Source organism: Protopterus annectens, chromosome 6.part0, assembly GCF_019279795.1.
Source record: "Protopterus annectens isolate FY-2018-M chromosome 6.part0, PAN1.0, whole genome shotgun sequence".
Taxonomy (NCBI): domain Eukaryota; kingdom Metazoa; phylum Chordata; order Ceratodontiformes; family Protopteridae; genus Protopterus; species Protopterus annectens.
Window position 1 is genome coordinate 897,418,082 of NC_056737.1, and position 72,089 is coordinate 897,490,170.

Consider the following 72,089-nt stretch of genomic DNA (forward strand, 5'->3'; position numbering starts at 1 on the left):
AACAGTGGTATATGGCCCAGTATTAGTGAGTATAGGGGGTGCACCATGATTAACCTAGGCTGTTACAACATGTTTGGGTATCTGAGATAAGCTGCCTTAAGGTATCTGGATGTACTTTACCATACAATCTACCTTGGGTAAATGCAGGCCTACTGCCTCCTGCCATAAGGGATGTTCTGTTTGTCAGTGTGATTGTGATGGTGTCAGGTATGCCTTGTTATGTAACAGATACATCCGATTGTGTCAACTGGGGTCTGTACCCCCTAGAGATTGTGTACAGAGTGTAGATAGAGGCTGCTGGCCTATACATCTGCATTACGTACTGTTGATTGTCTGGTATGCTGTGGCCCAGTCTGACATTACTAATGTACTACTTGAAGGCCTTGGCCTGGTCAGCAACATATGTCGACCTTTTCAGACTACTGTCTTAGTATAACTGTTTCACAGTTGCATTACACTGTTCATATGGATGTCAGTGTCTAAACTGCTATATGACATGGCATATACAACTGTCATAGTACACAAATAAAGCTTTCACATTCATTTATGTACACCTGTGTGTGGTGTTATACCTTTTGATATCTCTGTGCGTATATGTTGCAGGCTATGAATGTCATTTGTATGGGTGGCTCATACAGTTTCCTGTTGGTAAGGTGGTGACTGTAGGAATACTGGCTGCTCCATATTGTGTGCATGTACTACATATGTATATTACTGTACAAATCTCTCTGTGTGTATGTGTAGTTACATATATATATATATATATATATATATATATATATATATATATATATATATATATATATATATATATATATATATATATGTATCTGCATATATGTGTCTGTGTATATGTATCCTAGGGATGGCCATGTCGTGTCTGGTCCTGTTTATGGGATCTGCAACACTTGGTACTGTATTGCAGTGGGGTCGTGCTTGGTTGGAGGGTATACCTATTCGTACCAGACGTATATTGTGTGGGGCCTCGCAACCCCATTAACGTTGCATGAGGACATATATGTTTTGTCCCCATTATCTACAGATGTATGTCCGTATATACCTATATATTTATATATGTATATATATATATATATATATATATATATATATATATATATATATATATATCTATATATATATGTATGTATATAGACATGTAGATGTGGACATATCTATCTATAGATGTATGCATTTGCATGTTTATATGTTCATAAGTATATATATATATATATATATATATATATATATATATATATATATATGTATATATACATATATTAATATGTTGTAAACGTTTAGACAGTAATATACATCTACATGTTGGAATACATTTTCTGTACTGTTGAATGACTGGGCTGGATGATATGTTTGTGAATACATCAAGGATATGTATATCTAAGATGGCCTAACCACTTTGGCTATGGTGTGCAGGGTCCTGGGTTTGATCCTAGCAGAGGCTGCTTATTTTGTTGCTAGGCAGAACAAGGGCCATTGGATACAGTGTGATTAAGGCAGTTTTTAGCAGTTGTAAGTGGATTTGCACGACGGTAAGCACTGCTAAGTTACAGTTACTGTTTCTTATACTCAGCTCCTGAATTGCTTAACCTATGTAGGCATTGCTTACACCAGCGCAAACAGGCTTAATCCCACCTACTGCTGCTTAATAGTGCTTACTCCCACATACCACCGTGCTAATTCCTTTAAAAGAAAAGAAAAAGGGGATGATAGGAAAGTGGTGAAGAAAGTGGCACAAATAGGGAAAGACATTAGGGAAAATAGCTAGGGATGTGCAGGAAGGATGTAGGGAAGGTCCATAGCTGCCCATTTCTTCTACAGCAACAGCTGTGAATATACACTGTATTTGCAGGTGGATTTGGACATTCAAACCCCTGGGGGAGGGGTGAGTACAGCAATAATTCATTGTGATGCCAATTAGACCGGATTACATGTGTCCAGTGGACACGTGTGCGAAATGGACAGCTATGTATGGGGCGTGATTTTTTTTTGGGAACAAATTGCCCTTTTTTATTTTTTCAGGTGGGAGTGGGATGTTAGGGAGGGGTAGTAGGTATATTTGTGGAGGTAGGTTGGGTAGGATAACAGACAAGACACACAAGATGCATACAGGGCCAGTATATGACACGTGGGGTGTAAACACCTTGGATGGGGAGGGGTGTTTGGAAGTTACAAGCTCATGAGCCCCCAACTGGAAACAGTGGGACTGAGGTCCCCACCCATGGGCAGTCATCACTGCACTTTCACGGCCCCAAAGGTGGCTGTGCTGGGAGCTGTGTAGGAGGGACAGGCTCACCCACTAATAGCGCCACTCGGCCCTCAAGCTGGCATAGCCAGTCTCGGTACTCCAGCTCAAGATCCCTATGCACCACGGCCTCGACCCGTTGACGGGTGACAGGTTCCCCTCTGCGCCCACTCCAAGGGGGGGTGAGCCCCATCCCCTGCAGCAGTTCCACCCGAAAGTGGCTCAGGGCCCATGGAGGAGGAGGGCCCAGGCTGGGCCCCAGATGTGCTGGTGCCTGATGCCATGGCCAGCTGAGGTAGGACAGGTGGGTCCGCTGGGACTGGCCTTCCCATACGAGCTGTGTTGCCACAGGTGTATGTCAGATATGGGTTAGTAACAGTAAACAGCATTCAGGATTTATTATAACAGCATGCATAGGTATTCCCTTTAACATAAAACACCAGTTTTAACACAGTTGCAGTGCAATCAGAACACATGCATATATGGAACTACAGGGGCCATTACAGGAGCATGCAGGTTTCATTGATGGCAACAGGCCACCAATATGGGTGTATTTTAACATGGCACATGCATAGAAACAAATGTGAATATTTATAAACCATTAGGGCATATGTCCCAACAAAAGTTTGGAGTATACACATACCAGTTGAGGATTGTCATTGGGTTATTTTGCACACATGGTAGGGGTTAGAGAGCAAGTTTGATTAACAACTAATATATCCTTGTAGTTTTCACAACATTCTTAGTCACTGCAGTGATCTTTCCCTTACATGTATTATTACACTACCCAATGGCCTTATATTGTACACTGGCATGTTTGTAGATTATTACATACGTTGAGAATTGCTGTCATACACTTTGGGTGAGGTGCTAGAATGACAGGTTTGTTTTCATATACATTCTCTGACTATGTACACATTTGACTATCAATTTTTATGTCACTTTACAGCTGCTTACGTTTCTTGGATCATCACACTGAATTTTCAGGGGAACAGGGTACCAGGCTGGTGACATGGGCCATTTATCTGGACATGCTGGACAGATTGGAACAGTTGTGGGGTATGAATATACATACAATTTTCAATTCGAACATTACAGAAAATTCTGTACAGTCAGGTGTAATTATGCATGCAGCTTTCTATCTGAATATTGCAACAAAATCTGTACAGTTGTGGGGTATGATTATGCGTACAACGTAATCGCACTCCCAGGATTCAAACCCCTGCTGTGTGTGACAATATATTTTAGCTAACATCACAGTACACTGTGCTACCAGGCAATTGATGTAAAGTTTTTTACTGTTTTCTATCTAAGTCTCCCTAAGTTGTACAAAATGACTGACCTCTTGGCACTTCCAACATTGTTATGCAGGACTTCATACACATTTTATCTGCATACCACAGTGTGGGTGACACTGCTTAAGATACAACAATGCTATTTATAGTATGGAACAGATCGCCAACATATGAGAGAAGAGTAAACAGAAGCACTCCAGGGATTATACCTTTATTCACAGACTATTACACATTTATTTCTACTGGTAAAACACTTTCTATGGCTCTTATATTTATTTGTTATGACAGTACATGCAGATCGATTACTAACCTGCTTCGCAATGCAGCCTTTGCAGCCTAGCATCATAGGCTTGCTGGTTCACAGCTCACTCATCTGCAGCTGTCAGAGAAATGCAGTGATATTTAGCCATACCTATCCATAGTATACACAAGCTAAGCAATTATTTACTACTTAGTAGAATGTGTACTTACTCAGCACTGGGCCACTGGTCATCTGCCAAGACTCCTAGATCCACTGTTCCAGTACATCCAGTCCAGGGGATACTTGTGGCACTGGTAAGGTTACAGGCGAGACTGTCCCAGGCCTCTGTTTTATACTATGAGCCCTGGTACTGGCCATGCAGTTGTCTATGCTCATCATGTTTTACCAAGAGCCTTACCATGATTTTTGACTCCTGGATGCCTCAGTGCTGCACTCTAAATCGATTGCCTTCACCCACACCAGCCATTCTGCCTGCAGTAGGAAGCACAAACCAGTTATGAGAAGTATTCCCGCCTGTGGGGTTTAAATATGGCCAATTTTCTGCACTTTCCCGTAATTGGCCAGTTTTGAAAAGGCTAAGCTATGAGCACACCTGCTTACATAAGGTTGGCACTGCTTAAAGAGGTATACCACTAGGCAGATTGAATTGGCTCCCCTACACATTGCTTACACTTACTAACTTGAGCTGTGCTGCGGTTAGCATTGCTTAATAGTTAATTAGCACTATATTTGACTTTGTCAATGATTTATTCTTCATTACAGGTTATATATGTGTCTAATATCCATGATTCATGTGTACATACACTGTATGGGAACCTGGGGACTTCTACACTTTATTGCAATAACACCTCAAATCTATGCTTACTACAGTACTCTAGTTCACATATTTATGTTATGTAGCAGGTTATACCACTTCACACTGTACTTAGATTCAGTTCACATGTTTGGTTTGCTTTTCCTGTGGTGAGTATTAGTTTGCTGATACCTCATTCACATCTATTGCTATGATGGCTTAGTGGTTAATTACTGTAACTATAGTGTACAGGGTCCTGAGTTTGAGCCTTGTTGAGGCAGTTTATTTTGTTGCTGGGCAGAACATGGGCCATTGGATACAGAGTGATTAAAGCACTTTAAAGCAGTTGTAAGCGGGTTTGCGCAGGTTTGGGCGATGGTAAGCACTGATAACCTCTGGTTACAGTTTCTTACACTCAGTTAGCTTCTACTTTGCTTAATCTGTGTAGGCAATGCTTACCCCCATGCAAACACACTTAAACACGCTTACTACTGCTTATTTGTGCTTAAACCTGCTTACTAGTGCCTTATTCATTATGACACTAACACTTCACATGTGCATTTAATGCAGTACTCCAGTTCACATTTAAATGTTATTATGTCAGTTATACAGCAAAAAGATGTAAAAATATGTTCATATACAGATTTCACATGGAAATATGTGCTGCAGTGGTACTTGAACTGGGAATACCTGTTTGTTAGGTGGGTGCTCTAACCACTACACTACTTCTGTGCTGCTTCATTTCCATATATATTTCTTGTTATCCTCTTCAGCCTTTTCAGCTTCTTTAACCGTAGCTAAGCGATGGGCACACCCACCCATCTATGATTAGCTGTACTCGGGGGTTTTAAAAAAATAAATAAAATGGTCTCTTCATTTTATTTGAATGTACTGTTGCTGTTGAACACATAGGGACTGTTGGTGGGGATATGCGGACACCTATGAGCGGTCTCCCTCATTTATTTACACATTCTTCTGTTCTACTTTGCAGGGGCTTGTTTATTCTGAGAGCTCTGCTTTCAGACACGCCCACTGCACTAGTCCATGCTCCGTGTAGCATTAGGAGTTCAGGCAGCGTGCCTTCATTAATATGCATGGTGTGCTGCTGTCCTCCTCTTGAACTGCTGCTTCCGTACAGGACTAGATTAGTCCTGATTAGTAAATCTGGGGGATTACATTTGTGGTTGCACATGGATGATATCTGTGAAAAGTGTTCTTGCAATTTTATGATGTTAAATGTCATTGTACACATACAACTATCATAGTTATAGATTTTTTCAATATTTTTTTGCGTTCTTACAAAACAGACATACAGCCTATCCCACTTTCCAATTGGTCTGTTTTTCCACCATCCTAGTTGTTCAGAACTATTGACTATGTGGGTAAAAGAGGAGAAGAGATAAGCAATCATACTGGTAGCTTGGCTTTTGCTTTTGTTATCTGTTCAATTCCATGATGCGCATGTGTGTGAGGCATGCTATAGAGCCATACTGGGTACGGGTACTTTGGCCTCCTCCCACTCTACCTTGATAGAGTTCCAGCCCCTATATTTTGAGAAATGACCTTCAAGTCACCATTGGATATCAGTCTCAGAGCAGGATTGACCCAAAACCTCTCCCTTAAGAAGGCAAGAATTATTTTATTATAGCAATAACCCACGCCTGGGTGTGGGTAATGCTGGATTTACCCACGGTTGGCAAACAAAGCCAACCATGGGTAAATACAGCATTAGCCACACCCAGGCGTGGGTTATTGCTATTATACCATGACATTATTTAAGAAAAGAAACTATTACTTTTCTTAAATAATGGCATAGTATAATGCCTGTTTACTGCCCTTCCGCAGATGTCTGGCATCCGCGGCAGTTCTGATATACTGTGCGCCTGCGCAGTACATCAGAGCTGTGGGCAACGCAAAGCAAGATCTCCGTTGCTTTTTTTATTTTAGCTATGTTAAATGGGTTTAACATAGCGAGACAGTTAAAATAAGCAACGGAGATGTCCGTTGCTTATTTTAAACTGTCTCGCTATGTTAAACCCATTTAACATAGCGAACAGTAAAAAGCAACGGAGATCTTGCTTTCTCCGTTGCTTTTTAAACCTGTCTCGCTATGTTAAATGGGTTTAGCATAGCGAGACAGCTTTAAAATAAGCAACAGAGATCTCCGTTGCTTATTTTAAAGCTGTCTCGCTATGTTAAACTCATTTAACATAGCGAGACAGTGTTTTAAAAGTAGAGTTATACTAATGGAAAAAAGTCCGGGCGACCGGACCTTTTTCCATTAGTATAACTCGATTTACAATGTGCACACTGGCCAATCAGCGTGCACGTTTTGGGGGGGTCATGGTATAATACATATTCTTGCCTCCACTACCTGACTCTTCCAGCTTTCAGAGTACTAGTTGGACATGTCAGACAAAAGACAGGGCTTCTTCCCTAATGCCATAATGGTAACACAGTAAAATTACACATATTGGCTTCACTGTTTGCTGCCATCCTTGTTCAGAAACTATCTATCAGTCATCCATGGAGTACATCTCTATAATAATCTTACCAGCACCTAACTATGACAGTTTCTTATTAGGCTTGCTCTTACAGTGTAACAAAATATAACAAGGAAATTCACTAAAGATTCTAAGGCCTAATAAACTTCTCATATCATAACAGGCCAAGGAGTCTAACTCTGAAATAACACGAGCAGTATGTGTGTTAGAAAGTCTGTGAAAACATTATGCAAGGCATTTACTTTGAGTTTTACTTCCATTTACAGAGAAATAGTACTGCAAAGGCAACTACAAGTTCAGAGAAGGGAAGTTCAAACTAAGAGAATGACATAAAAAGTAACATCTAGTTGGTCACTAAGACTCTGGGCAATGAGTCTTTGGAATAGCTTTGATAAAAACACTTTCTGTAGAAGTTCATGCTGGTCTTAGGCAACTAGAAAAAAATGAGTTCTGAAGAACTGCAAAATGATTGGCCATATGAATTATTAATCATGGCATGTTGGTTTTAGAAAATATATGCTTATATACACATATCCTTTGCCTGCAATGGCTTAGCAACCTTTTGTCTATTGCTTGATCATTGATAATGAACTCATAATCACGTATGTTAATAATATCTTATGCTTTAAGTAGGAACTTTTATTCCTTTTATGTTTTTGCATGCATGTCTGTTTGTGTATATTTGGTGGGGGGGGGGTATGGGTGTGTGTATTTGTGTTTGTTCATGTGTTTATGTTTCACCGTGCTTTTTCACACATTTTTTTGCCTTGTACAAGCAGATAAATCAGTTATGACCAGCAGTCACAATTCTTATTACTTATTTGCTTTTTAGGACATGTATTATGTCTACATATGTGCCATACACTGGTAGTACTTACTTTTTATGCATACAGATTATGTACCTGTTAGCCCTTTGCATTTTTGTTCATGTACTGGTAGACCTTATATAGATTTCATTGTCACTATCCATACCTCACTTAATTTGCTATCTTTATTAATTTGATTAAATAAAGTTGCTTTGCCACAAATGCTTCATTTCAGTGGTTGTTCAGGCATACTGATATGGTTAAATCATTGGTTCAGCAGCTCAAAATGCAGAAGTAGAAATTATGATATCCAGACATATAAACACAGACTGACGCATATTAGAAATTTGTTGATTTATACCTTTGTACTAAGTATAAGAACTGTATTGCATTATTTTGAGTATGGTTCTGCAAGCTTAATGCAGTTAGATGCTGTTCATGGATATGGAAGTGACATATTTTCCTTGTATTTTAATATAGGTACTTGTGTTACTCTCCATCTCACAGTAAGTGGATAAAGTTTTTTTTTCTTTTTGCTACATTTTTAAATGGACATGCTGCAGTAGTCATACATTGGTATCATAGCCTCAAGCTAAATGCCAAAAAGTGCATAGGCCCCTTTGGAAAAAAAACAAAATACCCACATATTACCACATAGGTGGTAGCCCCCTAAATGTGGAAAATGAAATAAGGGATCTGGGGACCCAAGTACATAGTAATCTCTCTTTTGATAGTCACATTGCCAAAGTGGTTAGAAAATCCTTTTATGTGGCCCACCTAATCACAAAAGGGTTTGCATCCAGATCAAAAGAGGTCATTGTGCCCCTCTACGCATCACTCATCAGACCCATCATACAGTACAATGCCCCATTTGGGATATACCTTACAAGACACTTGCAACAGCTTTAAAGACCACAGATGTACCTCACCAAGAGGATCACTGGCCTCAAACAGATGTCTTATGCAGCTCGACTGAAGAAACTCCAGTTGTACTCGGTTGCATACCGCCTACTCAGAGGTGATCTCTGCCTGACATACAAGGCCATGTCCAACCCAGAACAGTTGGACATGTTCCACCTAAAGAAAACCATATCTCCTCGAGCCATACGCTCTAGGGATCTAAACCTCACAACAACAATAACTAGGACATGCTGGAAGGATAGATTCCTGTCCCAGACACTTCCAATGCTCTGGAACAAGATTCCAATCTACATTAGGCAGAGCTCCTCACTAACACTCTTCAAGAGAAACCTTGATGAGTGGATGGGAAACAGGAAGTTTACCCTGGGGATCACTTCAGTGGCTCTGCTGCCCAGAGGCACAGGGGACTAATCTAAGGGGGGTGGTGAAAGCCAACACATTCTGGCTAGGCTTATAAATGCCTTCGGGCAGATAGCCTAGTACCTACCTATGAACCTATGAACCTATGTACAATTTTCTTTGTGGATATACATTATTACATACATCAGGACCTTATATTACATTGGTTGCATCTTTGCTTATGGCATGTTTCAACACTGACATATATCAGTGATTGCTGCTTCTTATCCTTTTCTGTCATTTACAATGTCTACAATGAATGTATCATGTACATATTATCAAATATGTTGGGCACTGACTGCATTTTATTATGTTAAGCACATGTGTGATGAGTACATTCCAGGCTTCTCTTCTCTTGAATTTAATGTGGATATGCATATTCATATTTTTGTATGCTGCATCTCTCACAGACTGTGTTATAGGCATACCTGTCACATATTCTGCATTTGGTGGAGAGCTCTGATTTCAGCTTGCCTAAATTAGCTCCACTTTTCCACTTTGACTGCACATGGCTCCAATTTCTATGCTTTCATTGGCTGGACTCTACAACAAATGAAAGATTAATTTCATGGAGCACACTAGAGTTAATGAGGGACCAATGGCAGAAGTTATGATATGTTTCACAACACTGCTCTGCGTTAAAACAGGGTGCAGCAGCACAAGTTATTGAAGGGGTAGTTTAACTCCCTGAGTTGAGTTTTCTTCTTTTGGAGTGGACAGAAATGACTGTGATAGGAGTGCAGGCTGGCAGAGTTATGATCTGTGCATCTGTGCTTGTGAACTGATGGAACACAAAGATCTGTATGACATAACTGCATACATTGATTGCTTTTTGATGACAATTATCCTTGAGACAAAAAAGGTTTGCTGTCTGTTACTCTTGTATCTGTGCTACCACCACCAGTCTTTCTCTTTTTAGGATACTGTTGGTGTGAGCTACTGGGATAAGGAGGAGCAATTCATTCTTTCTTATTGCAATATATCAAGTTACAATTTTGGTTCTACTTTCAGATGCCCTTGTGAACTGTATAACTTGCAGAACTGTCAAGGGGAGCAATGTTTGTTTTATTTTTATTTATTTATTTTATTTATACTTTTGTGACCAGATTGATCCTACTAGGCCACTGGTCTCTTTTCAGTGGAAACCTGAAGTGGTATTCATGCTGACAAGGGGAAATGTGGCCAGGACACTGGAACAATTCCCCTACTCTTTTCTATGATGAGTACCATGGGATCTTTTACATACACCTGAGCTACCACCAGCTTAGGCATATGGGGCCTCAGTTTAAAGTCTCATTCAAAGGCTGGATGCATCCATTTTTTAATGATTAAATTCTTAATGCTCTAATAACAACTACAGTTTTATTAATATTTGATAAGGAAATGTTTATATGTGGTAAAATTGTCCCCATACAGTTTTGTGCATTTCATATTAGCAGAGTTTATATTGCAGTTATCAGTAATAGTCTTATTGTGAGGTCATTCTGTGTTTCTCAGCAGTATAAACCTAGTAGTTTGCAGAAGTCATTCTGTCGTCATTGCAGTCCTACATCCTGCCTGTTGGACAGGGTCTGAAATTACAATGGTCACACTGTGGTCATAATGAATAAGATGCTAATAAACAGGTGCATAGGCAACACTTTTCAGCTGTCATGGTCTCACTATCAAACAGGTATACGGCAACAAACTTAAAAAAATTAGACCCTTCAGTAGTCCAAGGTAATGAAAAAAAGGGAAACAGCATTTCAGAGGGAGCATGGGTTTGATTTTGCAACTTAATCCTGTTTTTTCTTTTGTATTTTTAATACTTGGCTAGTAGTATTATTGTATAACTACAGGTCATAAAGCTGACTGACTAATTAATTTTGAAATAATTTGTTAGTACAAACAATTATTTCCTGTACTGGTCTCTTCTTATGGTTTGGTCTATATTCCAAAATCTATGTAGTATAATTTATGGTTACAAAACATTATTCCCCCACTACACACACACACACACACACACACACACACACACACACGCACACGCACGCACGCACGCACGCGCACACACACACACACACACACACACACACACACACACACACACGCACGCACGCACACGCACACACACACACACACACACACACACACACACACACACACACACACACACACACACACTTCAAATATTCAATTTGCTTATTTTTACTTTTATTATTTTATTTTATAGTCATATGGAAACTGCATTACCATAGCATGATGACATTCAAACAGCTGAAATAAATAGGCAATGCATCCATAACTTAAATATCTTACAGTGTGGTATTTCTACTGCAGCAATGTAGTTTTTCAATTGTTAAAGGTCCCGATTTTTACAGGTCATGGCCCCCAAGAGGACAGATATACACATTATGCTCTCACACACCCAGGAATATGAATTTACACAGAAACCATTTTAAGTGGTATAATTACAACATAATTTTTGACCCTCTCGTGTGATATTTGAGGGTCCCTTGCTATGATTTTTGAAAGCTGAAAAGTTGTGATGTATAGCTATAGAAATGTCCACAGTTTTGCATAGATATGCAATATGTGTAGAGCAAAGCATAACCAGCAATATATGTAGCACTAATCACAAATTTAAAAGTCGATATGCAGTATTATACAACATCATTATCACTATACAGTAATATACAGGGTTGTAAAGTTATATAGTTGGACATATTTTATAGAGATCTGGAGTTCAACCTGACTTTGGCAAGATGCCAAGGGAGGTATGTGCTGAAGAAGGCATAATATTTAGTGAATCACCTCATAAGGTTTGCATAGAAGCTGTGGCTTCTTCTGATCTGGAGGAAATGGCTTTGGAGATGAGCTGTGCTAAGAAGAATGATTTGCAAACTACAGTAGAGACATGATGGTCAAGGTAATGTATTTTTAATTTAGGTACCCATGTCTCTGATTACTGTGCTGGCTGGGGGAGGTGTTGAGATATAGTATGAGATGTGGAATTTCTATTCGTACAATTACTTTAAGACCATGGCTGAGACAACAAATGGTATAGTCAGTCAGCTGTTGGAGTATCTGATCGTCTGTAGGGGAAGTAGTAATTTCTCCCAGCTTGCAGTCATTATCAAACTTAGTTAGCCATAGTCCTTGAACTTTGAGATAGATATCATAAAGTAGATATGGAAAAGGAGAGAACCCAAGATTGAACCCTATGAAATGCTATGTGTAATATTCAGACATTACAGCAGAACTACCAGCTACCTTTAGTGTGTGACTTTTTTTTTGGTAGAAAGTTAGCTAGTCAGTGGGCAAAAATAAGTTTTTTTCTTGAGTTGTCCATCTATAATGGCAACACGGGTGATTGCATCAAATATTTTGGTCAGGTCAAAATAGTTATGTATGGAATGACCACTGTTCATGGCACTGAGGATCTTTTTGGAGACATTAACCAGGTTTACAAGATAGAATTTGTCTTTTGCAAAGCATACTTCATTATGGTCTATGACCAGATGATCACCTATATCTAAGTTAATGCTTTCAGATATGATATGCCCCATAACATTACTGTAAAAGGAAAAAACTTCAAAGACCAATGCACATTAGGTTCAAGCAAGGCATCCTTTATTACTTGCAGCAAGGAGACAAAGCATGTAGGTACAGGATTTGTCTGAATTACTGGTGATCAGTATGCTATTCTTATACAGTTCTCTCCATGTCACACAGAAAATGTTACTTTTCTATTGCTGACATAGCTGGACAGAGCTTTCTGTATGTTTCACAGAAAATGTTACCAGATTTATTGCTGACATGGTCAGCTTATTTGTCTTCTTGCAAAAACATTTTGAAAAACAACCTGGCCTTGGGCTTATTTTTAGCCCATCTTAACATTTCAATTCTTCAGTTGTACAGTTCTAATACATGTGTTACATTTTGTCTAGATTCAAGGTACATTTCTAGCTTTGGTACAATTAACGATGACTGCGGTTTATACTTTCAAGCCTCTATTGTTCTCTTTATCAAAGTTTCTAGCAGCTGCATATTTTTTCATGGCATAAGCAGAAATCAAATGTCTCTTTGTTAGGTCTCATGACATTAGCAGAAATGAAACGCTTCTTATTATTTTCTAATAGCTGTGCAGATTCATGCAGTGTGAACAGAATAAATGTATTAACCCTTTCAACTTTGAATGTACTAAGCATATGCACATTACTATTATATATTTTTCTAACATTTCCCTCCTTTTAATACTTTTATTCTACTTTCAAGATAAGCATAAACAGTTTTCGTCCCCCAACCTCTTCCCGCTCAGGATTTTCAGTTAAGAAAGTCATTCAGTTTGAGCTCATGAAAGCATTTCAGTTTTTGACATTAGCGATTCAAGTTCACCATCTTGGTATAAGGTTTCTGAAACCGAAGAGTCTATGAAATTTTTAATCAGTCTTTTCATGCAGGGGATGCAGCAGCATGCACATACCACCAGTAGGATCATTCATACACAGATGTCAATCAGAACATTCATCAGGATGCTGCCCCAACCCCCAAACAATTTCTGGAAAAAGTCCATCAATGGATTTGGTCCTGGTCTGGTCATAGCTGACACTTGCTGAATTACCTCAAGGTGGCTGTCTATCTCGTGTTTATGGTCAGGAATATACGAACAGCACTCCTCCTGGATTAAAGCACATATACCTCCTCTCGCTGCTAGGGTGAAGTCAAGAGCCATGCGGTTTTGAAGTACTACAGTTCTCATGGCATTCAGTTCATCAGTCACTAATTCTAGGGTGGAAAAGGTTGCATTGCTCATTACTTTGAGAAGTTTAGACAATTTCCTTAGCTCCCAGATTGATTTTGTTGCTCCATATGCTGGCATTACACCTGCCCATGATATAATGGTATCACCCAAATCCATGTGTGTCAGTCCATTGTCCACAACTAATGGTGTTTCCAGCACACATCGATTTGCCCCACTGGGTTGACAGGCTTTCTGATTTCTCAAACATTTTGAATTCTCCCTTGAGGTAGAACTGCTGTATGTAGTATGGCCGGAACCAGGTATCCCAAAAAACAACTGCCGGACCAATTCTCAGGTAACCATTTATATGCTTTTCTATCACATATAAAGTAACAGTCTTCTACTTTAGTAGTAACTTTACTATACCCTGCCTCTGCATGAAACATTTTCTTGTCAATTATAGACAGTTGCTTATAAAGATCAGTAAGTATTATGTTTTACTTCTTCAGTTGTCCTATGCATCAGTTCAAAAAATGTATCGTAGCTCGTGTTGCAATAGGATCTGATGTTATCAGTCTTAGTGTAGCATATATAGGGAACAGTCACATTGCAATTGCTCCAACCCACCTTGACTGTATAATTTTTATAAAAACACACAGTTCCCTCTTGTCGAATAGACAATTGTAATGCTACTTTATCTCATGATGTGACCTTTGATGTATCATGAATTAGGTTTTCTCAGGTATCGTTGGCTCCCAGGGGAATTGAAGTTAACAGTAACCCCCCGTATGCTGTTGGTAAAGCTGTACAAATCCAGCAATTTGAAACGTTGAAAGTTTCAGCATACACATATTTCATTGCCTGGTAAGTGTCAAAATTTGGGTGCCACTCTGCGTGCTTGTTTAGTCCAATTTGTGTGGCTGAGAAAAGGAATGGCCACAACAAAAATATTATTGTCACCAGTACAGTCAACAGGATGGTTATGCAATACTTTTGTGGAAACGGTTGTTCTGCATTTCTGTTCTCTCCGACTCTTCCAAGTAGGTGTGTTTGGATCTTACTGGATTCCGTCATCTTTACTTAGGACATGTGCTCTCACTCTCTGCCCTAATAGGACCTTCAGCACCGATGGTTTCTTCACTGGGGATGAGACGGATCGATCCTATTGCTCTGACCCCCCTTTGTAGCCAGACTTTGTGCTGAGGGACCCGATGGAGAGGTAAGATTTTTGTCCAACTCAAAGTTCTTGACCAGTTTGCAGTGCGTCGGGTGTATCCACAAAGCCCGTTCTGCTATCTTGACTGCAGTGGGTGTCGAAAGAAGCACCTGGTAGGGACCTTCCCACTTTGGCGAAGCCCAGTTCTTTCGCTTGACTATTTTAATTCACACCCAGTCCCCTGGTCTCACTGCCGCTTCTGATGTTTCGATTTGTCTTCTACCTGAAACAGAATTTGACTGCAACAGATGTTTAGAATTCAACAGCTTTTTCATATAATCAGCTAGTGTAATATCAGCTTCCTGGTCTGATGACATGAGAAGTTTCCACTGGAGTGTATAATAAGCCCTTCCAAATATTTTTTTCAAAAGGAGTTAATCCTCTTGCTGTAGGGACAGTTCTCATGCTCACCAGTGCCAGGGGTAAATAGTACAACCAAGTTTTTCCTGTTTCAGCTATTAATTTTCTCAATTTGTTTTTTAGTATACCATTATGCCTTTCAACTAGCCCTGCAGATTGTGGATGATATGCACAATAATTTTTTAAAGAAATACCAAAATGCTTACTTAACTGCTGTATGGTTTGATTTACAAAATGTGTACCATTGTCACTGTAGATTCTTTCTGGAATACCGAATCTAGGAATAATTTCTTTGACAAGTACTTTTGCCACTGTGGCTGCATCTGGATTTTTGATTGGAAAAGCTTCCACCCATCTGGAAAACATATCTACAATGACAAGACAATACTTCTTATTTTCACACTTGTTCAATTCTATGAAGTCCATACAAATAGTGTGGAATGGATATGGTGGTGTGGGGTAACTCCCTTGCTTGGGCTTTATTGCCCCTTGTGCATGATGTTTGTTACAAATCTGACACATGAAACAAAATTTTTAGAGTAGTTTGTAAATCCGTATGCCATGAACACCTGGTTCACCAGCTGTACCATCCCCCCTGTTGAGACATAGCACTGTCCATGGCTCAACAATGCTGCATAGTGAAACAAATTAGAGGGTAGTATCGGATTTCCCTCTCTGGATATGTACAGCCCCTTCTCGAGGATTGCTCCTCGTTTTATCCATTGCTGTTTTTCAGCTTGCATAGTGAGTGTCTGCATTGTTTTCAACATATCTAGGTCTAAAGTTTCAGAGGGTTGTAATTCCTCATTTAAAAGAAATACTTCTGTGGCTGCTTGTTTTGCAGCTATATCAGCTCGCACATTACCTTTTGAAATGTTATCTTGTTGCTTAGTGTGAGCTGTGCATTTACATATAGCTACTTTCTGAGGTAACTGAATAGATTCTAAAAGATCTAAAATAAACTGCGCATGATTTATAGGTTTGCCAGTAGAAGTTATCATTCCCCAATTTTTCCACTGTTGCACAAAAACATGTACAGTAGAAAAAGCGTACTGGCTATCAGTAAAAATATTTACACTTTTACCCTTTGCTAAGGTACATGCCCGAGTCAGGGCAATCAATTCTGCTGCCTGTGCAGATAAGTTGTGTGGTAAAGGTTTTGCTTCTATAACCTCAGTATCAGAAACTACTGCATATCCTATTAGGTTCTGTCCTGCTGGACCTCTCTTGCATGAACCATCTATGTAATATGTCACCTCGGCATCATTCAAGGGGACATCCGTGAGATCTTTTCTAGGTAGTGTCTTTTGCTCAATTACCTGCAAGCAGCTGTGTGGTGTGCTGTCTGCAGGGGTCAGGAGCAGAGTAGAAGGGTTTAAAGTTGTGCATCATTCAATTGTCATATGAGGTTGGCTGAACAATATAGTCATACAGGATAGATGCCTAGCAGGGGAAAGATATGCCACCTTTTCTTGTAATAAAATAATTGCGACTGCATGAGGTACTCTCAAAGTGAGAGGGTGGAATAAGACTACTGAGGCCGAAGCCTGTACTGCCATTGCAGCTGCAACTACTGCTTGTACACAGTGGGGTAAGGACCGTGCCACTGGGTCTAGTTGTGATGAGTAGTAAGCAATGGCACATTGCTTATCCCCATGCTGTTGTGTTAATACTGATGTCATGTAACCCTGCTTACAATCTACAGTTTGGAAAAAACATTTATGGTAATTTGGTAATCCCAGAACCAATGAGGATGCTATTAACTGCTTCAATTTACAGAAGGCAGAGTCTGCCTCTGGTGTCCATTGCAGCAAATCCTGTGCTGCCATAGGCTTTTTTAAATATAAGGTCAGTCAGAGGTGCAGATTCCAAGGCATAGTTTGGAATCCAGCTCCGGCAAAAAGTAGTTGTACCCAGGAAGGACATCATTTCCTTCTTGGTGGTGGGTCTTGGTGCTTGTAAAATGGGTATTTTTCTGTCCTCATCTAATGTTCTACCTTCCTTGGATATTACATATCCTAGGTATTTTACCTGTTTTTTCCAAAGCTGCAGTTTACTCTTATTTACCTTATGTCCCTCAGTGGCTAAAAATTGTAGAAGTGCTATGAATCTGACTGCCTCTTGGTGGGGTGAATTCCACCAAGTTGCTTGCCATTTCTTGTGAGAATAACATTGGACTTTCACAATATCCCTGTGGTAACCGGGTATATGTATACCTTTTTCCCTGAAATGTGAATGCAAACCAATACTGGCTGTCAGGGTGCATCGGTATCAAAAAGAACGCGTTGCTAATGTCTACTACAGAAAAATACTTCTTTTGAGGTTTCAAGTCATTCAACAGGGTGTGTGGGTCTGGCACCATGGGTGCCCTTGATATTACTGCATCATTTACAGCTTGTAGGTCCTGGACCATACGCCATTCTCCGTTGGCCTTTTTAACTGGAAATAAGGGTGTGTTACATGGTGAATCGAGAGATTCTCCTAGTATCCCTCCTTTAAGTAAGGCTGCTATAATAGGCTTTATCCCTGCCTCTGCATCTTTTCTTAAGGGATACTGTCTTTTTTGTGGTCTGAATGCTGACTTTGGCATGATAGTAACTGGTCCCGCTGTACGAATGAGTCCTACATCTGATTTCCCTGTTGACCAGAGAGTCTCTGGTATGTCTCATAAGGCATTCACTTCCTCCTTTAATAGGAGTGTCAATCAGCTGTCCTTGCCAGATTGCAAGTATACAGCTGGGTTGGTCTGAGTTATCCAATTCAGCTTTTGTGCTTGTATTCCTTGTTCTGACAGTGCTAATTCTGTCTGTTTTTCCCATCTCATGACTTTTTCTCCTAGGTCTGCCCATTTTATGTTTCTGTTTTTGGTTAAGCTAACATGTGGTAATCGATTAGATTTATAAAGTGCAAAGAACTCCTGGGGTAATGAACAGCTGGCTACACTGTTCCCTTCTGTGTCCCAGTATAGGTTACGCAATATCAATCTGTTTGCATGATTCTTAAACAATTCTTGCTCATATTCCTTATCAGGTCCTGGTGTATTGCAATAATACAGGGTACAGTGCAACAGGTGGGCTTATCTGTGTCAAGGGAGGGGAACTTGCTAATGGCTAGGTTCATTAACTCTTTGGTCACAGTCCCTGGATCAGTCGTAACCAAGTCCTGGCTGTACCAATAAAAATGTTGCCCTCCGATTGCACTACAAAGGTGTCTTTTGTCACTGTGCTTCCATATCCTGCATGGTTGGGACTACTGCTATACCAAATAGTTGCATGAAGTCTCTGCCCAAGAGGTTTACTGGGCATTTTGCAGAAACTACAATTTTGCTTCTTTGTGTCAATCCTGAAACTGGATCAGTTATTACAATGTCACGGGAGAGAGGCTCCCGATACAGCTGTCCATTAGCTGCTTTGACCAGTATATAATCAGGTGAATCTGTGTTATCTGGTAGTTTGGAGGGGTGTATCAGGGTTCGTGATGCCACTGAGTCACACAAAAATTTGACTTCCCTCCCCTCTACCAAGAGTGTAACTTCTGGTTTCGTGTCTGCCAAGTAGAGCTCCAAGCTCAATAAAGCTAGGTCTAATATCTCATCATTGTCACTAACTTCCTGCACTTCCTCTACTCCCTCTATCACATTATCATTTGTTCTTTCTTTGCTAGCCCCTTCTAGTGATTCCTGACTACCATATAGTCAGTCCTCATCCTCCTTGTCTTCTGTTGTTGCCTTCTTGTTTTTCTTGCAATCCCTTGCCAAATGTCCTTTTTTACTGCATTTGAAACATTCTCCCCTTTTCTTTCGCCCTTCAAAGTCCTCTGATCGCTGATCAGATTGTTTGTTTCCCTGCGCATTTTTCTTGCCTTTTTTCCCAGATTGTACCACAAAAACTTCTGCACCATCTTCTACTGAAAATACTTGTGTTTTCTTTTTCTTTTTGCTATTAAAATGCCGTTCAGCATGCCTAGCATATTCAAGTAATGACTGTAACCTGCTAGTATGATGATCTACCATGTGTGCTACTGCCTTTTAAAAATGCATTCTTTAATTGCTGTTCATATGGGGAATCTTGTGTTTGATCTTCAGGAACCTGCATTCCACAGTGATTATTAAAACATTCTAGTAATCTGGCATAATACTGGTCAATAGTTTCCCCTTCTTGTTGGATGCATTGATTAATGCAAGTCCAGTCTGCCCTAGGTTTCCATTTCTCAGAGATGCGGTCTGTAAGACCTTTTGCTCTGGTGTCTTATTCTGCACTACAATGTGGGAGGGGTCCCTGTGTAGTGTCACGGGGATTCCAGTTCCCACTAATCATGTACAAATCTGGCCCTACAATTTGTCTAATTACTTTTTTTGTTTCTTCTCCATTCAGGTTATAACTCAGCCTCATTCCTTGTAAATCTTCTGAGAATTTTCTAAAATTATCTTTTGGATGGGGAATTCCCTCAGTGGCTTTCTGGATATCTTCCGGAGTCCAAGGTTTATACACTAAGATAGTTGGGTCCTGATTCTCTTGACCTGCCTGAGGATTAGGTACTTCTATAAGTGGGCATATTTCTTCTTCTTCACTTATAGATTGTGAATTCTTTACTATTTTCCATAACTCGATACCTTTTTCTGGGTTACCTGTCTTTGTTCGGGACCTGGTCTCGATGGGATCTCTAAATTTAGTCAGTTTTAGTTTCATAACATCTCTATCCACAGGATATAGTGGAGGTGGACTAACTTGTTCACTTGCTTCATAGTCTGGTAAGGGAGGCAGGGGTTCTGATGCTATTACTAAGTTATTATCCTCCTTAATCTAAAAACATTGTTTTTAAATCTTTGCTTTTTTGTTCCTTACGGTTTACTTCCTCCAGCCAACTGTGTGACTGAGGAATTCCTAGTTGACATTGCTTTTTAACTCGACCCTTGGAATAATTTTTGAGCTGTATGATAAGTTTGATAAGCGAGGATTTCTCTAATTTCCCGTCAAATTTGTATTTATTAACCCATTTTGAATAATATCTAACATTGTCGGCGTGCTGCAACTGCATATATTTTGCGTCTTCCGTTAACGGCGGGCTTTGGGGTCTTTTTGTGCAATTATTACCCATTTTGTTTCACCTTTTGAACGTTACGTAACTTCTTATTTTTAACGTGGTACCATGGATTTTGTTATAGTCTCTTCAGAATGACTGCCTACTTATTCTGTTTCTCCTAATCTATGACAAGACAGTAATCTTTTTTGTCCCTGACTTGCATTAAAAATACAGTCTTGACAAAAACAATACACATCTAGTCCCTGATCTAAAACAGAGAGCAGAAAAAAGCAGATTCACCTTATCTGAGCTTACGTGATTGATCACCGATTCGTGGAGACCCGTCCTTCAGTCACAGATCAGAAAGTGGCTGGCCTCTTTTGAACGACAATTCAGTCGGAGGACTTTCCATATAAGAAGGACCGATTTGGTTTCTTCCCCGTACGGTTTCAACCACCTGGCTATCTGATCCAAGGTGAAGAGAGGGTTCCGGTCCGAAGGACCAATCTGTAAAAGGAAAAAACTTGAAAGATCAATGCACGTTAGGTTCAAGCAAGGCATCCTTTATTACTTGCAGCAAGGAGGCAAAGCATGTAGGTACAGGATTTGTCTGAATTACTGGTGATCAGTATGTTATTCTTATACAGTTCTCTCCATGTCACACAGAAAATGTTACTTTTCTATTGCTGACGTAGTTGGTCACAGCTTTCTGTATGTTTCACAGAAAATGTTACCAGATTTATTGCTGACATGGTCAGCTTATTTGTCTTGCAAAAACATTTTGAAAAACAACCTGGCCTTGGGCTTATTTTTAGCCCACCTTAGCATTTCAGTTCTTCAATTGTACAGTTCTAATACATACGTTACATTTTGTCTAGATTCAAGGTACATTTCTAGCTTTGGTACAAGTAATGCTGACTGCGGTTTATACTTTCAAGCGTTCTCTTATCAAAGTTTCTAGCAGCTGCATATTTTTTCATGGCATAAGCAGAAATCAAATGTCTCTTTGTTAGGTCTCATGACATTAGCAGAAATGAAATGCTTCTTATTATTTTCTAATAGCTGTGCAGATTTATGCAGTGTGAACAGAAACTTTGAATGTACTAAGCGTATGCACATTACTATTATATATTTTTCTAACAATTACATATAATACTTGTGAGGCTAGTAGGTCTATAGATGCTTGGATGGGTGGTGGGATGCCTTTATATGCTGGTATCACTGTGGAAGATTTCTGGGTATTAAGGACATATCTTGCAGAGAGGCAAAGATTAAAAGGTTAAGGAGAGTTCTGGACATACTGTGTTTGATGCTTATAAGAAAGCAGCCTAGTATGTATCAGGGCCAGTGGATCTAGTGTTCTTGAGCTGGATAACTTACTTATTTAATATTTGTCTACCAGAAAAGTCCAACTGGTACAGAGCCCATTTTTAGTGGAGACCCAGGGAGAAACTCTCCAGATGCATGCCTTTTGAATGTGGGAGGAAACTGGCGCACCCACAGGAAACCCATGGAGGACATGCAGACTCCACACAGACAACACCCCAGCCAAGAATTGAACCAGAGAACTTCTTCCTATGAGGTAACAACACTAACTGCTCCACCACTGCACTGTCCAAGGTGCACAGGACTTGGCTGAGGGTGATTTATGGGAAAAGACAATTAGAGAATTGGGACAACAAGTTGGATAAATGTTGAATAACTGTATGTAAATTATATGCAATGGTACTGGTTACTGACTCAGGTTCAGAGTACATGACATTGTTATAAATACTCCTAGAGGATTTCTGAGTCTCCTAATATAGTAGAAGAAGATTTTATGATTGTCTTTCACAGAGGTGGGAGTTATAAGCTTATATTTTGCCTTTTCCTTTTTTAATGGCACACTGAAGGTTCTTGCTAACCTCTGTTTTTTCTTATGGTGTAGAAACACAGACTTATAATAAATGGTAAGCAGTTTCTTCTTTTACTGTAAATTTGTTAATGTGAGAGTGCTGTTATAAGGGTCTGCTGTTAAACTGCCACTGTAGTTGGAGAAGATAATGACAGCCTTCTTAATACATTTGCTTAAATGTGAGTAGAAGTTAGAGATGAAAGTGGCAGTTGTGGCAGTGGGACCAACAACAAAAGGGCTACTTCTGAACTTTTCTAGACCATCTGACAGCAGTAATAGGTCTTCCTTGGAGAAACCCCTAATGGATGTAGGGTGTGTAGGAAGTATGCCACAAATGGACACACAGGGTGGGGTGCAGATGTGAGCAACTGTTGAGTACAAGGTCAAGGACATTACAGCATATAGTCAGAAGGATTTCAGCATGTTTGTGGGGGCTGACATTAATGAAATCTAGAAAATTCAGGGCATATTTATTACTACCTGTACATGTTTTCTAGCTGATGGTTGGGTAGTTAGTCACTGATCAGAATGGTGTTGCTAAGGATAATTATTTCATACAGTAAATGTAACTTTCATGTAGTAGGGGACATGTTAGTATTTGTATTTATCAATTATGTGATAGTTTTATTTAGAGTAATTTCAATTTCTATAAGTCCTAGGTGGAGTCTTGGGAGATTTGCTTTGAGACAACAGGATCCTCGATAAACACTGATATACCTCACAAGTTCCAGTAGATCTGAAGGAGTGTTAAGCATGACATTTACATCCAATATAGTTGCAGTTGGAAGCCTACAGCGGACATTTATTTATGTTATCTCATTTCTTTCAGTGCATTGAGTTTATAATTCATATTATTATTGAAATTTTAAACACTGATTATTTGTTGATGTCAGACCAATTCTGTTTTACAGACATTTGCAGTTTTGTTATTTTGTTGCACCATAGGATCACAGGAAGTTACTAGGCTAATGGCCTGAGGGCCCTTACAAACCTAGCTAAATTATACCCTTCTTACTATGATGAACACCTTTTACCCCTGTCCAAGAAGGACACAGTTGGAACCCTTGGGTTGAATTTATGATTACCCATCCAATTGTAGAGATTGTTTGAAGAGGGCCAATGAGGTGCTCTGTTATATGTGAAGTGGGAGTCTATTCCAAAGGTGCGGTAATCTTTGGGAGAAAATCTGTCCCTCCAGCAGGTTCTATTGATGTTACATACCAGGTTTAGGTCTTTAGAGCAAGTAACCCATGTGCCATTTGACTTGCAGATCTGCAGCATTTCAAATAAAGCAGGGTCAGAGATCACCTTATATGCAAGGCAGAGATTGCCGCTGAGTAGTCTGTATAAAACAGAATAAAGTGACAGTGATTTCCGCTCATCCACATAGGATAGCTGCTGAAGACCTTAAATTTTCTTTGTGACGAATGTTTATGGTCTTTCCAATTGCTGCAGGTGCTTTGAAAGGTACATGTCAAAAGGGGCATTGTACTCAATTATTGGCCTAATGATTGAAGAGTACGGGGAGGCGATAACTTCATCTTTTATTGAGGCAATGCCCTTACTTATGAGGTAAGCCATATAAAATGCTTTTCTTACCACTCTGAAGACATGGCAATCAAAGACAAGGTTGCGGTCAACCTGAGTGCCCATATCTCTCACCACTGAGTGCGTACTTACAGTATTGCCATTGAAGTAGTAATTTGCAGGAACATTGCTCTGGCTGAAAGAGATGATAATACATTTGTTTTCATTGAGTTTGAGGCCATGACTTTGGCACCAATCATTTGTTTGCATAAAAACTTCTTGAAGGATGCTGACATCATTTGGAGATTCTATGACTGCACTCAGTTTGCAGTCATCAGCAAACTTTGTCAGCCACAGTCCCTTAGTTTTAGCTTATACTTCAGAAAAATAGATTCCAAACAGTAGAGGTCCCAGGACTAATCCCTGTGGAAAACCACTGGTAACGGATCAGCTGTTGGAGGTGGATTCCCCAGTTTTGACTGTATGGGCTCTATCAGAGAGCCAGTTCACAACCCACCTTACGATATAAGGTTTGATGTCTAGCTGGGAGAGTTTGCCAATGATGCCTGAGTAAGGGATAGTGTTAAATGCCTTGGCCAGGTCTAGGTAGGCTGTATACACAGATTTCCCCTTGTCCAGGGCCCATGAGACTGTTCATAGGTTCATATGCTCATAGGAGTGTACTAGGCTAATGGCCCTGAAGCCTTTACATGTCTAGCTCATAGGATTACCCTGGCATCGTGGCACACAACCTTAGTTCCCAGTGCCTTTGTCTAGTAGAGCCACTGGAGTGATCCCTGGGGTCAATTTTCTATTCCTCATCCACTCATCAAGATTTCTCTTGAAGAGGGCCAGTGAGGTGCTCTGTTTGACATGTATGGGAAGTCTGTTCCATAGTATGGGCAGTCTCTGGGTTATGAACCTGTCCCTCCAGCATGATCTGTTGATTGTGGTAATGAGGCTGAGGTCTCTGGAGCATGTGGTGTGCAGGGATTGGAATTTCTTTAGATCTAGCATTTCTAACAGAGCTGGGTCAGACATGGCTTTGTAAGTCAAGCAGAGATCACCTCTAAGTAGATGGTATGAGAGAGAGAATAGTTGGTGTTTTTTTGAGTCCGTCCACATAGTACAAGTGTTTAAGTATTAGGATCCTCTTTGTAAGGTACTTTTGTAGTCTCTCCACTTGTTGCAGGTGTCTAGTGAGGTACATGGCAAATGGGGCATTGTGCTCAATGATTGGCCTAATGAGAGAAGAGTAGAGGGAGACAATGACCTCTTTCTTTCTGGATGCAAAACCCTTAGTAATAAGATGTGCCACATAGAAGGACTTTCTGACCACAGTGGCAATGTGGTGGTCAAAAGAGAGGTTGCTGTCAGCCTGTGTTCCCAGATCTCTTATAATGCTTTCTGTGTTCAGTGGACTACCATCAATGGGGTAATCTATGGGAACCAGGTTTTTCCCAAAGGGGATGACAACACATTTTTTATCACTGAACTTAAGGCCATGGACCAGTCCTTGGTCTCAGTGACCACTGTCACTATCACTATATTGTTTCAGCTTGCTTTTTAGCTCATTTCTTCCAGGCCCAAGGTCCCAAAGTCTTTCCTGCTGCTTTGATTCAAATTTTCCATTTGTTCACATTTTAAGTTGAGAACTGTTTGCAAAGCTTGTACTTTGCTTTAATGCTAATGGATGCCCTAGCTGGAGTGCTGATAGTTTACAGGACTGCTGGTTGGGATTGCAAGTTTGGTTTGGAGGCCTGCTCCATCAAGATCATTTTCTCTAGATTGAGTGCAGACATCCAACAGCATCCATCAGAAGCATAACTGGCTCAACCAGTGCCATGTGCCAGTACCATGAACCATCGCCCACCCCTCAGTATTAAGTGAAGTGAAGACCAAAAAAAAAAAAAGACTTTACTGTAATACAGATCCATGCCACACACACACTGATCTTCCACTGAAAAGCAAGTCAGATGGTCAGATGCAACCCCCACCCAGCCATTCAGGTCCCATTTATGTGCACTGCCCTGGCTCCCCCCCATTATATTTAAAAAAATTATAATAATTATTTCCTGTTATAAACTGTAGCAAACTGTTGCTTGCTACAAATGTAACAAACTGTTGCTACTCCTGAGATTGTACAAATTAAAAAACAATTCTTCTAATAAACTTTAGCAAACAAATGAAGCAAACAGTTGCTACAGTTTATACCCTGCCTGCATGGTGCATGGAGAGCTACAATGCTCAGATTTGACCACAAAACCAATGTTGCATTAGAGATTGGCTGATTCCCCCCGAACACTTTGCGCTGGGGCAGTTTCCCATCTTGCCTCACCCTAACTACACTACTGGCATCTTCTTTAATGATAATGCTGACAGCCAAAAGTACCTGGTTGTTTTGTTTTATTTTTTTCTTGCTTTATAATTTACCCTCTTTGGAATATGGTGACCCTCAATTATTATTATCCATTTGCCCAACTTTTAGTTTCATCAGCAGGAGGAATTTCTGAGACATCATTCCTGTGACTTCATTGAAAAGCCATTGAATGGATTTTCATTTGGAGGTGCTCCACTGAGGAGCTGTAAGGTCAGAGTGCATCCATGACTTGCTTTGTGAAAGAACTGACTGTTTAGTCTTATCACTGAATTTTCCATTACTTTTTGCCTGTAGTTTAGTAGGTATTTTTGCAATATAATTGTAATTTTTAGCTTTATTATGTATGGTGTTTGAATATAAACAGTACTATTTGTATATGTATTCTTTAGCCCTCAATTGAAATGTTGGCACTTGAAATGCAGAGTGATGACACACCAAAAAAAAAAATATCCCAAAAATCCAGGAGGAGAGTAAATCTTAAACATCACGCCTCTCCTTTAAACTTTGGAGGAAGGCAAGCCCCCATCCCTCTAAACCTACAAATAGTAACCCTGAGACTGCTGTATCTCAGAGTAAAGGGAATATTATGGGAAATGGCATACTCCAACTTAATATATGTAAGTCCACTTTTATCTTCCATTCAGGCTGCATGTTTTGGGACTCATTCTAGTTAGTCCTGACATTTCAAATGGTTATTGTATTCTTTTTGCTGGATTTGCACTTCGGGATTATTTCTTTATCTTTTAATTTATTTTGTACTTTATTGCATGTTTTCTTCTCTCAGTGTGCTGAGTGTTTTTAGATAGGAAATGAGCACTTTAATAAATCTTAGCTTGAAACACAGGTACAGGTAGAGTGCTACCAATGTAATGAAACCAAGTCATGCAGATATGAATATGTTCAAGAGTCAACTTCTTCTGCTAGTTGGTAAGAAAAGCTGCAGCTCTTCTAATCTCTGTTCTTATTCCTTCTCCTCCATCTCCCTTTTCTGGTGCCCTTTCTCTGACAAATTAACAGCCCAATGCCCATTTCTTTGTATGGCCCCCAGCCAAATACATACTATAGTACGGCAAACTATGGACCGTTAGAGCCTGGTGCAGTAGAAGAATTACCTTTTTGCTTTTTGAGTCTGTGTCCCTGAAGATGCACCTAGTCATTCTGCCCATGTGCGATAAATATGTATAATCTCTTCAATCTCGTCTTGCATCAGTTCTACACAACAAATTTGCAGTACTTTCCATTTGTAAGTACTGAACCTCTGGTGCCACATTTTTTTCACCTAAACATTATTTTCATGTCTTACCTGGACTCTTCCCTCAACCTCCACTGTTGTACCTATATTTATTTATTTATTTTATTTTACATTTGGTTACCGGGAACATCAGACTGGACACAAGTCCTTTTTCAGTGGAGGCCTGGGGAGAAAAGCTCCACATATAACATAAATTAATGAAGTACAATTACATAGAAGAATAACTTTATACAGAAAAGGAACTCTATACAAATGACATCAGTAAGAACAGAGATCACAGAATGAAACTATACAAATTGCATCAAGTAAAAAAAACAATTCTGCAAGTTGCATCAAATAACAACTAGGATTTAAAAGCCTTATAATGTACATCAGCCATAAGTAAGAATGATAATTGGCACATTAAGCAGGTAGGAAGATTAAGCAGTTAAAGATTGTATAATAGCATAATGTTTTGAGTGATATAGTAAGTATTATAGGAGTGTAGAGCAGAAACAAGATGTCTAGCTAGAGAAGGGAGTAACATTAGCAGAAGAGGGAGGTATGTGAGTGAGACTTACAAGATAAAGAAAATGTAGCTGTCTAACTATAAAGTAGGAGTGTTAACCCTGGGTGAACCAGAGTAAGTGCTGGAGTTAGGCTAGCATGTTGAGTCACAGTTACAGATCCAATTGGCTTGGAGGTGAGTTTTTAGGGCTTTCTTAAACTGAGCTAAGAACATAGTGGCTGATATATTAGTGGGCAGAGAGTTCCATTTTTTGGTTATAGAGTTTGAGTAGAGAGTGGCTCCAACAGAGTTGTTGGTTTTAGTGACTCAAAGGGGAGGTTTGTTGTTGGAGTGTAGGACCATAGTGTTGGAGTAAGGCTGTATTAGGTTTTGTAATGCAGGGGATTTATCAGAGTAGTAGAGAATCCTATGAGTTAATATAAGTTAGTGATAGTGGAGAAGATGGGGAAGTTCAAGCCAGTTGAGTTGTTTAAGGACTGAGCATTGGTGTGTTTGATGTGGGATATTGGTGGCAAACCTTGCTATTTTCTTATAGCAGGTCTCAAGTTTAGATATATCTGATGTATGTCATCAAAAATAGGCTGAACTTGCACTCTGCTCTTTCAGATACACCTGAAACAAGCACATCAAAGAGAAATGGATCCAGAACATAAATCCAGGATACTTCAGTAGTAACTGTCCATATTTTTATATCCTTCATTCTACCAGAAATGTGTGTACTGCCATTCAACCATGTAGCAATCCAGCCCCATAGTCTTGGTCATACTCAATGTCATGCAGATTTCCTATCTACCACCATTATGAGACCAAATCAAAGGAGTTTTGAGAACTCCAGCTAGACCATGTCAATTGATAGTACATTTTCAAGTTCACCTATAATACTTTTATGAAACTGGATCACATTTGGTTGACAGCTGCTTTTAGCTATGAATCTATGTTGGTTGCTATCTTGATGACTGTTGTCTTGAAAAACGCAACCATCCTTCCCCTGGGATTATCTCCATATCTTTCCTTACCGATATTTCTAAGCTAATAGACCATAAAGCCCAACAGCTCTGGGTAAATAAGTTACTGACTGTTATGTGGGATAAATGTAAAACCAATCCTCTGACAAACATAAATTAAGAATTGCTTTAATCAATGTAGGTCACTGGCAGGACACAGCTTGGAAGTGGATGGCATGATGTTACGGAAGAGGCTGGATGCAGCAAAGACACTTGGCTTGGGATCCAGAGTCTACTATTGGGGAGGAGGTTAGGTTAGAAATGGGGTGGGGATTATGGTGAGAGAGAAGTAACAGACTCATGGTAATCAGACTCCAATGTAACGATAGTATTCATAATCTCAGACATTGTCCCACCATAGAGTTGTGACATTGAGGAAAAGAGTGCATTCATACAGCAGCTGCAGGACCTGTTAATGTTGATAATGGGTGACTTGAATCACATATTGGGACACACAGAATAGGATATGAGGACTACCTGGGTTCACTGCCTAGATTGGGGCAACAAGAGAGGCCATTCTAGACTTCTGTCTGGCAAATGGCTTTATAGTAGCCAACACATGGTGGTTCAGAAAGACAGTCACAAGATCACATACAAGAGTGGCCAACATGCAACATGCAACTGAGGTAGACTTCATCCTAGTAAGGAAAGGGCACTGGGGTAGAATCAATGATTGCAAAGTCATCCCCAGTGAAGCAAATGGCTGTCAGCATAGACCACTGGTTCATACGATCATAGCTGATTACTGGGCTAATGGTCCTGGGGCCCTTACAGACCTAGCCAAGAGTTTATCCCCATAAAGAAACCTGAATAAGCACCTGTCACCCCTGTCAATGAGAGACACAGGTGGAACACCTGGGACAGATTTGTGATTTTCCATTGACTCATCAAGGTTGCACTTGAAAAGGGTCAGCAAGGTACTCTGTTTGACATCTATGGGAAGTCTATTCCAAAAATGGAGCAGTCTCTGGAAGACAATCCTGTCTCTTCAGCAGGTTTTGTTGATGTCACATATTAGATTCAGACCTTTTGAGTGGGTAATGCACGAGGAGTTAGACTTACAGATATGGAGCATCTCTAGTAGGGCGGGGTCCAAGATTGCCTTGTAGGTAAGACACAAATCACCTCTGAGGAATCTGTATGATACCGAGTACAGTGATAGTAATTTCAGCCTGTCCACATAGAACAGGTGTTGGAGGCCATGGATTCCCTTTTTGAGGTATTTTGGTGGCCTTTCCAGCTGGTGCAGATGTTTTGAGAGGTACATACAAATAGGGCATTACACTCAATTATTGATCTAATTAGGGAGGAGTATAGAGAGGTAATGACCTCCTTTTTTCTGAATGCAATCCCTTTACTTATGAGACAAACCAAGTAAAAGGATTTTCTGACTACTGCTGCTACATGATGGTCAAATGTGAGATTATTATCAACCTGAGTACCCAGGTCTCTCACCACAAGTTGTGTGTTTAGGGGATTGCCATTGATGTGGTAATCAGTAGGAGCCGTGTTTTTGCCGAATGGTATAATGATACATTTTTTTGTATTTAGTTTGAGGCCATGACTTCGGCACCAGTCATTAGTTGCTATGAGACCCTCTTGCAGTATGTTAACATCATCTGGAGAGTCAATGACAGCACCCAACTTACAGTCACCTGCAAACTTTGTCAGCCACAGGCCTTTTGTCTTTGACTGAACCTCAGGGAAGTAGATGCCAAACAGTAGGGGTCCCAGGAGAGATGCCTGGGGAACTCCACTAGCGATAGGTCTGTTATCGGTCATGGAGGTGCCTATTTTGACCTTGAGATTCCTGTTGGTGATCCAGTTGGCCACCCACCTGATGAGATAGGGTTTTTTTGCCAAACTGTGTTAGCTTTTCAATGATGCACAAGTTGGGGGATTGTGTCAAAGGCCTTGGCCAAAGGTAAGCCGTATGTACTGACTTTCCCTCATCCAGGGCCTTGATGACAGTCTCAAAGAAGTCAACCAGGTTAACAGGCAAGATCTGCCCTTGACAAATCCGAACTGGGTGGGGTCAAGTAATTGGAGATTGCCTATGTCCTTGTTTATGAGATCCATAATAATACTCTCCATGGGTTTACAGATCAGACTTGTCAAGCTAATGGGGCAATAGTATCCAGGGATAGTATTGGCACCACCTTTATGCAAGGAGATGACAATGGCAGTTCTCCTCTTTGCTTGAATGAAGCCTGCACGTAGGCTATGGCTGAATAGGGTGCTCAATGGCAAAGCCAGTTCTTATTGGAGATGGTGCAGAATACAGCCTGGGTTATTATCAGGTCCTATGGAAGCTGTGATATTTGCCTTGGATAGGACCTTTAACACTTGATCTACAGAGATGTGAGGTACGGGACAAGTATCAGGGATTTCAAAAGGGCCTTTGGGGGGGGCAGGGGGTGAAGTTTGCACTGAACCTAGCTGCTAGCAAGTTGGCTAAGTCAACAGGATCAGTGTAAGTGATACTGTTAAGTTTTAATTCAGAGCAAACCTAGGTTTTGCCATGGAGGTTCCAGATGTAACTGAAGAAGGCTTTCTGGTTTCCCTTTGCTTCGGAGGTTAGTTTTGATTCATAATTGGCTTTGGAGGTTTTCACTAGTAATCTAATTTGCTTATTGAGGCTAAGGAGCTAGTTTTTCCAATTCAGAATTTGTTCCTTTTTACCCTTGGACAACAGTTTCTTCCTTTTGTAGTAAAGCCTGTTGACAGATAATGCCCACCAAACAGGTTTGTGTTTCCTTGAGGAGCATGTTTTAGTTCTGTTGGGTATGGCTGAGTCCATGCAGTTGTACATGTGCATGTATACTGCACTGGCATACTGTTCAGCATAGTTATCTGCATCCTCTGAGGAAGGAGGTGGTGTGAAGCTACAGATATTCTCCCTTAAGATGTTGTAGACAGATTTTGAGAATTTTTTTTAGCTTGATTACAGACGGGGACGGGGGGGGGGGGGTGGTGTTACAGAAACTTTGAACAAGACAGTCCTATGATCTGATCTCACCAGGGAAGAACATAGTATGGGAGTAGTGCAGTGGTCGCCCATGTTGGTGAGGACCAAGTCCAGAATGTTATCTCCCCTTGTGGAGGTTAAGACAAGCTGGTCTAGTGCATTTGAATTGATGAAGCCAAGGGATTGTTGAGTGAGTGCATTAGTGCAGGAATAGTTCACCCAGTCTATGGTGGGGTAGTTGAAGCCACCAAGAATCAGAGGGCTAGGTGGTACCTTGATGGAGTCAAGGAGATCCAGGTAAGAGGAGTGGGTGTCCTGAGTCATGGAGGGGGGTCTATAGATGGCTATAACTTGGATGTGTGTCTTGCCAACTGTCAGTTGCACCTGGAGTAGTTCCAGTGTGTGTCATGCTGGCAAACCAATCTGGAAGTGTGCCTGTCCATAATGAGGATAGACACTCCACCTCTTTCTCGACCTCATTTTGGGGTCATAATGTGTGGAATGAGGTATAGCCTTGTAAGACAGGGGTGGTCTCTACAGCGCAGAACCAAATTTCCTTGACTTCACAGACATTGGCATTTCCAGTGCAAGGAGGGCCTCCAGTGAGTGCATTTTCAAGTTAAGGCTCCTAGCATTAAGTAGCATGACCTTCAATTTGCTTTTTGACAGATCATTTATGTTGGAATATTTGTCTTTGGGACATTGCCTAAAAAAGGCACAATGGGAGAGGCGAGAGCCTTGTCCAGGATCCAGAATTCCATGGTGACAGGTGGAGGCCATCTCTGGCAAGACATTGAGGCCTGTCAGCCATGTCATCCCAAGTAGACAGATACTGGATCCCCTTGGAATGACACCAGAAACTAAGCTAATTATTAAAGTCAATTATTTTTCATTGGTATTGTGCTAACATTCTTGGTAAAGGTAGGATGCTGCTTAGGGCTACAGTCATATCTGCCTGGGACACATACTCTGTGAGCTCAATCATGTCTCTCTTCATATAGTCCAGAGAGGTACATCTCAAGTCATTCACACCAACATGGACAATGACAGGGTCATACTTGTACTTGTTGTGGAGATACTTAAGTGTGTGTGTGATGTGGTGAATTCTGGCACCAGACAGACAGCTGACTGTGACCTTCTCCTTGTCAAGCCTGGTGAGGGGAAATCAGCATGTCTCACAACTGAGTTGCCAGTGGCTAGTATATTTGGTTTATTGTTATGCCTTGTGAACTGTGATGGTTTATTGTTTTCTCTTATTGGCTGTGTTTGTGAGGAACTGGTGTGTTGTCTGCTGTGTGTGATGTGTTTGGTGCTGTGTATGGAATGTTTGTGAGTGTATTTTGGAGGTTTCTTCTGTTTAAGTAAGTTTTTATTGAGGACCTCTGCATAGGTGTGTGTGTTGTGCTTGGCTATGTGATGTGAGTGGTGTGGTGTTTGTGCTGGCAATCTCCTCTTTGTCAGGATTACTGACTGGTGCAAGAGGGCATGGATTTGAAGTTACTGATGTAGATGCATTTCTTGCAAGTAGAAGAATTAGGTGCAAGGAGAAGAGGGCTGTCAGTAAACATGACGCAGTTGCTACACTGTCTCAGTATGCCCATGTCTACCGGGCTGGCAGGAGAAACTGATGGGAATTGTCTAGACATAGTGTTCCGATTGATTGGTTGCCACATCAACTGCAAGCAGTGGTCAGAGAAGGCTCTAAGGTCAACAGAGTCCTGGCTGAAGACCTGAAAGTTAACTGGAAACAAAGTGCAATAGTTCAAGGAATTACTCAGGTCTGTAGCACCCCAGGAAGGGAAGGGAATATGTGGAATTAAAGAAGAATGGCAGCACCTCAAAACAGCACGTGTGGGGATCACAGAACACGTACGTGGCTGAACCAGGCATGGAAATAAGGTACATAAGGAAAAATTATTTTATTATATTTCTGTATATTCTTTTTGGACTTCACTGCCCACATCAGTTCTGTAAATTTCCATGAGTTGCTGACAAATTAGTGACATGTTCATCTTTATCTAAAGGATAAAGACATTGGATTACTTTCATCTTCCTTATGATATAATTTTTGGCTCCTTCCTCTGAACCATTACTAACCATTATAGTGTTTTAGTCAATTAGCAAGTAAACACATTTATGCTGTTGTTGCTTTGAAGAAGAGTGGAGATGGGCAGACTGTGGGGGTAGGCAGAGATTGAATGGAAAATATTAGCAACATATGTGACTGTATTAAAATTCTAGTCAGCTGAAAGAACAATGAACTGAGAAACACCAGACAAGTAAGCAGAAACTTCATGTCTTAACTATTCAAATGTGTTCCTATGAGGCAAACAGGTTGCCTAAGCAGTACAACACTAGTAAACATTTGCCTAAGCAGTACAATGCTAGTAAACATTTAGAGACCTTTAATAGTTGCTTTGAGTTAAAAGGGGTTCATATTATAAGCACGAAAACTGAATTGCGCGAACACGTATTGAGAGACACGTAAAGAGCAAAACATCGAATCCCAAACACGACAAAACCAACAAATAAATACTGTCACTAACTGTTGTTTGCAGGGGGGTAAGCCCCCCTGCACCCCCCACACCCCCTTACTTAAATATACCAACTCCAAGATCACACTCCATTGAAACAAAGAGAAAAATTCCCTATGGCGGTATCCGTTCATACCTTCAATACTGTGAATTTTCGCTCTTTACGTGTTGCTCAATACATGTGCGCACGGTTCAGTTTTTGTGCTTATAATATGAACCCGTTAAATGTACTGTCAGAGCACAGACCTAATCCAGTGCATATGTGCTGCCTACTGGTGTCATCTTTCATCCTCTTTATTTGTGTTGGCCAGTGGCAATGGTCTCCACCCAGGCACCTTTTTCTAGTTATATTAACTGATATCAGCTCTAAAGAAAAGCTGTACTTTAACCACACTTGTTCAACTGCTCAGTGCAAACTTATTCTGTGTTCAACTATGGCATTCTTAGATTCCAATCAAAATAAAGACAATATGGGCAATTGCAGAGTTTCACTGTTTCCTGTAATGAACATTACAGATGCCCAGTCTGCATCTGTTGAGTTTATACACATATCTATCTATCTATCTATCTATCTATCTATCTATCTATCTATCTATCTATCTATCTATCTATCTATCTGTCATTAGCTCTCTCTCTCTCTCTCTTTCTCTCTGTGTATACACACACACACACACACACACACACACACACATAAATAAATAAATAAATAAATATATATATATATATATATATATATATATATATATATATATATATATATATATTGGTATACTTACTTTATTCAACAAGTCAACAAAGTCGAGGGAAAGAACGCTGACCACAAAAGTTCGGCAACACAAATGTTGACACGTTACTATGCATGCACTGAAAAAGAACCTCAGTGCATACCAATTTCAAAAAAAAAAAAGAAAGAAAAAAAAACAAATAACATATTTTTTTGCTGGGGGATCCCTACACCCCCTCACCTGCTGATAATCATATATACTAATTCCTAGATTCCACAATCCCAGAGGAAAGGGAATATCTTCCTATCCATGTTGCCAATCTAGCCCATTTGTCGACCATATGTATTTGTAGACTAAATATGATTGAGTAAACAGATATCTACCACCTAACATTTAGAACCAATTTTTTATTTAACATTTGTTTACTGGGAAGGTCTGACTTTGAACAAAGTAAATTTTCAGTGGAGGCCCAGGGAGAAACACTCCAGACACATGTCTTTGTAACGTGGGAGGAAACTGAAGTAGCCAGAGGAAACCCACAAGAATGCAGGGAGGACATGCAGACTCCACACAGAAGGCACCCCCAGCTGAGAATTGAGCTGTGAGGTGACAATGGTACCACTGCTCCGTCTAAATGCCAGACACCCATACATGCACGCATATGTACATATGGGTACTACAGGTTTGATCTAATCACAAATAATCAAAAAAAATCTTAACCACATTTAATCACATTTCATAGTTTTATAGGTGTGTACTAGGCTAATGGGGCTGGAGCCTTTACAAGCCTAGCCCAAAAAAATTGTCCAGGCACCGTGCCACCTGATATTAGTTCACAGTGCCGCTATCCAATAGAGCAACTGGAATGATCCCTGGAGTGAACTTTCTGTTACCCATCCACTTATCAAGATTTCTCTTGAAGAGAGCCAGTGAGGTGCTCTGCTTGACATGAATTGAAAGCTTATTCCAGAGAATGGACAGTCTTTGGGAGACAAACCTGTCCCTCCAGCATGTTCTGTTAATTGTGGTAATGAAGTTGCGATCTCTGGAGCATATGGCGTGGGAGGACTGGGATTTCTTTAGGTGTAGCATTTCAAGTAGGGCTGGGTCAGATATGGCTTTGCAAGTCAAGGAGAGATCACCTCTAAGTAGATGGATAAGAGACAGAAAACAGCTGAAGTTTCTTGAGTCTGTTCATTTCGGACATGTGTTTAAGGCCTAGGGTACTTTTTGTGACATACTTTTGTGGCCTCTCCAGCTGTTGTAGGTGTCTGGCCAGGTACATGTGAAATGGGAACATTTAATCAAAATATTTGTCTAAATCACATTTCATTGAATCACATTTCACAGAAAAGTTTAGTAGGCTATTGAGAATTAAATCTGGTGTAGCTTATGGTGTCTGTATAGTAGAAATTATAAGGCAAATTAAACTAACACACTATTTGTCCCTTATTGATGGCCGTCCACGTGTACCCCCATGTCTAGAAGCTTGTGTCTGCTTGCTAGCAATAATTCACTGTGTATGATATTTTGTCTTCTTTCCACAGTTGTGCGACCATGAAGTTGCTATATTTAAGTAATGAAGTGTGTGTGTGTGTGTGTGTGTGTGTGTGTGTGTGTGTGTGTGTGTGTGTGTGTGTGTGTGTGTGTGTGTGTGTGTGTGTGTGCATGAGTATGTTTGTGTGTGAGAGTGTGGCTTGCCTTCTGCAAAAAAATAAAATCTGGAGTATTAGTACTTTCTATGAATTGTAATTTGATGAAATGAGATGAGGAAAAGTCATTAGATGAAAAATATTATACCATGTGTGTGTGTGTGTGTGTGTGTGTGTGTGTGTGTGTGTGTGTGTGTGTGTGTGTGTGTGTGTGTGTGTATGCATGTATATATATAGATGGATAGACAGAGATAGATAGATAGATGGATGGATAGAAAGGTATCCTGTCTTCCTCACCCACTTCTAGACACACATGCAGTGACACTTGATGCAGTGAATATGCCATATCTCTCAACCTCTTTTAGAAAAAATCTGGACAAAGCCATAAATAATGGGGGAAAAGGCCCCAAAATAGGAACCATTTTTAAATATTGCTTTTACAAACTTAGAAAGCTGATAGAATATAGCAATAACCCACACCTGGGTGTGGGTAATGTGGGATTTACCCATGGTTGGCGTGGTTTGGTCCCGAGGCCCGACCAAACAAAGACAACCGTGGGTAAATCCCGCATTACCCACACCCAGAAGTGGGTTATTGTTATTAAACTATGACATTATTTAAGAAAAGAAACAATTACTTTTCTTAAATAATGGCATTGTATAATGCCTCTTTGCTGCCCTTCCGCAGCTGTCTGGCATCTGCAGCAGTTCTGATGTACTGCGCATGCCTACGCAGTACATCAGAGCTGTGGCCAAAAGCAATGGAGAAAGCAAGATCTCCATTGCTTTTTACTGTTCGCTATGTTAAATGGGTTTAACATAGAGACAGTTTAAAATAAGCAACGGAGATGTCCGTTGCTTATTTTAAAGCTGTCTCGCTATGTTAAACCCATTTAACATAGCGAAACAGTAAAAAGCAATGGAGATCTTGCTTTCTTCGTTGCTTTTTTTTTAAACCTGTCTCGCTAGACCATTTGGGGTGGAGCTCCTTGGTATGGTAAGTCTGCATTCGGTCTAACAATATTAGTACCTAAGACAAAGAAGAAGATGTTGTGCAAACCACAGATTCAGTTTTCCATTATAAAGAAAAAATGTAATTTCCATGCTCTGCAGTTTGCCTTTGGTGGCCACTGTCAAACTCATCAAAGCACCCAGACATACAACAGCAGAACAAATTATTCTGACATAACAGATGGATATTTATTCTACTAATTCATGAAATGAAGAAAACAATAGCTGTATGTATTTTTTCTCTAATAAGGAAAATGCTTATTTTCATCTGATTTGCCTTTAACCAGTCATTGCATTGTAAACTTACCTCTATCAACCAAAATCCCATCTACAGCCACAGGATAATTTTCTTTCTTGGATCTGAAACAGTTTATTCATTTTCCTCAATACCACATCATCAAAATAAGGGTTTACAATGCCTTTCCGTGAGTTTGCTTATCAGAGTGCTTATATGGGATTTTAACCAAATGTTTAACCCTAGTCAGTTTCACAACATTGCTGATATGAGCTATCATCATTTCATGAGTGGGACACTGGCTCATAAATTGAATAACTTTAACTCTGCAAAATCGGTTACATGCTGACTGCAAAATTACCCATGGGTATGGAATTGAGCATTGACAGTGCTACAGTTAATGGAGAATGTCCTCTAACATGATTTTTTCCAAACATTTGTTCCAGAAGTATTGATAAGAGTGTCAAAATTATGCAATCATTTTAAACATTATAGGCCTGTCTTGCAAGCATGACACATCAGTGTTATTAAGTGTGACACTGTCTTGGCAAGGAACTCTCGAAAGGTAGTTTTATAATTATGTTCCAAAATCAACCATCTGGCAAAACATTTGACATTTCTGTTTTTCTTCATAGAATGCAGTGGTAAGACAGACATGTCAGAAAATGTGAAAGCACCATTATGAATCTATGTCTTATAACTGGTATATTTAAACTCATAACTTTAAAATAATTTAGCATTAAATTCCTCATCCTTTCCTTTGGGGCAAAATGCAAATATGAGAACCATTCAGGCCAAGACAAATTTCTCTTTACAGTCTGGAAGCAGATTTCAATGTGGCTAAATAATATTCAAAATCAAGACATAGTCCTATTGTGATCTAAGCAGTCAAGAAAAAAAGTAAAATAAGGTAGCAAAGTAAATAAATAAATACATAAATGACTAAAGCACATGCAATAATGGTTGCTGGTATCCGTCATGAGGCTTGAACCAAGCTATGAATCTAGCTCAGACCAAAATGTTCAAGAAAAAGTAAGTAAAGAGATATGCAATATGAAACAGTGTTTTCTAGTTTTGAGCATGAGAATGGACCACGTGTTTCAAATCTGCAGCACAGATATTAAAAATTACCACTTATGAATTTTCTTTACTCTGCCATGCTCCCCTTAGGAATGCCCAATAAATGATTGTTAGAAAACTGATTGCTCCATAATAAATGAGCGATAATACACCTGAGCTAACAACAAAATGTACACATTGAAAAACATTATTGCAGGGGGCCTCCTGTATGTCCATTTCAAATATGCATAGTAACTCCACTGTCACACAACAAAAGAGATAGAAGATTCTGCTCAATATAGGGCACTGTGATATCAAAGAAACAGAGATTGTGCACTACCTTCATCTCAATTACATAACCTACAAATAAAAGCACTTTTCACCAGATGTTTACATACTGTTCAGCTATGATCAAATGACCATTGTTCAATAGCTGGGAAACTGTTTGCCACGAGTAACCTGAAATATTTACGTTTTCAGAATGTATGAAAATATAGGCAGCTTTTTATCTTTAGAAATGTGTCAGCTGTCACTTTGAATTTGTGGCAAATTATCTTTATGGTACAATGTATACATTTCAGAACATTTGTTCTTGATAGCAAAAATAATGGACCACAGCAGTGTGGTGGGTCAGAGAAAGAAAAGGGGACATTAGAGCAGAAGCAAAATTAGCTCAAATTACAGAGCAGGTCAAAAAGAATAGATTACAGTTGTTTAGGCTCATGCAGGAAAGTAGAAGACAATATGATGAAGAAGATTTTGAACAGAAAGAAAAAAGGCAAGAGGAAACAAGGGCATCTAGTAAAGAGATGGATGCATTGTGCAAAAGAAGACATACAACAATCAAAAAGGTGGGAGACTGGCATTAAATTGAAAGAGAGAGAGAGAGAGAGAGAGAGAGATGGTGACAGTTGATGTGACATCCCTACTCCATGACGAAAATGAGAAAAAGGAGGTTGATGATGATGATGATGGTGGTGGTGGTGGTGGTGGTGGTGGTGGTGATGATGATGATGATGTCTACATGGATGGAGGCATCTTGAAGTAGTTGATTAAGATGTGTCATCCTCATATGAAGGCCCAGGGGATGTGTGGAGTACCTATCCCTGGGGACACCAAGTTATGCTTTGAGAATACTAGCTAAAAGTACCTTTCAGAAACTAACATGGGACACAGTGGGTGTATCCTAGACATCTACATGAAGGATACTAAACCTGTTTTTCAATGTCATGGTATAGCTTATAAAGGAAGTATATATAGTTTCCACATATCACAGAGGAGATAGCCAACAACTTGTATGCTTTTTTTATGTCACAGCCCATTTCCCCGAAGTACTGGTGGCTGTAGCTTGTGACCATACTGTAATAAAGAACCCTCCTGAGGAGCAAAGAAGAAGGTATAACAACTGTAAGGGGTTCCACTCTATCAACTGCCAGGTGACCATTAATGCTCAGCATATTATATACAATGTGTCTGCAAACTACCTAGGTAGTGTCCATGATCTCCACATATGGTGCACATGTGACTTATATCAGTGGTTTGTGCAGTGTAATTTATTTAGGGACAAAGGTGCAAGAATCTTTACAGTATGCTGTATAGATTAGCAAAGGGGAGATTATATCTTGCCTACAAGACTCTGACAAATCACAGTTTGATAATGAATCTTGGTCTTAATATGGATGTAGAATATCATAATAATAATAATCCTGCATATAAGATCATACTTAATAAAACAGTTAGCAGTGATAACTTTTTTTATGACTAATACTAAAATTATGGACTAGATGGGTCTATATCAGCATTTTGAAAATGTAATAGTTTGAATCACTAAATATTGAACTGAAATGATCAAACTATTGCATTTTTGAATGCCAATAAAAAAAAACAAAAAAAAAAAACTAAAGGGTGTAGGCAGGGTGGCAAGCCCCCCTGCACCCCCCACATCCCCCGCTACTTAAATATACCATCCCCGAGACCGCACTACATTGAAGTAAAGGGAAATCTCCCCTTACAGAGATTTCCATTTACCCATTTGATGTGCTATCCTTTCGGCATTCTCGAGGTGACAATATCGTATTCGCTATTGTCAGCATTCGAGATGCTGATACAGACCCGACTAGATCACCACTAGAAGTGAAAAACTGCTAAATCATGGAGTATTTTTAAGTTTATGTTGGATGAATATTTAGCAGATAGGACGCATATATTTGGGATGGTGGAGGCTGCATTACATGATGGTCTTACAATCAAAATTCAGCTAACATAATTATGAAAACATTTAATTGGCAATGCCAGATATGCCCTGGAACCATGGCTAATGACCCCTATCACAAATTTCCATTGGATACGACATTACTTTGTTATATTGTATGTTTGCCCTACTGAAGGCCCACTTCCACTGTCAGGATGTACTTGGAGGTGCCCTGTCATATGAACCTAGCACATGCAGTGAGATATTTTCAGCCTGTGCAATGCTACATGACATTATTATATGCAAGCTGCAACAGCAGTACTGACAGAATCTGGAGGAGGGCAACAGTGTAGAAGGTACTGATTTGGAGGCAATGGAGGAGCTGGATCTCGGGAAAGACTATGTCACATGGAGGCAGGCACAGCATATAGTAGCACTGGCTAGGAGGCAGCATCTGGTCCATAGCTATGGGCTATAATAAATTAGTATACAGAAAAGTAAAAATGATGCATGCAAATCTGCACCAAGGATGTGCTATACCTTGCATCAACTGGCTACACTCTGCATCAGATATAGACCCCCTAAGTAACACAATATAGAAGACAGTTTTCATCATAGAGGTTCATTAGGTAAGTACTGGGCTAGTTGCAATTCTGGGCCATTTTAAGGATTTTAAGGCTAATGAATTATCATTTTGGTGCTCAAAATAAACTATCCCATTTGGTTATAGCTTGGCTTTATCCATCCTATGACTGATAATTATATATTACTCCTAACAAGAATGCTGGGGATTGTATCACAGATAAACTGAGAGGACTCATGCATGGGTTAAAGGAGCTGCCTCTGTCCATTAGTAGTACAGGTGGTAGTCTTTGGGTAATTTTTCTGTTTCCCATCAATACTTCTAAGTTGCACTTGAATATGGGCAGGGGTGAGCTTTGTTTTATGTGGATGGGGAGTCTATTCCAGAGCACAGAGCACAGATGAATAGGGCCACAGTGTCAAGTATCATCAGCGGGCAATTGTGCCTGTGGTAGTTGTGTTTAAACAGTATTTCTGATGTGTGTATCAGATGTGTAGGAGGGTTGGGAGTCTGTTGTACACTGGCCAAGGATGGGGTACTGTCTCTGTTGCTGTGTGAATGTGTGGAAGTGAGTAGTACAAACATTTGACTGAATGTGTGCTGAGGCATAGCTCCAGCAGAAGTTACAGAAATGTGCCTTGATCTGGTGTACCTGTCCAGGGCACCCACAGAAATATAGGCACATACTGTGTGTAGATCAGTATGTCTGATATACTTTTAAGAAGCTTTCCAATGAGTCAGCACATACATATAAGTACTGAGCATGAGCAAGCAAAAGTGCCATTTTGAGTGAGTAGCCAGAGTGTGAGCATGCAAGTTTGTAGTCATTCAGTTAGTTAACATAGTTTAAGTTTAATGCTCATGCCATCCAACCTAATTTATTTGTACACAATAAACTACTCAAGAGAACACCCAAGCCTCAGCGTCTTCTTAATGCGCATAAGAAGAGTGACATGATGTCAGAATGGGTTCTAGAGTTACAGCCATGAAGCAAACAGTTAAAGTTGGAGGAATATACAGGAGTGGATCATTCCTTCTGCTCAAACAACTCACAAAACAGGTCAGAAACAAATTCCAGGTACTAAAACATGCTTAAATGATTTATTTCGCTATAAATATAAAACAAAGCACTCAGAACAATCAAACCAGCTTTCTTATTAAATGAAATGTCCAAAACAGTGACATATTGATAAAAATATTCAAAATAATTATGAAAATGTTTGAAACAATATCCAAATCACATAAAATGTACAGAAAAGGGAAAACAGTATTTTTTCAGTATGTACTATTTTTTGTATTAACTAAAGATTTTTAAAATATCCGAAGCATGCAAAGTGTTTGGAAGTGTGTGTAATATTACACTGCAGTTGTTTCACAGAGAACAGTCATTTCAAAGAATATTTAGCAAAGTACAGTTATTTCAAAGCATATTTTGCAGATTACAGTATTTCAAAGAGTTTATTGTGCATTTGAATTTTATTACAAGTACCTGGTGTGTGTGAATGTTCGTACATAATTATAAGGGTCATTTTGCATTGTGTTTTACTATAATCTGTGTGCATAGCAGAAGGTTTTCACAGACTCACACCACTTGTGTTTGATAACAGTATTGCAGAAAATTGGAGAGTGTTTGAGCAGGAATATGATATTTTCATACAGGCTGCTTTTTCTGACAAGGATACCTGTGCAAAAGCATTTATTCTGCTTAATCTAGCTAGTTCAGAGGCCATTGAAAGAGAGCGTCCATGTGTATATGCACTTCCTGTGTTTTCAGAGGAGGGGGAATACCACCATATAATGGTACCATCATAAACAAGAGAAGACCCTGAGTGCTTAAAATGTAAATTTAGAGAAATGTGTAACCCCCAAATAATTATGGCAATGGAAAGGCTTATTTTACACAAGGGATCAAAACCCTGGTGAACCTTTTGCAGCATATACAATTGACTTGAGAAATAATGCTAAAATGTGCAGATTTAGTGATTTGTGAGATGAGTTGATAAAATACAGGCTTGTGTGTGGTATTAAAAATGATGTAGTGAGAAAGATTTTTCTTCAAGACAGTGATTTAACATTGAATAAGGCCATTGAGATTTGTCATATATACAAGCTTACAGAAAAGCACACAAGTGTGCTTACAGATAAGAATAGCCGTGGAAGCACAGTGACAAATCTTATGTTGATAGTATGCAGCACTTTGTTAAAGGAAACAGGCCCAAGCACATGGCAGCTACTGCAGGTCCTGTAATAGTCTCTCTGAAACCCCGAGCTTTTCCAGCAAATTCCAAGGCATGCTCAGTAAAGCATAAGGGTGACTCAGCAAAATCCATAGCAATCCTCATAGTCAACTGTCATAATTGTGGTGGAAATCATGAACCCAAAAGAGAGACGTGCTTAGCTTTTGGTCAGCAGTGTCATTCTTGCAATAAGTGGAATAATTTTAAAAGGCTTTGTAAATCAAATAAGGCACAACATTCTTTTAGTAAAAGAGGGCATTCCAAGAGGCAAGTTGATTAATTAGAAAGCTACAACCCTACTTTTTATGTTTATGGTGTGTATGTGCTTGGTAAAACAGTCAATGCAGTAAATTTGTGGGCAAAAAACAAAATCTTTTGTACTGTTTGGATTAATGGGAGTCCCGTAGAGCTCAAAGTAGATATTGGCTCAAAGTGAAATGTTATCTCAGCAGAAATATTTGCTAGAGTAAAAGCTGCAGAAAAACTTGATTTGACAAAGTGTGTGAAGCTTGTTGCTTATGGTGGTGAACAGATTCCAACCAAAGGCTCAGTTGAGCTTTCATGTTACTCTGCTGGGAACAGCAATGAATTGCATTTTTTCAAAGTCAAGAGACATGTGCAGTCATTATTAGGCCTCAGAGACACTTTGAAAATGGGACTGCTTTCACTTAATAAAGAAGTTCACCATGTAAGCCTGAAGGACAACAGCTTAAATTTTGCACAAACTATTTTTTCTGAGTATGCTGATATTTTTGCAGACAAACTAGGCAAACAAGTAGTTGTGTACTCTATGAAGTTAGACCCAGGGGTTAGCCCAACTATCAGACCAGCACAGAAAGTTCCAGTAGCTATGCAGAACAGAGTCAAAGCTGAGTTACACAAAATGGTATAACTAGGAGTAATTTGTACAGTAGAAGAACCTATTGAATGGGTATCCTCCACGGTAGTAGCTCATAAGAAAAGCTCAGATGATATCAGAATATGTACTGGTCCAAGACATCTGAACAAAGCATCAAAAAGACCTCATCATCCAATGTGCACAATCAAAGAGGTTGCTGCCCTTATGCCAAATGGCACTGCTTTTTTTTTCCTGTTTTAGATGCAAAGAGTTCATTTTGGCAAATATTGCTTGACCAAAAATCTTCATTGTTAACCACATTCAGTACTCTATTTGGAAGATACAGATTTCTGAGAATGCCATTTGGAATAAATTATGCCAGTGAAGTCTTTCAGCGTGCAATGGAGCAAATTTTTTCAGGCCGTCCCTGTGCTATTACAGCAGATGATATTCTAGATGGAGGCAATGGTGAAGCTGAGCATGACAGAAACCTCAAGAAAGTTCTGGAAAGAGCACATCAAGAGAATCTTAAGCTGAATCCTTAGAAGTGCAAATTCTGGCTATGAGAAGTTCCTTATGTTGGTCACTTATTTAGCATTTCAGGAGTATGACCAGATCCTTACAAGCAAACAGCAATTCTCAAGATGCCAGCTGCAGATGATGTTCAAGCCCTATAACATTTTCATGGCATGGTAAACTACCTAGGCAAGTTCATTCCAGATTTAAGCCAACTTTCAGCATGATTGCAAGATCTGACATGCAAAGGTGTAATTTGGTCATGGTCAGAACTACACCAAAGAGTACTTGATGTCCTGAAACAGAAAATTGCCAACGCACCAACTCTCAGCTACTATGATGTTCACAAACCAGTTACTCTTTGCTGTGATGCTTCTAAATTTGGTTTAGGTACAGTCATTCTTCAAGAGGGTGGACCAGTAACCTATTCATTGAGATCTCTTACTCAAACTGAGATACACTATGCTCAGATTGAGAAAGAGCTTTTGACAATGGTGTTTGCATGTTCAAAGTTCCATGATTATATTTATGGCTGACCCATCCAGATTGAAACTGACCACCAAACTTTTGTTACTATTTTGATAAAGCCTATGCATACAGCTCTAGCTAGTCTGCAAAGCATGATGCCCAAATTGCAGAAGTACTATTTCAATCTTGTTTACACAAGAGCAAACTTCTTTATCTTGCTGGTACTTTATCCAGATCACCCAGAAAAAAAAAGATAATAGCATAAATATGAGCAATTTGCTTTTGAGGTCATGGAAGTGAGACATTTTTCTTCCACACATCTTGATGAGCTCAGTACTCACACAACTTCAGATCCAATTCCCCAGAAGCTCAAACTCTTTATCAATTGAGGATGGCTTTCAAAGCAATCTTGTTTACCAGTAGAAGTGCAACCATATTTTCCATAAAGAGATGAGATTTTGTCAGACAATGGTATCCTCATGAAAGTTTCTAAAGTGATTGTTCCAAAGTCCTTACAACAAGAGTATATTAAGATCTTGCATTATGGCCACCCAGGAACTGATTCTATCAAAAGAAGGGTGAGAGATCTAGTATTTTGGCCTTCTGTGTCAAAAGATATTGAGAAAGTACTTTCATCTTGTTCAGTACATAACAGTACAAAGCCACATCAGTAGAAAGAACCATTTCAAGTTAAACCAGATTCCTGAACTACCTTGCTTGACAGTAGCCACAGATATCTTTGCGTGGAATGGTCAACATTATTTGGTGTTAGTAGACTCTTATTCAAATTGGTGCTACGTTGATGTACTTCCCAATATAACTTCCAGTACTGTGATTACTAAATTGAAGTGACATTTTTCTGTCCATGGTAGTCCACACAGAGTTATTTCTGACAATGGTTTACTAGTCATCAGTGCAAGAAATTTGCAGAAACATGGGGCTTTGTTCATATTATGAGTAGACCTGAATATCCTCAAATGGTTTGGCTGAATGTGCAGTTCAAAGTGCAAAACAGCTGTTAGAGAAACCCAGATGTGACAATACTGATGTTTTTATCAACTTGTTAAATCTCAGAAACATTCCTCGTGATAATCGTCGTGGTTCACCTGCCCAGAGGCTTATGTCAAGACAAACCAGAACCACATTACCAATCAGCAGTAGTTTATTTGTTTCAAGTGCTAAGAACAACAAAGCAGTAAAAGCCCAATTGTTGAAAAACATTTGTCCCAGAAGTCTTTCTATGATAAAACCAGCAAGCCACTCCGTTCTTTACAAAAAGTGGAGATAGTGAGGATGCAGATGTCAAAAGGTTTTGATCGCATCTGATTTGTGAGATGTTTGTCTCAAGAGCTGAGATCGTACACTGTGGAATCAGAAGGAATGGAATTCAGATGAAATTGGAAGCATTTGTTATGAATGTCCAAACCAGTGTTGTAGCATCTTGCCTGTGATAAAGTCTCTAGTTTTCAAAGTGACTTGTCCAATGTTCCTGTTCCAGAAAACATTCCATCAGCAATCCCCATTCCTGCGAAAATTCCTGAGACTCCTCAAGCAGAACATTCCCCAATGACTATCCCTGTTGCTAAACCCAGTCCTAACTATTATATCAGCAGATCAGATCACATCTCGAAACCTACTTCCAGATACACACCAACCTGGACATGACTGTTATTTTTCTTTCTTAGTGTCTGTTTAATTGCATGCCTATTCAAATGTCATTGTTTATATGAGACAGCTCAGTAAAGAGGGATTGTATAGGTCAGTGTGTGTGATATACCTTTAAGAAGTGTTCCAGTGAGTCAGCACATACATATAAGTACTGAGCATGTGCAAGCAAGAGTGCAATTTTGAGTGAACAGCCAGAGCGTGGGTATGCAGGTATGTAATTAGTCAGTTAATTAGATAGTTCGTTTAAGTTTAATGTTCCTACCATCCATCCTGATGTATTTGTATACAATAAACTACTTAAATGAACACCCATGCCGTAACATCTTCCTAATGCACTTAAGAAGAGTGACACTGTCCACATTCCTGTCCATAGGAATGTTGTTTCCCTGGAGAGTCACATGCATGATTCACACCATATTGAGAGTATGGAGTGTTCTGTGACAGCTAACAGTGGTCCATGCTATGGATGGACCTAGTATGAAATCCCATCTGCAAGGATGTCCACATTGTAACCTACATCCTTTAACACTGGATGGTGGAGTGAAAGTGGTGGCACTACATGTAAGTTATTGTGGCCTCCACCTTCCATGGTGGCTATCCCCACTGGATACCTTGGTGGATCAGTCAAGGGAGGTTTATCTGCAATGATGTCTGGCTGCATAGGGACACTTGATCCATGCTATGATGTTGCACATGTGACCCATGCACAGCTTGAGGTCATCACGCAGTCCATGTAATAACCACACCACATGGTAATGCCTGTGCTGGTATCTACCTGCTCCTGTATTATGGCCCTGAACAAATACTGTGTTGGGGCCATGGACACACCAAAATCAGGTGGCGGATATTACTCATGGCATGCTTGGTCACAGACATGATATTCACCAATGTCTTCTTTTTGCTCTACAGAGCTTGTGAAAACTGTTGTAACATGCAAAACAGGTGAGGATATCTTTCCCTTGGTGCTCTGTATTTTTCAGCCTAGGTTTGAAGGGTGAGTTGTACAGACACAGAGGCTTTGTCCATGGAATGGAATGGCGATGTGCCCATCACATTACTAATGCTCAACAATGGCACCATGATCCCTGACTGTGTTGGGATTAAGCTACCATCAACATCAGAGCCAGATACTTTCTCTACACAAAGAGCTGCATATCCATGTTGGAGGACTCTGATAACATAACAACTGTGAAAACAACAAAAGATAGCACTCTAGGTAAATAAGTCCCTTCACCAATAGCTAAGTACCATAGAATAAAATATTACTACTTAACATAGTGGCATGGGAAATTAATCAGTAATATACCATGTGTTGGTTGCCTAGGAACCTGAAGCCCAAATGTTCCTGGAAAAGGAAGCAATCATAGTTGCAATTTGGACTACATCAGTCACTAACTATGACAGATACTTGTCCATGTTAAAAGATACCCAGTATTTATTCTTTTGGTTTGATCAGCCCTGCATCAATATCCAGGACTACACTGTGGATCAATCTATACATCCAAGCATAAATGCCAAGAACTCCTGTATTTCCATTAATGGTGGTTCAGTTGGTAAGCCACCTCCTGCTGCCCTATCTCTGCTCCTGTGCCTTGCAGGTTGATAACCCTTTTTCAATATTACTATGTTGGTGGCATGGCATCTGAACTGGTCATAGATCTTATTCTGGCCTCCAACAGCATTGATATAATTAATGATGTTCCACCAGACTTGGTAATGAAAGGGCCAGTCAGAGTTCTCATGGCTGATCATCTTCTGACCACAGAGATGGAGAGGAAGGTCTGTCATTCTCAGCATGCAAGAACTTGCTTTTCTGATGCTTGCTGGGCTAAGTCATTCTTTTCTGAAATGGAAACAATATATGTGAGAACTTTTATCTCCCACCTTTGGGTGGCTGGAGTGGTGCAGCAGTTAGTGTTGCTGCTTCACAGCAAGAGGATCTCTGGTTTAATTCTCATCTGGGGTGCCTTCTGTGTGGAGACTGCATGTCCTCCCTGCAGTTGTGTGGGTTTTTCCCATTTCCTTCTACCTTCCAAAGACATGCAGTAGGTGGGTTGGACACTCTAAATTGGCCGTAGGTGTGAGTGCATGTGTGAATGAGTGGTATGGATGAACCACTGTGGCAGGGTTAACCACCCAGCAGTTTAAACCTTTGCTTGAGATGATTATCACTGTTGAAATGACACCTCAACCCCATGTGAAAAATTGGTTGAGGATGGATGGAATTTTATGTCCCTCTCTAACATATTTCTACACAACTTTAAAGTGTAGGGTGCATGTGTGGCAAGAGCTGTGAAGCCTTGATATATGTATAAGGAGAAACTCACATTGATATGGGATATGCATGTGCAGGTGTTTTTGCTTAGGTCTTATAAAACCTAACCCCCTGGAATCTACATGGAAATGGCAAGTACTGGTCTCTCACTGTATTCCACAGCTGAGTATCATAGGTGGTTACACATGCCACTGAGAGAATATACCCTCAGCCATGGGTAGCACAAAAACTAAGGTATGCATGGATGTGTGTTATTTCTATACATATAGTGAGTTACACCACAAAGAAATATAATAAAACATTCTCTACCAATGCAGAAATATATCAATAGTACTACAGATTGTGCACTATATATAAGAAATGTTGGTCTATGTTGTAAGAAGTGGGTTGTGGAGGTGCACAAACAAGTGTTTGGGGCATACACATGTGCTGCTTAAAGCTGTTCGTTGTTTACATTTCCTCTGACAGAGTTATCTATTTACTCACCTTCTGTTCCCATGGCAATCACAAAAAGGACATAATTAGCCAGTCACACCAACTTTCAAGAGAATGTTTATTTACTGTCAGGTACCACATTTCATGTGTTTCACCTACTAATATCTACATTACACAAATCTTCCTCACATACCTGTAACTATTATTCAACTTAGTACTGTACCAAATAGTCTAAGAATTAAAAAGCTGTGCATGCCCTCAAACAACTGTCATATCAGAAAACAGTGAACCCCTTTGTGTTTGGCCTGCAGGTATGCACAGATTGTATTAACATATATAGCACTAATAAATGCATTGCATTGTGAGTTTGTTATGACATAGAAATATCTTATTTACTCTGCCATGGTAGTACCTACACAAACAGCTAATGTAACACTCCTCTTCACCCTGGCAGCATGGCTGTACCTTTAAATAACAATTTATACAAACTGTACAACTGCATACATTCAGAAAGATCTTCAGGCAGAACTAGATGTATAATAGCAAGTCATATCAATGCATTTCAAATACTCTTACTTTTCTAAGGCAAACACAGCAGTAATACTTTACAACTCTTTTAACTACTCAGTTTTTGCTGCACTGCAATCTTCCCTAGGAAGCTGAGGTCCATGGCAGACTTGGAAACTTACATTATGCAGTTTTGAAGTTTCTAATGACGCAACTGTGTTAGTGAGTTACCAGTTAATGAATGTGTCTGAATCATGTTTTGGGCATTGCAGCAATGACCAGTGCCACACTAAGAGATTTGCTTACCTCCACGCATGAGCACCTGGAAAGTGTAGTGAGCATGAATGAGTCAATGATTACTGCAGAGATGTGAAGAAATGCAGTTTATTTTGTATCTTAAATAAGCAATAAAGAGCAAAACTGCTATCACAGTTAAGGTTGATGAAGCTAGTACACACTATGCCAGTCTTCACACCCTTATACTAAGGTACCACAGTATTATTAGTTGAGCATCACATGCTGACAAACTCAACATGTATGACTACAAGATGGCACTGTAGTTCTCTGTAATGCAACCTGGTGAAAAGCCATGGCTTCTAAAGTCAGTGATCGTAGCAGGGTGTCCTGGTGGTGCAGCAAAGATAACAAGTGCCTTCTAGTCTTGCTGCAGAGATACTACTAGGAGTGCATGGCTGGGGACTCCTCTGAGGGCTCCCAGTATAAATTCGACATAAAGTACAATCATACCAAGGCAGTGTCAGGTGTTAATGGCATTCTCCACTCTTGTGAGCAGTGCTGGTTCCACTACAGCAGCATGTGGAAGTACCATCCTGATGTTCTTAGCCAGTGGGAAGAAGAGGTCAGAAGAAGGAACAATACAATGTATTATAATCATACCTCTCAACTCTATAGATTTTCACAGAATGTCCATATTTTTGCCTCATATTTTTGGTCCATTTTTCATAAAGGTGTGGTTTTCTGGCAAATTACTGGCAACTAATTAAAGACTGAAGTTAAAGAATAATGACACACATTTGAGTTTCAGACTTTGTATCCTTCAGAAAATTCATGCTAATGCAAAACCTGTTATTCTATTAACTTTCTAAGTTTGTAAGAGCAATATTTAAAAATTGTCCTTATTTTTGGACCTTTGTCTCACTTTTATTGATGGCTTTGTCTAGATTTCTTGCTCTAAGATGTTAAGAGGTATGATTGTAAGTACTTCTAATAGTTAACTGTCAATCTTGTTTATATATGGTAGTATTGGTAATTATGTTTTAATAGAGATGGACAGACATATTAAGATTGATGAAAAAAATAGATTAGAGAGAGAAAACAAGACCCAAAATGTAAGAAGTCTGATAAAACAGATGAATACCACAATTAAGACTATTAATAGAAATTCATTTGATATAACAGAAGAAAATACGCTATATTACCATGCAGCTAAATTAGTAACAGATAAGTCATATAAAAATGCAGAACAATAAGGGAAAGGAAGGGATGAAATAAAATGCCATTTGGTTAGTATTGATGGCCCAGGATAGTGAACTACATATGCATTGGTTTACAAAGTCCACTGAACATGTGTGAGAAACAGACAAATGCAGGTTCTATAAAACAGAACTGGAAACAGTCACACATTTTGTTGATGGGTGCGGCACACTAATGGTAGAAGACCTGCATACTGAAAGGCATAATAATATGGCAAGACTGTTGCAGTGGGGATTGTTCAAACATTACAACACTGAAGTATTTGAAAAGCATTAAAAACATAAACCACAAAGCATTATAGAAAATGATAAAGTTTATATCACATGTGGACACCCATTACCAACAGTTCAGAAAATAGATGCAGGAAAAACAGATATAGCAGTCAGTGAAAAGAAAACAAAAGCAGCATTGATCATTGAAATTGCTGCACCCAGTGATTAATTCATCTTACTTGCTGAAAGGCATAAAATCATAAAATACCAGGATCGGCAGGCAGAAACGAGAGCAATGTGGAAGATGGATACCCAGACAGTTTCAATAGTAGTAAGAACAATGTGTCTTATAAAGAAAGGATTTGCAGTCTTATTTAGATATGTTACCAATACAGATAACTCCATATGAACTGCAGAATGAGTCAATTCTGGGCATATTGTGGGTGCTATAAAAAACACTTTTGACTAAGATCAGAGTCTGAAACAATACTAATTTCATGAACTTTAATCATACCTTAACTTAGGAATAGAGTTCAGTCCCATCCTAGAACTAAAAACCCAAAAGACTTGGATAAATTAAACTGGTAGAAACCGTATATCATTATCTGTGAGCTTGCAAAATATTAACATTCTTTGCCTACAAAGTTCTCTCCCCTACTTCAGTTTCTTTGAATTTCTAATCACTACTTACCTCACCTCTCAAATGCAAAACTAATATTTTCTGTGCTACTGAGTTCCTTCTCTCACTTGCATTTCTTTGTATTTATGTCACTAATCACAAGGTCTGTCTATCTGACAAACCTACTAATACACCTTTTCAAGTGTTGAATGTTCAAAATCTGATAAATACATAAGTCTCTTTTATACTGTAATAGTTTCCTTTATTTCATACAAATGGAATCTAATTAGCAAATGGATGTACAATTGTTAATATATATTACTGAATGTCTGTTTAAAAACGTTTGTAATGCACTGGAGGATTTCTTCCCAGATCTTTAATGAAAATGTTTTTCTTTCAATAAACACAGTCAAATAAACTCAATAAGTAAAAGAAAAACAAAATAATTGAAATAACTAATTTAAGATTTCTTTATATTTTTTTCATTCGTTTGCCGCTCTGGAGGCTATTTTGGAGATCATCCTCCTTTACCAGATTAGAACGTAGTAGATGTCCAAGTGAAAGGGAGCTAATATGATTTTGCTAGCATGCAATATACATCTGACAGGTATGTGTACACACTGTCAGAGTGTGTACCTGTGCATGTGTCAGTGCAGTTACATTAATGCCTGGTCCACAATACAAGAGGAAGTAAGATATACACTTCATGAAAAAAATGAAGCGAACTGTGCAGTGACAATTGTCACAACAATTTTATAGATATAATAGCTTAATAACTTAACAACTGATACATGCAGTGCATTGCCGATGTAGGCACTGTTCTTCCAAAGAAAAAATAAACAACCTATCTGTTTTATGTTAGTTGAGATCATTTTTGCAGCACCAGACTTGTACCTTTCCCGGCTTAGCCCCGCTCCATTCACCCTCGCTACACTCGGGCTCACTCTGCTTCATTACCCTACCCCATTTCCCACACACCCCTGCTATCCTTTAACATATACCTAACCACAGCTCCACACCCTAGATTCCTCCACCCCATTTACTCTATTCTTAACCCCACCCACTTCCAAGCTACCTATTCCCTGTTTAATTTCCTTTCCTCCCTGTATCTCATTGCACCCTTTCTCTTACACTCCTTTCACTTCTCCACCCCTACACATCTACCTTTTTGCTTCTGCTTACATACCTTGGCCTTGGCTTCAACACCAACCAAGTCTCAACAAATACCTTCTGTGTTTTTTCCTTACTTGCCTTAGCTCCAACATCAATCCACATCTGTCTATAACATTATATAATTTTTCTATATATGTAACACCTCCATTACTTTCTAACTCATTTTCCACCTTTACCACCTACTCTCTTACAAACATACACTTATCATAATACTACATATCTCCTGATAAAATATCCCTTCACTTACCTCTCCCTCCTTACTAAATCTCTATCTACTCTTTACACCTACTTTCCTCTATTCATATTCATATTGTACAACAACATAAGTCCTACTGAATTTCATCTACTCTATTTCATAATTCTTAACTACAATGCCTCTCTATACTTATACAATAATGCTTTCTATATCTTTACATCTCTATCTACTCTCCCACCTAACATCACATGATATAACCAACATACCTCTCAAATCAACTCACTCAACATCCACTTACACACAACCTCTTCCAAGTTATTCCTCAATATGCACTACAATATTTTCTTCAGACATGATTCTACTAACCAAAGTAAAGGTTTTTCACCAACACAAACACTACTATAATTTTCCCAAACTTTATCCCCTCCAAAAAATAAAAAGACAACTGCTGCTCTCTACCCCAAATACCCTTTCTAACTTAATAAAATGTGATGAAGTACACCATAACCCTGGGCCACGTTCCAAAATGGACAGCCAACCAAACCCCTTAAAATCATTAAACTTTACTACCATAGATATACAAAGCATCAGAAATAAAATTACCCACTTCCATGCATGGTTAAGCCTAATCAAACCAGATTTCCCTACTATAACTGAGACATTGTTAAAACCAACCATTAATAATACAGAATTCCTACCCCCCCCCCCCCAACTATTCATGCCTCAGGAGTGACAGACCACACACTGCTACTTTCACAGTGTGGGTTCTGTCAGTAAGCCAGTTGGCAACCCATCTTGTGACATAGGGATTTATACCTAGTTATTGAGTTTATTTATAATTCCAGAGTGTCTGCAAATATATCAAATCCAAGATCACATTACATTGAGGAAAAAGGTAAATATCCCATTGTATGACATGGGCCATGTAGAAGGTTTACCTTACAATGAAAGCAACATTGTATTGAAATGTCATGTTGCCAAAGACCTGTGTTCACAGCTCCCTCATGACTGATTGCATGCCTAGGATGTTGTTAGTACTGTGATAACATATGAGGATGCCACTCTCCTCAAAGGGGTTGACACTGCATGTCCTGGTATGTGGCCTGAGGCCATGTGTCTAGCAACAGTCAAGTATCTGTGTGAGACCATCCTAGGCAGATGTCCACATCACTAGGGAATCTGGTGATGGCACACAGCATGCACTCATAAGCAGACATGGTCAGACATAGGCTAATGGCTGTTACATGACCCTCAGAAGTGTACATCACACATAACAGAGGCCCAAACATGGAACAATAGGTTACACATGTAGTTATGGGTCAACCGCTTGACGTGGATTCCCCTGTGTGGAATAGTTGGTCATGTCAGAGCACCATGGTGCTACCCCTATGGTAACATATGGTGTGATGCATACTTGAGAGTGTTATATCTATAATGACCATGTGGTTTACATTGTTACAGAGTTTGTCCAGGTCAAAGTAGGCAGTTTGCACTGCCACCCCCAGCCCATGGCTTTGGTGACTGTATCATATAGGTCAACTGAGTGTAACAGACATGAACCTTTCCTTGACAAAGCCTAAGTGTGCATGATGGAGTGTGTGCAGGTCACCAATGTCTTTGTTAATGCAGTTCACTATAAACTGTGCTATGGCCTTGCAGAACAATCTAGTTAGGCTGTTGTGTCTATCATGTGAATGAGTGGGGGATTCCCCACCTTAGTCTAAAGGGGTGACAGTGGTCATCCATCAAACAGCTGGGACAAAGGTGGTAGTCAATCCTTCTTTGAATTTGGTTCCTAATGGTGTTGCAAGGTTATGCTTGAGGTCATGTAGGATGCATTCTGTGATGTGATAGCCTCTCATGACAGATATATACCATGACATTCACATGGTAGTGGTGACCTGTTCCCTACATACAGGAGATGGGGAGGTACTGTGGATATCCTGATGTACTGATGGGGAAGACAGGGGGTGAAGCTTACACTGACTCTGTCAGGCATCCAGTATGCTATATCAACAGCACTGGTATAGCTGGTGTCCTTGAGTGCCACAAGTGAGCAGCTGCAAGTGTTTCCTGTGCTGTTGCAGACTTATGTGCAGTAAGGGAGATGACTGCCTGTAGTGGATATAGGAAGTATAAGCTCTGTGTTTTTTGTGCAGGTTTGCAGGACTGATCCCATTCTCATGTACACGCTAAGTCGACATTGCTCCAAAATGGGCACCTTCTCCTACTTTGTCTTAGACAGCGGTATATCATCCCTGTTATTGACAGCATGTATTGGAAACATCCACCAGACAGGTGTACATATCCTAGCAGAGGATGATGTAGGTCTGTCACGTATACCTGACTACATGCATCTATACAAATGTATATATAGCGCTTGTGTGTATGTGTGGATATTGCTGCCAGTCCTTAATGAGGGGTTGGGAGCTGTGAGGCTGTGTGTAACCCCCAGGCTATACCAGATGTATTCCATGTTGGAGGTGTATGTATGGCTTACCATAGCTAGATGGGCATTGTGGGAGATGGTGACTGCAAACATGACCACATGATGGTTGCTTTGCCATGGAAGATGACACTGTAGGGATGCTGCAATGGTACCCAGTGTTGTGTAATGTCAACTGCAATACATCTTCATCTCATATGAGGATAGCCCCTGGCTGCACGAAGATGTTTGAACTTCCACTGCTGATGGCTCTCTGGCCATTTGTGTACTGGCATGGGTACATCTTACAATGTAAGTTAGGGTCTTTCAACTGACCCAGCATCAGGGTACAGACCCGACTCTTAATACAGTTAATGAGGTCTATATAGGTAGAATGGGCTTCCTGGTCACATGTTGTGGCTGGTAGCTATCTGTGATTTGAATAGGTGTGTGCTGGCAATGGTGAACTGCCCTGCAGTGTCCCCTGTGCATCTTACTGCCTGTACAGTGTGGAGGTGTGTCATATATATGGAAATCCCATGTCCCATGGCATTACTGGCCACGCTTTGGCTTCTGAATGTATAATAGGATGGTTGACCAGGTAAGGCCGGGGTGCTCTCTGCAACTTTGAACCATGGTCTTTGTGACTGTAGAGATGTCTGCAGTTCCCAGGGTTAAGACTGCTTGCAATGAGGGTAAAGTCATGTGTACACCTCTAGCTTTTAGCAGCATGGTCTTCAATGTGTGCTGCACTGATACTTTTATGTTGATAGTGACAACTTCACCACTTTTACTAATGTAGTCACTAAGGGGCTGGAAAAAACACTGCCAGACACATGAAGACCAGTGAAGACAGATGGAAGCCATCTCTCACAGAGCATCATGGTCTGTTTACCATATCATCCCAGACTCACAGGTGCTAGAACGCCTGGAATATCACAGCATAAATGTGCACATGTTAAGGGCAATCATTCCCTCATTGTGTTGTGGCATTAGTCTGAGTGACAGCATAATGGTGCATAAGGCTAGGGTCATACCTGCCTGGGACATATAACCAGTGTGCTCACTCATGTTTCATAGCATATAGTCAAGGGACATACATGTCAGGTCAGGCACACCAACATGCACTGAGACAGACCCATGACAGTACCTGTTGGTGAGAGACAGCAGTGTGCATGCAATATGACTGAGTCTGTTATGTGACACACAAGTAACTGTGACCATCCACATACACAGCCAGGTCAGAAACACACCAGTGTATCTGCAATGGAGTCTCCTATGTGTAATATGTTTGATATGGGCTGATGCCTGTATGGCTGTGAGACACAGGTGTGTGGCCATATGTGGTATGTGCTGTGTGTGGTTGTGGTATTCATGTATGACTTTGCCTCAAAAATCCCCTTTGTTTGTGGATGTGTATGTTGAGGACCACTGCAGATGTTTGTGTGTGTTGTGTAAGTGTGGGTGGTGTGTGAGGTGTACTGATTGTGTTGACAACCTGTTTGGGGACAGATGTGCGGCCTTGACAGGGTGAGATCATGGACTGCAGGTTCCTACTGTCATTACATCTGTCACACAGTGTGTTCCTTGGTGATGTTTGTAGATGGCTGTTCATCTGTGTACATGAGGTAGATGCTACACAGTGCCAGGCCACCCATATCAACCACACTGTCTTGGGAAACTGTAGGACATTGTCCAGCCATATAGTCCAGAATCTGATGGAGGAAGGCCAGTGAGGCCTGAGGGGTGGGCCTACAGACCAGGTGATTACTAATATAGGAGGAGGCTGACACCACAGCAGACCCTGTAGACAGGCTATGAAAAACCAGTAATAGGTGCAACAGGTACATGCATTTCAACACCTCATAGCACATGCAGCAAGTAGCATGAAATATCAGGATCAAGGGGGCAACACATGCTGTATTGCCACTATGTTTCTGATACTCACAGACATACTGTGCTGATAGATGCTGGGGGTATGATGTGGGGGTTAGTGGTGGATAGTGCTGGCAAAAGTAGATGTGCAGGGTCTCTACATAATTGTGAGCAATGTATGCAGTCCTGTGATGTGTTCCCCTGTTCATGTCTTTTGGGTGGAATGCACAGACATCGCAACCCACCCTTCTCAGAAGCTGAGACCACTGCAATCATTGATCCCCTGAAACTCCATCAGTGGGTGCTGTTGTCAAGGAGTTGCCATAACCAGCAACAATGCACTGCATTGTGGGCAGACCTGGTAGCAACAGTGAATGATATGGGCCACCAGGACAGGAGCTATGACCAGGTCCGACTCCTTACTACTGATCTCATACACTATGCATGGCAAAGGGCTGCAGCTGTGGCCAGGAACCATGCTGGCACAAGGGGAGGACCTGCTACATGACCACCACTCTCAGCCACAGAAGAGTTCCTGGCAAACCGGAGTTCAGCCACCACCTCACAGGAAACCATTAGTACATATGTCATGGAGGTGGGTGGCAGAGATTCCACAGCTGAGGAGCATCCAGGTAAGCCTCCAGTGGTCATCTTGTTAATATTGTAGCATTTATAGTGGCAGCCTTTGCATACCTGTATGCATATGTTAGGTCAATCTGCATTTGTGAGTGGGGTTTTGTAATGTACCCATGTCCACACATATTGTGAATGTCAGCAATTTGGGTAGTATCACAGCTTGTACTGGACATGTTGATAAATGCACATATTATCCTGTACCACTGCCACGTGTGTGTGCTGACAATACCTCTCCTCGACAAATCCATAGGTACCTCTGGTGTGGCTGGTGAACATGAACCTGCAGCTGGTGAGTGTGGAACTGTCATGTTATGGCTCACCTATACCCTAGGCATTTTAAGAGCTGTCAGTTTGCCATGCACATGACTGTTAAGCTTAGTCATATTGCAATGCGTGCATGTTCACTTATGGTGGGGTTCACTGCAGTGCATCACATTGGTCATCACAGGAGCATATTTGCAGGAGATGTATAATATTAGCACTTAGTTTTATATAGGTGTTGCTACTCTGCTATACAGGGGTGTATTACTATTGTGCAAACAGGTGCACTGTTTTAGATGAAGGTCCATCACATACTTTGACTTGTCACATATCTCACAGGTGTATAGTACTAGCAACATTTACTGGACGCAGCTACACTGCATGTTGTTGAGGGCCTATCCAGAGTGTGTCTGTTGTGGTCTGTTTGTGTGTTGTGCATGGCATCAGTCAGAAGGTGCGGTCTGTATAATGCCTTTGTGGCACCTCACCTGTATGTGTGTGTGTGTGTGTGTGTGTGTGTGTGTGTGTGTGTGTGTGTGTGTGTGTGTGTGTGTGTGTGTATCAGCAAACAGTATAGTGCGGGAATTCATGTAGTCATGTTGCCTTCCCCTCACAGGTGGCCATGGTGGTTGGAGTGTGTCTCATCAGACTCTAATGATGATGGTGGACATTGTGGGGCACAGGTGGGGTTGTTGGGTGCTAAATCTGTCCCATTGGTTGATATCTCACTTCCACCCCCAATGTCCGCTCACATGGTCAGTATTCCCACACATACCCAGTCCCCAGTAGCCACAGATATTGGGCAGTCAGTGGGTGGTGGTATCAAACAGGGGAATGTAGTGACTATGGCATCTGTTAATGTAGACACTAGCCATAGCCAGAGAGCTGGCAAAGTCCCACACAGGCAGGCTGACAGAGTTGCTCAAAGGAGGACTGCTGCCCATCCAGCCTCTGTCAGAGGTGTCACAGCATGTGCCACCTGACGTATGTTTTGGTCAACATGGAGGCACAGGCATGTTGTGAACAGTACACCAGATGGAATTCCCAGGTTCATGGATGCCACACTGCCTGGCATGCCTGACTCCCTCCACAATATTGGTGATGCCTTACTTCATTTCACTGATGTAGTGAATAGATGGTGGGGTGAGACATTGTCAGTCCTTAACCATGCAATGTATGTGCTTGAACATGTGGTCAGAGTCAGGCATCAGACATATGGACATAGGTCAGCAACAACATCAGCTGAGACCCCACAAGGCCATGCACAGTCACACTGTCATAGAGGTAGTACCACCAGCACTACCAAAGGGAGGGAGTTATACACACCACAACATGGCAGGCCAGATTTGGTACTACTTCCTGATAGTGACCAGTGTTTGCTGGTCTAGGGACTACCCAGGACCATGTCTGACCTGCCATGTTGTGGTGTGTATAACACCACAACATAGCGGGCCATGAGCACGAGGTCCTGGGTAGTCCCTAGACTCAGCAGACACCGGTCACCATCAGGAAATAGTACCACATCTGGCCTTAGGCATGGTGTTGCCAGTGCCACTCCTGGCAGAACCAGTTCCCAAGTTCATGGCCAGAGATGGTGAACTGTACATTCTGCCATGTACAGTCCACAGCTGTCCAACATTCCCTCATATAGGGATAGCACATGGCTTGACTGTGTGTATGCACACACTCACACGTCACTGTCACATGCAGGTCACCGACAGACACACACAGCTTCTCTCCATGGCCCAGCTGATCAGCACCCCTCCAGACACACACACACACATGATGCCAACTGTATGACAAAGCCTAGGCCTTTGACAACCTCACACCACACTCTGTGCATGTGATGATACCTGTGCCACAGCCTTGTTATCTATGCCATCAATCTAGGGGCATGCTAATAAGTGTCTGATGCACAGGGTGAATATAGCACAGGTAATGGCTGTCTGTAGTGTAGTAGTGTTATGCCTTGTAAGGTGCTGTCTGCTGGCAATTGGCATGCGTACACATCAAAGTCTATGTACCTTTGTGCCATGATGCTTTATTGCTGTTGATTAACTGTTGTCTCACAGACATTATTCTGTTTCGATTCTAGGTATCTGTGTGTCTAAGTTGTGGTGAGCTGCTGCCATTACGATAGCTCAGGATGGTGGAGCGGCAATGCAGAGACCTTTCATCACCAAGGTACAGCTGTATTTGTGCCTGCTTACCGAGGTGCATATGCATGAAAGAGTGTGTGAGGGACAATGGGGGCAAACAGCATAACCTTGCATGCATACCACTTGACCATCATGCTACTCTTGATACATGTTACCTGGGAGTTTCATAGGATCACAGGTTCATAGGTACAGAGGAGGATACTAGAGTACTGGCCCTGGGTCCCTTACAAGCCTAGGTAGCACTTTACCCCCAACAGAATTATCAGTCAGCACCTGTTGTCCCTGGCATTGCTTGACACACTTTGGAGCCCTGGAACAGATATTTTTTTTTCCCATCCACTCAACCTTGATGCAATTGATGAGGGTCTGCATGGTACTCTGTTTGACATGTTTGTGGAGTGCATTCCTGAGACAGGGCAACCTCTGGGAAATAAACCTGTCTCTCTGGCTGTTTTTTTTTTTTTTTTTTTTGCTTTCTCATATGTGATTCAAGCCTGTTGTGCCGGTAATGCACATAGAGTTATACTGCCATATATGGGTCAGCTGTTGAAGAGCTGAGCACAACATTGTCATCTAGGCATGCCACAGTTACCTGTAGACAACCTGTCTGATACCGAGTGGGGCAGTACTGATTTGAGTCTGTCTGTATAGAAAAGGTGTTGAAGGCCATGGATGTTACTGGGTGTTAACATAGCCTTTCTATTTAGTGCAGATGTCTTCATAGGTACATACCAAACTGGTCATGCTGCTAATGTATTGTTGTACTGACTGAGGACTATACAGAGGTTATGTGCACCTTTTGTCTGGATGCAGTCCCTTTACCTATGTGGTGAACCACGTCCACATCTTTTCTGACCACTGTCAATACTTGATGGCTGAATGCAACAGTGTTATCTACCTGAGTAGCCGGGTCTGTCAAAGCAGTTTGTGCCTTTATGGGGTTGCTGTTAATGTGAGAAATAGTGGGTCCATGTCCTCGCTATATGGTAGAATGGTACTATTTTCTGCATTTAGCTGGATGGCAGGACCTGGCAACCATTCCATACCCACTGTATGACCCCATTGCAGTGTGTTAACATCAATTTGTGGGTCAATGACAGACAGCACACTACTCACAGTTGCCACAGCTTTAGACGGTACCTACATATGTGGGAGGTGGCAGTTAGCATTCATGCCTTCATACATGTGAGTCATTGTGGGCAGAAGCTACTCACAGTGTGGACACATGTCTACATATTGCACACACATAAGCAACACAGAGTAGGGTTGCCACCTTATCAAATGTAGAATGTGTGACACGTCTTGTAGTATTGTGACACTTCATAACCCATGGCAAGCTCAACAGACAGGACTTCCCTTGGTTTGCCAGTATGACAGCTCCTTTGTGTCACACTACCATAGGTTATGCTATTTCTCATATCAGTAAGGTGCTTCTGATGTGAAATAACTGATTTATGCAAGTAGTAGACAACCTTAGAAAATGTTTGTTGTCCTACACTCTGAGGACCTCTGTATTGTTTGTGTTGTTGTCACAGGTCACACCTGGCTAAACATGGACTGCAACCTGCAGGGTGGGACAGATGGTGACCATAACTCTCACCTCTACAGATGTCTTCAGAATGTCCTGATGTTTGCCACATATTTTTGTTCCATTTGGCATAACATTGTGGTTTTCTGGCAAAGTAGTTTGAAATCTTTAAAGGCTGATAATAATGACAGATATTTTCCTGTCAGACTTCATACTCTTCAGAAAATGCATGTGAATGCACAACTGTTATGCTATCTACTTTGTATGTTTGTTAGAGCACTATTTAAAGATAGACCCTAATATTTGAGCTTTGTCCCACTTTTCTGTATGGCTTTTTCCAGATGCCTTTCTGTAAGGAGTCGAGAGGTATGTTTGTGACACTAACACAGGCACACTGCTGCAAGGGGATATACATACACACACACACACACACACACACACACACTCAGACTCATGAACTGCAATTGATAGCAGAATATCTAACTGGCTAGTTATACATAAGACAGTGTAGAATACATAGCACATGAATCACGGAGCTTATGCAGTTTTTCCTTGTCTGCCACTAATATTCAGGTGGTTGACATCTGCATGTGCTGTGAGGATTGCCACTGTGGGGTAAACAGGCCCCCTTAAAATTATATAACCAAGTCACACACACTGCTGTAGGGGGACATGCATTCCAACAGTCATGTAGAGAGAGTTGTCAGTTTTGAAATTACAACACCAAGCTATCTAGTTATGTACAGTATAGCCTGCTGTATGTATTGCATGCGCCATAGTGCTATTGTGGTTGAAAATTTGTAACTCTGCATCTAAGGTGCATGACCTCTGTAGGCCATGAATAGGTTGGTGATGGCAGAGTTAACAGGGTGGAACAGGCACACAAAATGGCATAAGCATTGCACACACAGAGAAGACAGACACTCTTCTACAGAGGATATGCATACACAGACACATAGACTCACACAGTTTCCAGTATTGAGATTGCAACCCCTACCTACCTAGTAGTATGTAGTATAGTGCTATGTCCTTACTGTATATGCCACAGAGCTTATATGCCTAGAGCAAACCTTTTAACCTATTAGTACAATACATGTGGACAAAGCATTCAATAATGGAGGGATACAGGCCCAAAAATAGGGATAGTTTTTTACATATTTCTCTTACAAACTTAGATAACTGATAGAGTGACACGTTTTGTATTACCATTACTTTTGTGAAGGGTATGAAGTCTGACACTCAGATGTCTGTCATTATTTTCTGACCTCAGCTCTTAATGCTTTGCCAGTGATTTTCCAGGAAACCATAATTTTATGACACACGGATGAAATATATGAGGCAATCATCTGGATATTCTGCAAAACTGTATACAGTTGAGAGGTATGGCCAGCAGAGTGTCAAACAGTGCATCTAAGGTGGATGATATCAACAGGCCTTGTAAATGAATACAATGGGGCAGTCAGCAGGGCAGAACAGGCCTCAAAATGGTATAACCCACATGGGATATGCTTCACACACAAACACACACACACTCACACACGCCCATACACACACACACACACACACACACACACACACACACACACACACACACACACACACACACATACACTTGGTAGCTTTGAGATTAGAATCCCTACGTATACAGATGTATGTACTACAGTGCTATGTACTTATCACATTCACCACAGAGTTTACATGACTGTAGAGTGTCCAATGCTGTCTCTAAGGTGTATGACATAAGCAGGCCCTGTAAGGTTGGTCAATGGGGGAATTAACAGGGTGGAACAGGCCTCAAAATGTATTGTCATTGCCCACACATAGGCAGGAAACACAAAGCCACAAGGGAATATATTTACATGTACACACACACACACACACACACACACACACACACACACACACACACACACACACACACACACACACACACACACACACACACACACACACACACACACACACACACACACACACACAATTGGCATTGTTGGGAATTGAACCACTACCTATCTAACTGTCTACACTATAGCAGTATGGTACTTATTGCATGCATCACAGGAATTACACATGTCGAGAATGTCTGCCAGTGCTGTTGGGATGGCTGTCTGTATGCCAAAGGGATATATGTGCATCTGAGTTCTGTAGTCATATGTGGTTTCAGACATGGGCTGACAGAAGCTAAGTGTAGGACCATCAATAGTAAGAGTGGGACTCCAGTCCAGACCTACCTGTACTCAGGTCCAGGATTTTGTGTGCTACAGCTGATTAGCTGGTGAACCTCTTTAACAGTCCATCACCTCAATGATAGACTGGGTGAGGGATCTCCTGGCTGTGTACTATCCTTATTAACTGAGTCGCATCTAGAGTGGGTACAGACTGTATTGGACTGAGCAGAGTTTTGAATAATATGCGAGGTACATTTTGCACAGCACTGTGATGCCCTGGTATGTTAGTGGCAAATCAATAGAAATTAATGTGAGAAACCACTGACAGATATTTGTCTGCTGACTCTATACACTGCAGGGAACCCATGCTACTGCTCGACGTGTTGTAGTCTGCACATTTTACGTTTCTGTGGCCAGTGGTTCCTCCTTCCCCTTATATGTGGCCCTTTGCCCTGTTCTGATCCAGTTGCAGGCTTTGTCCACAGTTGCTGGTCTTATGTAGTTGTAGTTATCATGTGACTGGGGTAGAAGTCATAACATCACAAACGGGGTTATGGACTATACACGTCTGACTGTACCAGTTTAGCAGGTTGGCCAGCATTGTGCCTCATACATCTGCTCTGGTGCTCAGACAATTTGTGTTGCACTGTTCTTCTAAGGTTACATGTTGGCCAGACATATCCAACTCTTACAGGCATACATCTTGACAGGGCCATATGTCACAGTTAGACACAGGCCCAGACATGGACAGCAGCTTAATATTGTTCTTCCAAACGTAGACAGTTGATAGATTGGTTTTGTATTAGCTTGCATTTTTTTATGGGTATCAAATTTGCATCTCAACTGTCTGTCATCAATGTTTTCACATCAACCTGTATTGTTTAGCTAATAGTTTGCCAGACAAATGCAATGCTATGACAAACAGAACAGATATATGAGGCATATGTGTGGACATTCTGAGAAACCCTGACATTAGTGGGTATGGATGGTGCCCACTGACTTGTTGTGAGTACTGAAACAGTTACGTGGCAGCCTTTGTATCCTGGCATTACACTGACTTGTCACAACTGGCTGTTCTAGTAGGCACCATCTAGGTTACGCAGAGCTGTGCACTATCCATATCTGTGGCCCACAGTCCCTCCATTGTCCAGCTTTCCTGCAGTAGCAAATATTAATATGTGGACAGCATGTAGAACTGCTACCTTAGGTGTAGCTGACATGCAAAATTGTCAGCACAGCCAGTCTCGAACCATGGGACCCTGTCATCTACCTTAATGCACTTAGCCCAGTGAGCCACAGCCACCACCAGTTAGTGCTGTGTACTTCCTGAGACTATTAACCACACACATACTTAGCACATTGACCACTACATATTGTGGAAATGGAACATGTTAGCAAGTTTGTTGTGACAGACCTGGGAATGTGTTGTCTGCTGCTATTACCTTATAAACATAACCATTACTGTATGGGAACGCGGGTGTGTCGGGGGTTGGGGACCATACCTCTGAACTGTACAGATTTTCAGTGAATGTCCAGATGTTTGCTTCACATTTTGGGTCCATTTTTCATAAAATTGTGGTTTTCTGGAAAATTACAGGCAAGAAAGTAATGACAGATATTTGAGTTTCAGAATTCTTACCATTCAGAGAATTCATGCTACTGCAAATTCTGTTATTCTATCAAATTTCTATGTTTGTAAGAACAATATTTAAAACTTGTCACTGTTTTTGGGCCTTTGCCCCACATTTATTTATGGCTTTGTCCAGATTTTGTGCTCTAAGAGGTTGAGAGGAATGTATGGGACTCCAACATTGACATCCATGCATCTGTCCTATGACCCCGCTGTTTGTAAGTCCCTCACATAGCGCAGTGGGTTTTGCTGGCTTGGGGCCTATTGCATAATCTGGGGCAGCCAGTATTTGACAGAGAGTTCCTGTTGTCCCACATAAGCTGTCATTTATCTGCTGCTATCCTGGCAGCCCACTCCATTCCCTTGCATACCTGCAATAATACCATACATATGCTACCACAGTCTACTACCCCATTCATTTGTTGTTAAGAAGAGTGACTTACCTTGTGCCTGCAGCAGTTGAGAGGATAATGCTTCAGGGCTGACACTGTCAGATGCATGCAGTACACAGCCTATACATGGTAAGGTACATGTAGTTTGTTGTGGCTGGCATTCTTTTTACGGTATGTATGTGAGTCGGAGTTAGGTGTCAGTCCCTGGGTCCCTAGGTTGTCAGTGTATGTGCTATGCATTTCCTCTTTGCCAAGGCCAGGGCATAGTGGGTATGCCTACATCTTCCTACAGGGACAGGCTCCTGGGGTTCCTTCGCTAAGTCCTCCTGTGCCTGTTAGGACCTTGGCAATGGTGGGGGGCTGTTTGTCCCGTCCTTGTGATGATCCTGCCACAGCCATTTCCACAGGATCATATTGTGTAGAATGACAAATACTATGAACATGTGTGCACAAATGTCTGGAGAGTACTGCAGGGCCTCGCCAGATATCTCAAGGCAGTTGAACCCACACTTCAGCAGCCCAAACACACTCTCTACAATGTTCCTAGTTTGTGTGTGTGCCTCATTATGGCATTCTTCAGTTGGTTAGTGTGCATTTCTGATGGGTGTTATCATCCAAGGTTTCAGTGCATAACCAGCATCCCCCAATAGATGGCCATACAGGATGTACCCCCTGGCAAATGCTTGATACAGCTGTGATGCATGCCAGATGTGGGAGCTGTGATAACTGCCAGGGATGCCAGCACACACATTGATCATAATGCCCTAGGCATTGCACATGACTTGGCAGTTGATGGAGTGATACCCCTTGCGGTTGATATATACTCTACACTCTTCACTGGGTGGTGCTTTGATGTGCACATGTGTGTAGTCCATGGCACCCAGTACCTCTGGGTAGTGTGCTACATGGTGGAAGAAATGCATATTGCTGGTCTCTCCTCAGGGGTGTTGGGGAAATATATGTGCTCATGGCATGTGTTAGCATGACATCTAGGAACTGGTGGAGTACCCTGGATGCGGATGCCTGTGAGACCCCCATGATGTCCCCAGTAGGTCTTTGGAAAGTACCTGTAGCTAGTATTCTTATGGCTGCACACACCTTTGTTTCCACTGGGATGGGTTCCCCTCTGTTGGCTCTGGGTCTGAGGTGAGGCTAGCAGAGCTTTTTGATTTGCTGTAGTATGTCCCTGTCCACCCTGTAAAGCTCTAATATCTCCAGCTCTTGTAGCCCCTGAAAGGTTATCCTGGGCCTGAACACTTTTCTCCTCCTCAGTCTTGTCCTTTTGTCCACATCATCATGATTATCATTGACCTCAGCCTGTAGTGCATACAGATGTAACAAAGCAGCAGCAGCCCCTATCATTTTGTCTGTTAAAATTCCCAAGTGTGTACTCCAATGGTGCAGAGTATGTGAGAAAAATCAGATTGAAAGGTGTATGCATACATTTACTGGTGTGCTGCAGATGCAGCCTGTGTGATTGGCTGACTAGGATACATTTCACCTGCCAGCTATATTATTGAGGGGTTTGAATGGGCCAGTGTCAGTAGAACAGGGCTTATCAGACATTTATGCTTGATTGGCTTTTCCAGGCTATTCCCCCCTTTTTTTTAATTTCTTCCACTGCTAAGCCCCGTGGTGCTCCTCGCAAACCAACAGAGCTAGTGTAGACATTGCTCAGCAGAAAAGGCCCTCCCCTGTACATGGGCACACTTACCTTTTTTTAACCAGCTAAAACACACACCACGGGGCTAAGCACAGCTTAGCAGCCTCAAACACATGCCCCTGCTTAGCTGGGCTTACCTGAGCACAAACTGACACCGCTAAGCTCTAATAAGCTTAAAGAAGGTGTGACACACCATCTTTTAATGTTAGCTATCTTTTCTGTGTACACCAGCTCAGTTCTAGCCCTACCAAAGTTTGTACCTACAGAACACAGTGTCCCTTTTTGCTATTCAATAAACCTGGCTCATTTACATACACTTAATTGCATATACCCGGGATACAGTAATACACCAAGCCCTATATCCTTATCTACCACTATACCCTGCCATTGTATGACTCTGTATGCTGGGCACTATAATGCAATTACTTTGTCTACCTTAAATTACTTATTTTACACCTTTTTTTTTGCTAAAATAGCATGCTTGCTCTTCGCTGCGTGCCACTTAAATGTGGTATATGTATTAAAAAAATATTAATTTATGATATGTTTCATTACTTTTTAGTCTCAATGGCCATACATTTGCATGGCTACTGTCACATATACAAGCTTTTTTTGTGGGGCTATTACAGCCCCTGTTTTAATTTTGTAGTCTGGTATACAGTTACTAACTGCGTATATTTTTCCTGCTGACACAGTACCTACACGGATGCCTTTCTGCTTCCTGGATCACAAAATCACCTAATTTTGCATGTTTTTCACCAGCAGATGAGGTGACTTGCTTTCTGCAGACACCTCCATGTTCGCACGGTGTCACACACTAGTGCATGCCTCCAGCCCTCTTTCCTGGATCGCTTGGCGACCATGTTCCATGTCTGGGCTGCAACACTATTCCTACATGAAGAATCGCTCCATGTAAGGTTTATTGAATTACTCCCTATGTCTTTTGTTAAACAAATGTAAAAAATGAACTGCTTCTTGATACCCTTGAAGTGAAAAGAGTTGATAAAATGAATTCTGAAAACGTCTGCAAGGCACTGAAACTGGAGTAGAAGTCAAATAGTCAGCAAGAACTGACATCATTAGTAAACCAAATGTTGAATTTAAACTCAGTTAAAGCAATATCTTAAAAGACTACTGCCTCTATTCTTGCTCTATTCTCCCAGGATAGACCCTTGTCCACAAAGGCTCCTATATTTCATTCAGTTCTTGTTTTTCTGCTATTAGCTCTATAATGCCTGCAGAACTACTGTTAACTGCTGCTGACAATTTGACATTATAAAAATCAAGCTACTTCTTTTAGCCTTGCTCTCTCATTCTGTTGAATAGCTGAGCTTTTGTTATGCCATGAGTACACTACCAAATCCTTTTCTGCCTTTGTCTTTTCCACCACTTTTCCCTTTCTGTATTACATTAACATAATTTTCTTTGACAATGGAATTTTCTAAATTTAAACTGACTATGTCTTCTTTACTTGTATTATAATGTACTTAACTCTAAAATCTTTCATATTTATTGTTTTCACTTAATTCATTATTTTGTATCCCTTCTTTATAATATATACCAGTTCATAGGTTCATAGGTTCATAGGTAGGTACTAGGCTATTGGCCCAAGAGCCTAAGTAAGCCTAGCCAACAAGGTTCCCTGGCTTACGCCACCCAAGAAAGTTATTTTCCTTTGCCACTGTTGAGCAGAGCCTCAGATGTGATCCCCGGGGTGTATTTCCGATTTCCCATCCACGCATCAAGATTTTTCTTGAAGAGTGCTAATGTGGAACTTTGCTTGACATAGATGGGTAGTTTGTTCCAGAGTATGGGAAGTTGATTTATTTAATTAAATTGTTACTGTTCTTTGGAACTTTAGTCCCCAATCCCTCACTGATAATGGGTTGTTTTATGCCATATCAGGCTTTTCCAGTAAATAAACATAAATAAATAAATAAACTATGCATAGATGCAGTATCTAGTATTTTATCTGAAAACACTTTCAAAGCACTGGACTATTCAGTACTGAAAAGAAACCTGAGTCTATATTGTTAACATATTCTAGCAGTAAAATGAACAGTTTTACTCTGAATTTGTTAACATGAATTGTTGCTTTGCAGGCATGCCTCATTGCTGAAAAAAATCTGATGACCAGACTACCCACTCAATGATTAAATGGCAACAAGATAAAATAAAATCAAAGATGATTTCTCAGATAGTAGCATTTAAGTTAATTTTGGCTCCCTATTAAAAAGTCACCATTCTAAATGGCAAGCACTGACAAGCTGAAAAAAAAAAGACTGAAACTATGGGAGAAGAGGGAATCTTCTCCTTTAAACGTCTGTTTTGCACGGGGTTAAGCCCCCATATCCCAAACTTATATATATATATAGTAACTTAGAGATTGCTATGCCTTGGACAATAGGCAATATTCTGAGAAATAGTCATTTCAGACTAGATAGGTAGATAGATAGATAGATATAAAACCTGTTCTTTCGTCCATTCACTCAGCATGTTTTGGGACTTGCTTCAGTGCATCCCAGTATTTCAAATCATTGCCCTAATTTTCCTAATATTTTAGGTCACTTACCTTGTTGTAAGCTAGCAATTATAAAAGGAATTCACTGTCTAAATGTCCATCTATGGAG